Source organism: Heptranchias perlo, chromosome 16 (assembly GCF_035084215.1).
Source record: "Heptranchias perlo isolate sHepPer1 chromosome 16, sHepPer1.hap1, whole genome shotgun sequence".
NCBI classification, from domain to species: domain Eukaryota; kingdom Metazoa; phylum Chordata; class Chondrichthyes; order Hexanchiformes; family Hexanchidae; genus Heptranchias; species Heptranchias perlo.
In genome coordinates this window covers 15,609,533-15,681,621 of record NC_090340.1, presented here as the reverse complement: position 1 = coordinate 15,681,621, position 72,089 = coordinate 15,609,533, and the positions used below count along the sequence as shown (strand labels likewise).

The 72,089-nt window shown below is 43.7% G+C and overlaps 2 protein-coding genes across 3 annotated transcripts in view; one reads left to right on the top strand and one right to left on the bottom strand.

The window, feature by feature from the left end:
- amfra (autocrine motility factor receptor a) overlaps positions 1-12,891 on the bottom strand; it is a 63,974-nt gene extending 51,083 nt beyond the window's left edge. For both annotated transcript variants that reach the window (XM_067997681.1, XM_067997682.1), the window contains exon 1: positions 12,319-12,891. In XM_067997681.1, the coding sequence (XP_067853782.1) occupies positions 12,319-12,711 (393 nt within the window). In that variant the 5' untranslated portion in view covers positions 12,712-12,891. The remainder of the gene's footprint in view (positions 1-12,318) is intronic.
- Positions 12,892-19,993: 7,102 nt separating this feature from the next.
- Positions 19,994-36,573, top strand: nudt21 (nudix hydrolase 21). Its single transcript, XM_067997680.1, has 7 exons — positions 19,994-20,263; positions 29,281-29,481; positions 31,639-31,702; positions 32,277-32,366; positions 33,749-33,824; positions 35,288-35,402; positions 36,250-36,573. The coding sequence occupies exons 1-7, from the start codon at positions 20,151-20,153 to the stop codon at positions 36,269-36,271; spliced, it is 681 nt and encodes a 226-aa protein (XP_067853781.1). The 5' UTR covers positions 19,994-20,150; the 3' UTR covers positions 36,272-36,573.
- The last annotated feature ends 35,516 nt before the right edge of the window (positions 36,574-72,089 follow it).

Sequence of the window (72,089 nt, the reverse complement as noted above, 5' to 3'; positions counted from 1 at the left end):
TTTTTTGTGTCTTCTACTGTGAAGACACATACAAAATATTTGTTTAACGTCTCTGCCATTTCCTTATTCCCCATTATAATTTCTTCTGTCTCTAAGGGACCCACATTTACTTTTGCTAATCTCTTCCTTTTTACATACTTGTAGAAGCTCTTACAATCTATTTTTATATTTCTTGCTAGTTTACTCATTCAATTTTCTCCCTCTATTAATTTAACATGTTAATTTTTAACCTGTTAATTTTTTTTAAACCAATCTTGGTTAAGGGAAGTCTGCTGGCTAGGACACAGGGTAGACTCTGTGCTCTTCTTTGGATGAGACATTGAAAGTCCCATGACACTATTCAGAACACTACACCACCAAAAATGTCCCCTCAGAATTGTCAGCCTAGATTGCGTGTTCAAGACCTGCAGCTGGGCATGAAACAAAAACTACTGAGGCAGAAGCAAGAGTGCCATCAACTGAATCAAGCCGAGGTGAAGGGGAAGGGATCAAAGATGGAGGTACATGAGAAATGACCACGTGGGCAATGGAGGAGAAGCTGCTGTAGATGATAAATGTTGACAATGTAACAGGTTTGACCGGAACCTGGAGAGAGCAGCACCACAGAAACAGAATGTAAAGGAGACACGGGAGATGATGATGTGAAAGGCGGCAGAATAAGGAGAGATAGAGAGCCATAATCACAGTCACAGTGTGCGGGGTGAACGTTAGAGTGAGGGTCTTAAACAAGGAATAGTGGGAATACAGTTGTACGGCAATGATACATTCCATAACTTTGAAGTGAAAAGGAAGGTTGGAGGGAAGTCTATGGAGATTATGGAGAAGTTAGTAATGGGTTTCACAAGGATAGGATTGATAATAGTGGTTTTGAAGAGAGGGATAATAATCGCAGTTTTGAATGAGGTATGGATATTGTCAGAGGAAAGAGACAAGTTGATGGCTTTGGCAAACATAGGGCCTGATGAGGTGAAATTGGGTCAGGAGGGAATCAAGCAGCTGAGACAAGAGAGAATCAAGGGAGCAGGTGGTAAGCTTCGTGGATGAGAGATGTGTGCCGAGAGCCATTACAATCAACAAAATCCTATGACTGCATTTTGCATTACTCCAAATGTCCTTAGACCGCTAACTCTGAAGCACAATTCTTACCTTCTTTCTTTCTGCACTTAGTTGAACTGTCTACAAATGCAATAGCTGACACTGCATTATTCTCATGCAGTTAACATTAAATCATGGGAAATCTGTTTGAATGTTTCAGTTTTTTATTAAATTAACTTAACTTTTTCAACTGTCTTCCTCAAGATATCCATTTGCTATTCCATTCTCTGTCTGAGGGGAAACATGGGTTATCTGCAAATGTATGGCATAGGAGTTGCAGGCCTAAACTAACATTCCAGCATGTTGTGGCATCAACTGTATTAGTTTAAAAAGTTCACTTCCAAGTGGGCATAAAACCTGACCCAGGAACAAAAGTACTGTGGCAGTACTTGCACATGACCCAGCAGACACCAGTACTTGAAGAAATTGCAGGCTAATAATAGTTCCAGTACCAGAATGCTAATGAGAAGGAAAATTAAACCCATGAACTGATCAGATGCAGAGGCAGACATAAAATTGAAGTGAATTTGGACACAAGATGCACTCCAGGGACAGGTGCATGTATATCCAAACAGTTTCTGTGCACCAGACAACTCACTTCAGGTCTAAATTTTAACAGGTTTGGTGAGCACTACAACTCAAAGCTGGTTTTCCAACAGATCCACACCTTAGCAGGCTAGTCCTACAGGTTCAAACTGCTTTCAGTTTTGAAACCTATTTTCCCCAAGGATCCTTGTAAAGTCCTGACTGAAACTGCAGTGGACAAAATAACTTACTATCAGTAAGTAATCTGCTGCTGGAAAAAAATGTATCTTCAGCTCATATGCCCTTTCTCCACATCAAAGCACAACTGCTCGCAGCACACCTGCTCTATGCTTTTCAGAAACAAACGGCTCAGTATACACAGATCATACATTAGGGACTGGAGGTTTATGCAAAATAAAGCAGTCACACTGCAGCAGAAATAACTCAAGCATGCAGCACCTGAACCATGCAGTAAGTGCCACCTCAGTTTATTTTGTGTAAAATACTCCCTGGTGTACATTTAATTCAAAATTTAAGGTTTTTTTTAAAAAATGTCTTCTTTGACACTTTTCTCTCAAAAGGTGCTAAGTATTGCTGGGTCACACTGCCACAGACACTGGGCAACCTCCAGTATTGCTTCCAACTGGCAACTCTTTATGCAAGTTGATCAACAATGGGGGCATTGTAGCCAAGGAATGGGAGGCCTGCCCAGCTTCCTCCTTCCTAACCTGCGGAGAAATTATAGTGCACCTACTGCCAAATGACTGAGATCAGATAATTCAGCCTAGGTTGGAAATCAAACCTGGCAACTTCCTGGTCTGTATGGCTAAACTACTCATTGCCCAAACACACTGAGCTATTGAGGGGCACCTGAACATGCATCCATTCACAAATGATTTGAAGAATTTGCTTTTTGAGTTTGTTTTTAGATCATTCTGAATGCACATAGCACAGATTTAATAACACTAGAGGGTGGCACAAGTGGTGATTCATGTCAGGCACCCTAAAGTTGTCAAAGAAAATAAAGTAACAAAGAATTTTAAAATATTTTAATACAGCACATCAGGAGGTAGTAATTTCTGGAACTGCAGAGTCAAAAAACCAGCATTTTATGCTGGTACAACAAATATGTACAGTATATAATTTATAATTAAAATCATAGAATTATAGAAAGATTACAGCACGGAAGGAGGCCATTCAGCCCATCGAGTCCGTGCTGGCTTGCTGCAAGAGCAATCCAGCTAGTCCCACTCCCCTGCCCTATCCCCGTGGCCTTGCAATTTTTTTCCTTTCAAGTACTTATCCAGTTCCCTTGTAAAGGGCGTGACTGAATCTGCCTCCATCACCCCCTCGGGCAGTGCATTCCAGATCCTAACCATTCGCTGTGTAAAAAAGTTTTTCCTCATGTCACCTTTGGTTCTTTTGCCAATCACCTTAAATCTATGTCCTCTGGTCCTTGACCCTTCCGCCAATGGGAACAGTTTCTCTCTATCTACTCTGTCTAGATCCTTCATGATTTTGAATATCTCTATCAAATCTCCTCTCAACCTTCTCTGCTCCAAGGAGAGCAACCGCAACTTCTCCAGTCTATCCACGTAACTAAAGCCCCTCATCTCTGGAATCATTCTAGTAAATCTCTTCTGCACCCTCTCTAATGCCTTCACATCTTTCCTAAAGTGGGGTGCCCAGAACGGGACACAATACTCCAGTTGTGGCCAAACCAGTATCTTATAAAGGTTCAACATAACTTCCTTACTTTTGAACTCTATGCCTCTATTTATAAAGCCCAGGATCCTGTATGCTTTTTTAACCGCTTTCTCAACCTGCCCTGCCACCTTCAACGATTTGTGCACATATACCTCCAGATCTCTCTGTTCTTGTACCCCCTTTAGAATTGTGCCCTATAGTTTATATTGCCTCTCCGCGTTCTTCCTGCCGAAATGTATCACTTTGCACTTTTCTGCCACATGTCCGCCTATGCCACCAGCCTATCTACATCCTCTTGAAGTCTCTCACTATCCTCCTCACTGTTCACTACCCTTCCAAGTTTTGAGTCATCTGCAAATTTTGAAATGGTGCCCTGTACACCCAAGTCATTAATATATATCAAGCAAAGCAGTGGTCTCAGCACTGACCCCTGGGGAACACCATTGTACATTTCCCTCCGGTCCGAAAAACAACCGTTCACCACTACTCTATGTTTCCTGTCACTTCGCCAATTCTGCACCCACGTCGCTACTGTCTCCTTTATTCCATGGGCCGCAATCTTGGCGTTAAGCCTACCATGCGGCATTTTACCAAACGCCTTTTGAAAGTCCATGTACACCACATCAAAAAACTCTATCAGGTTAGTTAAATACAACTTGCCTTTAACAAATCCGTTCTGGTAGTCCCTAATCAATCCATACTCGTCCAAGTGACTGTTAATTCTGTCCCGGATTATCATTTCTAAAAGTTTCCCCACCACTGAGGTTAAACTGACTGGCCTATAGTTGCTGGGTTTATCTTTATACTCTTTTGATCAAGGGTGTAACATTTGCAATTCTCCGGCACCAACCCCGTATCTAAGGTTGATTGAAAGATTATGGCCAGTACCTCCGCAATTTCCACCCTTACTTCTCTCAGCAATATCTACTTTAAGTACAGCTAGCCTTTCAGGTACCTCTTCTTTATCATTTTTTAGCCCATCCAGTATCTCAACTATATCTTCCTTTACTGACACTCTGGCAGCATCTTCTTCCTTGCTAAAGACAGATGCAAAGTACTCATTTAGTACCTCGGCCATACCCTCTGCCTCCATGAGTAGATCTCCTTTATGGTCCCTAATCGGCCCCACCCCTCCTCTTACGACCCGTTTACTGTTCACATGCCTGTAGAAGACTTCAGAATTCCCTTTTATGTTTGCCACCAGTCTATTCTCATACTCTCTTTGCCCCTCTTATTTCCTTTTTCACTTCCCTTCTGAACTTTCTATATTCTGCCTGGTTCTCACTTGTGTTATCAACCTGACATCTGCCATATGCCCCTTTTCTCCATTTCATCTTACTCGCTACCTCTTTTGTCATCCAGGGACCTCTGCCTTGAGTTGCCCTATCTTTCTGCCTCGTGGGAATGTGCCTAGACTGTACCTGAACCATCTCCTCTTAAAAGGCTACCCACTGTTCAATTACAGTTTTGCCTGCCAATCTTAGATTCTAATTTACCCGGGCAAGATCTGTTCTCATCCCATTGAAATTGGCCCTCCTCCAATTGAGTATTTTTACTTTAGAGTGGTCAATGTCTTTTTCCATAGCTATTCTAAACCTTATGAGACGATGATCGCTGCTCCCTAAACGCTCCCCCACTGACCTTGCTCCACTTGGCCCACCTCATTCCCTACAACCAAGTCCAGCAATACCTCCTTCCTTGTTGGGCCAGAAACGTTCTGGTCAAGAAAGTTATCCTGAACACATTTCAAAAATTCCTCCCCCTCTTTGCCCCTTACATTATTATTATGAGTTATTGTTGTTGTTATCCCAGTCTATATTAGGATAGTTGAAGTCCCCATATATCACTACTTTATAGCTTTTGCACATCTCTGTAATTTCCCTGCAAATTTGCTCCTCTATATCCTTCCCACTAGTTAAATAACTGGTAGTGAGTTTACAGTTGAAATTCAAACTCTGGGTCTGTTTATAAACAAGTCTACTGAATTACAGTTTTGTAACACGGTGCCAACTAGATATTCAATTGATTTTTATTTAGGACACATGTACAGTACACATTTCATTAAGTAACATGTTAATCTGGACCACAGAAATTAAAGAAGTTAGTTTATTGCAGCATTAGCCTTCAAATTCAGAAATGGAAGAATACCCCACCCACTGTAATAAACAACATTGAGAGTATATAGAAAATTGGATTCAAGTTTGCTGAAATAAATTACTAGATTGATTAAATTCCACATATGATCAAGAAAATGGCTTTAGATCTGGAACTATCTGGAGACATTACAAATGGGTAAATGGACTCCATTACCAAGTTTTGTTCCACAACTCACCCACCACCTCCTTAACTGTACTCTCCATTTGCAGCAATTTCTCCCCTTACAGCAGTGACTGGTCTCACTCCTGGCATACTAAAAGTACTTGAGGTAAAAATACAAATATTTGTTAGTTAAGTCAAGAAAACCACAGCAAGAAAAGGTGGGCCATTACTGATTTCGTCCAAGCCAAGATTACTGTTGGGATTTGTAAACTGGCACACTAAGGTATTTGGTCAAATTTCAACCCCAGAAACCCTAAATCTCCCACATGGGACCAGAAACCCTGAACAGGTATAATTTTTCCCTGCTTTACAAACAAACTGCTGTATAAATGGGACATTTCACTTGGTGCTGTCTGAGCATCTCAGGTTAGATGAGCAGCATTTGTTGCAAGCAAACTGCTGTGCCAAAACTAGCCAAATTTCCTCCCCCTGAAATGTTCACTCAAAACAAAAGTGGTCAGTCTTGGATGAGCGGCATTTTCATCCAACTGAACATTGAGAAGACTAACGCCATCATCTTTGGTCCCCATCACAAACAACGTACCCTTACCGCTGTTTTCATACCCCTCCCTGGCCATTAGTAATAAGCAACATTTGGAGTATTGGATTCAAGTTTGCTGAAACAAATTACCAGATTGATTAAATTCTACATATGATCAAGAAAACGGCTTTAGATCTGGAACTATCTGGAGACATTACAAGTGGGTAAATGGACTCATTACCAACGTACCCTTACCAATGTTTTCATAACCCTCCCTGAACCACAGAGCTCACAACCTCAACATTCTATTCAACCCAAAGCTGAGCTTCCGACCTCATATCCTGTCCATCACAAAGATCGCCTCTGTAACATCACCTGCCAACACCCCTACCTCAGCTCATCTGCTGCTGAAAGCTTCATCCATGCCTTGGTCACCTCCAAACTCAACTATTCCAATGCTCTCCTGACCATCCTCCACCCACCATATACTTCAGCTCATCCAAAACTCTGCTGTCCATATCCTATCCCATACCAGGTCCTGCTCACTCATTAACCTACATCGGCATCCAGCTCTCCAACACCTCAAAGTTAAAATTCTCATCCTTGTGTTTACATCCCTTCACGGTCTCACCCCTCCATGTCTCTGTAATCTCCTCTAGCCCTAAAGCCCCCCCCCCCCACTCCACATTCCTCTGAATCTGGCCTCTTTTGCACACACACCCAAATTCTTTCAATCCATCATTAGCAGCCATGCCTTCAGTTGTCTAGGCCCCACACTCTGGGATTCTCTCCTTAAGCCTCTACACCTCCCTCTCCTCCTATAAGACCCTCCTTAAAACCCAGCTCTATGTCCAAGGTCACCCAACCTATATATCCTTCCTTGGCTCAGTGTCCATTTTTTTTGATGATGCGTCTGTGAAGCGCCTTGGAACATTGTTCTATATTAAAGCGATAGAGTGTAAGTTAGTATTGTTGGTTAATTACTAACTAGTCATTATCATCCTTGAGGTATGGGGGGGGGGTGGGGGGGGGGGGGAAAAAGAGGGAGAAAGAGGAGAAAAAGAGAAGGGAATTAAGCAGCAGGTCAAAGTGGCTCAGAAGACATGTCTGTGAAGGAAGTTCAAATCAAATCTTTGCGTCAGATCTGCCAATCCGATACTTAAGCTATGGAGGTCTACAGCATTCAAGGGCACTGTTGATAATTAACCAGTCAGCTGGGCTCACTAATGGAACCTGGAGGAGTCAGCCTATCATTGGAGACTGGAATTCTTCCCACTCAGCTATAAATAACACTGCAAGCCAATGCCCTATTGCGTAAGGTAGTTATTGCTGGATAAGCTGCAGGATGCTTACCAATGCTTTACTAGTTGGGTGTGTGATCTTAGCTGATTGAACTCTAGCACTACCCTGCACACACTCAAACTAAGTAAGGGCTCTTGCCAACCAACACCTAAGCTCTCTACAGACTTTGGTAACTGAGGTGTGTCCCTATAGGAAAACAGTGTGCACACATTATTGAGCTAGCAGAAACTCTACCTCTGTGGGTTTCTCTGTAACATGGTTTAAGAGATTAAAACATGGCTTTCTATGCATTTCAGATACCCAACTGGCCAAAAAGAAAAACCCTCCAATAGCAGTGAGCGGCATACAATCTCTATAAACTTTAATCAATTGTACTTCTTATCCAGGCACAAAAGCAGTGTGACATTCAGTTGGCACAGGCCATCCAAAGTACAAAAGCAGCCAGTGTTATTGTTTTACAACCATGGCAAAATTTCAGCAGACAAAGCTGCAGGTAACCTTAAGGCTACTGAGTTTTGGAGATGCTGGTCTCATTGACTTGCAACATTTTTTATTATGCCAAATCCATATGAACAACTGCTACAACTAAATAGTAATACCTCCTAATGGAACACTAATTCTGCCAGGCAACGTTCTGAACTGGAGAACAGAAGGTCATATAGCAGCATATTTGCAGTTCTTGACCAATACATAGCCCAAAGTAAAACTGGTCTTGGGCACCAAAAATATGGTTTGCATTCAGTTTCAGCAAGTCATTAAACCAGGTCTGGCAACAAATAACTTGAGCTGAAAATGATCAACCCTTCAAGGACTATTTTTCACACCTCGACTACTTCCTCAGCATATTATTGGCATCACAGTGCCCAATTTAGCACAGCTATGTCCAGGCTATATAAAACCCTACAAGTTGAACTGCATGTGCATGTTCCTGGAATAGCTTACCAACCTAAGATAGCAAGGAGTAAGAAAAGGCCAATTAGCCCATCAAATCTGCTTCTTCTGCACACATACGATCTACGCAATCATTGACTCTATCCCACTTACTTAATCTCCCAAGGGAAATTTCTGCATAAATAGTCCCTAACCTCCAAAGGTCATTTAAAACTCCTCAATTCTCATTACGCTCCAATATTCAACCCTGGGCATTTGTTCTTCACAGCCAACATCCTTCCCCCAGTAGCATGGGAGCTATTTTATCCTACATGTACTTGATTGTATAACTCTATATTTACCCATAAAACCTTCAACTCTGTTCTCTAAATCATAGAAACGTACAGCATAGAAGGTGGCCATTCGACCTATTACACCTGTGCGGCTCTCTGATAGAGCCACTTAGTCCCATTCCTGTGCCCTTTTTCCTACGCTGCTTTTTATAATACCTAGATTTCCCATACGAGCGTTTTTTTTTTAAATAGCTTTATCAACTTGTTCTACCACTCAAACATTTGGGTATCTGAACCCTTAACTCACTGCTTCTCTATGCCTTTTAAAGTTTTAGCATTTAGTGTATTTGTCCACTCCTTATCCTTCCTTCCAAAATGTAACACCCCGCATTTCTCTGCATTAAATTTCATCTGACACCTATCTGTCCAATTTCCATTGTCTATGTCCTCCTGAAGTCGCTTAATCTTCTTCAAAGCTCACCACCAAACTTCTTATTTTTGTGACCACAGAAAATTTTGGGTATAATGGGCACAATACCAAGTACAGACCATTCAGGTATCTTGAAAAGAGCAATGGTCCCAACACTGACCCTCAGAGTTATCACTGTTTATATCCCGCTAGTGCAAAAAACATTCGTTAGCCACTACTCAATGATTCCTTTTAAACAACTTCCTACATATGCTGTCACACTCCCAATAATACTATGTAACTTAATTTTAAGCCTCCTAGGTGGCACCTTATGAAATGCATTTTAAAATCCAAATACACAATACGCTCCATTACTTCCTCAAAAAACTCTTAAATTTCTCCAGCTTTTATTTGAAGTTAATCAACCCTGAATGAATTGCTTTTGTTAGGAATCTTTTCCATATAGCCAGTATTCTGGCAAGGGGTGAGGGGAGTTCATCTCATCTCACTTGGCACTTGTTAATGTTAAGCCTCTGTCCTCCAGTTTTGCATTCACAATCCAAGTCAGACAAATAACCTTCACATCAGGGTTAGGCTGGCAACCATGCTTCTCAACATTTTGAAGACCTGGATCGTGTCTCCTATCAACCTTTTGTTCGTTGCAAACAGGTTCTGGTCCAGGAATCTCCACTCATAACCTAAACTCTAGAACCATCCTTTCCTTTCTCCGACCCTTCTCCAATGCAACAATGATTTTTTTTTAAAGTCGGACACCCAAACCTTGCTTCACAAATGATCTATACAAGGCTTGAATAACTTGTTTGACATAACTAAAAGCCTTCAAGATAGATCCTAGTGTTTGTTTAGGTTAGCTGATTACTTCTTCAGATTAGAAACTTTCAGTGAATAATTAATAATCACATTCAAATATTTTTCCACTAGACATTCCTTCATCAAGTACACATTTATCGTTCCAACATGCATTTCTTACATTATATGTTGGCAATAAATCCATACACCATTCTCAACCCTTCTGCTTAATTGATTTAGAACACTTTAAATGCTGTTTATCTATTTTCCTTGATCTCCAGCATACATCAGTGCTATCAGAAGGGAAGAAAGAGAGAGTTTGGATCTAGACTTCATTTAACACAACTGACCACACAATTAACTGTGTCAGGAGATCAGAAACACCTGACCAATTTGAATCATTTTCCTTCCCACCACCTGCCAAACTTTTTTTTCCCACGTTGAAGTAAGCAAACTGGCAAAAAATTTCAATCATCAGCTCTTCTATTTCAGACTGCCAAATTGCTTTTCAATCTAGTTAGATAATGTCCCATTAATTCCATGAACTCTACCTTTTTTAAAAGCTTAATGTTTGAATTTATTCAAAAGCCTGACAAGTGAAACTTCCACCAAATACCTTCTGAAAGTAAATATCCACTAGGTAGCCCTCACTCCCCAGTTCAGTTATCTATTCCACAAATTCAAGTAGAATAGGGAGGAAATATCTATTGCTTTTAAATGAATGCTGTCTCCTCTTTAGAATTCTATGCTGTTCAAGTGAGCACCGGTGTTATCCCAAAGAATGCTCTTGTGCTTTCCCCTCAATGGTGGTCAGGCTTACTGATCTCCAAGTTCATGTACCACTCCTTTTATGAATACTGGAACAACACTTGCGGACCATCTGTCACTCAAGTACACTGCCTGTGGCAAAGCAGTTCTTACAAATATTAACCAGAGACACAAGAATTCTAGAATGGATCCCACCTGGCAAACTGGAAAAATATCCTCCTAACTACATGTGGAGCAGTGGTAGGGAAAGAACAGGGTATTAAGTGAGTTCATTCCAAACTCACTTAATGGACAGGTATCTAACAGCTCAATGAATACATTCCTCATCCAAATGTAGTACGATATATACCAGGGAAGTCCCAGGTTCAATCCCTGATCTATGAAAAGCTAGCTAATCTTGGCTAGGGAAGCAGTATGGGGCACTAGAATTTGCATATAAACACAAAGGCTAAGGTAAGAAAAGAGAAAAAATACCTAGGGCTTCTGATCACTATCCAGCTTATCTGTTTAGTGTATACATGTGTAGGCATAGGGTATGATTGGTATCATAATCAAGCTTGACCCTGAGTAATTTGACCCACTTGGACAAGTACCCACCTTCAGGAGAGGAAAGGAAAAAAGGCTAAAGATCTAGTTATTTAATACATATGGAATAAATCCTTACCCAATTTATCACAAAGGGTTGAGCTTGGCTTGAAATGCCATCTCCAACTAATATAGCTGAAACATTTATTTGGCTCCCTCTTGTTGCTGCCGAGTTGAAGTTTGCATTACAGAATAATTCTTCAATGCTGAAGCTCATATGTGTAATGATTATATGTATCTTAAATCTGTCAAGAGTTTGGAAATTAACCAGCGTAACACCGCAATTCCTTCTTTCCTAAAGCTATGCACAAGTAGTTAGAAGGGCATTTACAGGCGATTTGCTCACCACGATGTGAGGGTAAGGTTGATATCTAAATCATATAAATCTCAAGTCTTTTTCACTGTTTTCACCCATTTCTCACACATTCATTCTAGCCTGAAACACTTTCCAAAATATTCATGGGATATTTAAAATCTTAGTCATACTTCTCAACTAACTGACTATAGGACACTTCCTAAAACTGATAAGTACATACTGAACCCAATATTGAAAGACAAAATGGATCGTCAGTTTTCTCAGAATCAAACCTTGTACACAGCAAGATTACAATGTCGATACTTCTGTTTCAAAGACTATTTACCGTAAGTGACTCTTGCATTATTCATTTAGACAACTGACTTGAAGGTTTATACGTATGTTGTTTTTAAAGGGAAAATGCTGTTAGATGCTGTTGGCATCTAAAGTGAAGGTCCCCAGGACAACAGAATACAAATAAACACCCAAGAGCGGAGAATCAAAACATTTGTTTCCATCCCAAAGACAAAGTCGGCTAGATATGGACATCGATTGAAAATCTAACACTGATTCAGTGAATTATGACCAGAACGTGCAGAAACAGACTAGTGACATTGGGAGCAGTGCGTTTATTCCAATTATCAGCTCCCACATTTAAAAAGCTCCTTCTGTGAAATATTTTTTGCAATTTTCCTTTTGAAATTTCAATTACACGTGTACAAGTTTTGTGTCGCGAGGAATCCAAAAGTAAAAGAAACTCCTCCCCTTCCTAAATAAGTAAATAGTTCCCTCCCTTAGACAGAAAGTTCTCTCGGTGCACAGATTTTCCCGGGGAGGGGAAAGAGGGGCAAACTCTTACCCAAACACACCAGCCGTCTGATACCAAGTACCAGGCCATCTCCAGCGCGAGTCCGTGGCCGTCGGCCCACTCCGGTCGGCTTGATGGTCCCAGGTCGGCTTCACCATGATCCGTGTTACCCTCCGGGGGCCTGTGCTGCGCGGCGTTCGCTCCGGCATCCCGACCGCTGCTGTCCTCGCCCGCTCCGATCAGCTGGTCGCCGCTTATGGCGTCGGTGGGGGTCGGAGCGCCGAGGTTGGGCTGGTGACGCGTGGCGGGGGTCGGGTCTTGGCCCGGCGGCAGGCTGAGGTGGGAGTAGGCGCTGAAGAGGCTGGCGGCCAGCAGCACGGCGCTGAGGGCCGTGTAGGTCCTCAGGCTGGGCCAGGGGAAGCGCTCCAGGAAAAGCAGCGGCATGGTCGCAGCGAGGTGGGCCGTCAGCTGCGGGCAGCAGGCGCGCCGCCGTTACCCCGGTGACTGAGCGCACACGCGGCCGCGAGATTCCCGTTAACTCTCCCGCTCCTGACTTTCTCGCTTTTGCTCGAGACGTTGATTCTCCAGCGATCCTCGGTGACGTCGCCGCGAAGTGCGCGCGAAAGTAGGGGGGGGGGGTGTGGTTGTGTGGAAACACCCGGACGTGATTCGTGTGCTGCGTCATCGCAGGTCAGAGAACACCCTGAAAGATGCAGATCACGCCGTCATGGAGATAGTCTCCATGGTTACTGAGCCAGGCAGTCATTCCTGGGGTCATCAATACAGCTCATTAGAAGAGGATTATAAAAAGTACTTTACTGCACTTGATACTCTTGTGGTAAATCATTGAGCAGAGAGTTAGAGAAATGACCCATAGTATGCTAAAGTAGTTATTAAAGGTTTAATTTATCACTGCTGGGAGTAAATTTGAACATAAGAAAGTAAGAAATAAGAGCAGGAGTTGGCCATTCGGCTCCTCGAGTCTGCTCCGCCATTAAATCAGATCATGGCTGATCTTCGACCTCAACTCCACTTTCCCGCCCAATCCCCATACCCCTTGATTCCCTTAGTGTCCAAAAATCTATCGATCTTAGTCTTGAATATACTCAACGACTGAGTATCCACAGCCCTCTGGGGTAGAGAATTCCAAAGATTCACCACCCTCTGAGTGAAGAAATTCCTCCTCATTGCTAATAATTGCTGTACTGCCAGTAACAATTTACCCTACAATGTATTTTTATATTGTTGCATAGCTACCAGTACCCACTAAGTTTACAAATCACAGTTTCCCAGAAAGATCTGGTATCATAGTGACTGGGGAGGCTTGATTGAGAAGCCTGCACATTCATTCAGTTATGGAAGGCTTCTACTTATAGTTACATGGAATCTCCCATCTTCTAAACTGACCTATGACCTATGAGTGAGAGAGTTCTGCACATATGCTGATGCCCAGTACTGCTGTAGGGACTATCCTGCATTGCCATATTGGGGACAGGAGCAGAAGTGAAAGTCCACCCTATTACCACAAAGGTGCATGCCATTCAACCAACCTTAGCTTTTGAGGTAAGGGCCCTGAAAGAGGCGTCAGGCAAAGTTTTTGAGGCAAGCAACCTGCAATAGGCATCAGCACTACAGAGACTAGATTTCTCAACAATTGTTTCTTTCAGTGGATAAGACAATTTTGGTTTATTGTTTGAACGGTAAGTCAGAACCTGGTTGCAGATCTTATGTTCCAGTATCTCTGGTGCTAGAATCACCATGTCAATCTTTTTTTTCTCCTGACTGCTGGTCAGCAATTCAGGAGACAGTCATCAATCTTGCCACTCCTTCCCAGGACCTGGCCTCCCAGCCCCAAACCTCAGTTCCTTCTCAATCCCAGCCCATGGCTTGAGACTTCCTTCCTGCATGGACCCTGGCTCCCAATGCCTCCCATTCCCAGTTCCCCACTTCTCATCCTGCCTGAGACCCCTGCTGTCTCCCTGCCCCAGGCTCCAGTTTCTCTCTTTCTCATGCGTGATGTAGCAGCTAACTGATGGCCTCTCCTCACATGACCCAAGTGCCTGCCTCCAATCATATGGGCTGCAATTTTACATGGCCTTATTAAATCAATAAAAGAACATGTGTGAGAGACATGCAGAGAGAGTGAAAAGCAAACAGAAGAGAGGGGAGACAAAGAAAATGGATGAGATACAGCGAGATTAAGCAAGGAAAAACTGAGAAAAACAATTAGAGACCAGCAGAGAGATAGAGAAGTGGATTTTCCAAGGTTGGCACTCTTGTAGGAGGAATAGTGAGTAGCCAGCTATGCACCAGTACATGCTTCTCATAGCTATTCCTGCCACAACTTTCAGTTCAGGAGTAACTACTTCTTCTGTGAGAGATCTTGGCATTCAATTCACCTACCACTTAGAGCTCAGAATGGAGGTTGGCTATTCCAACACTACTGAAGCAAATTAAAGGCCTACAGCAGCCATGTAAAGGGACATGTTATTTGGGGTTGGGAAAACTATTCATCCAGAAATTATTTTCTGGTGAACCTATGGAGCAGCACCAGCAAAGGAAACCCTGCTTCACACACGCAACTGTGGAGCTCCTGTTTCGGGAAGTGGGCAATAAGAGGATTGCCCTATTCAGTCCTAGGTGACAGCCTTTCCAGAAGGGAAGAAGTCCAGAAGACTAGGCAGGTAGAGCAGGAGTCCCCTGGGGCCATCTCCCTCTCAAACAGATATTCTGCTTTAGATACTGTTGGGGGAGATGGCTTATCAGGGGAAAGCAGCAAGAGCCAGGTTCGGGGCACCACGGGTGGCTCTGCTGCACAGGAGGAGAGGAAGAAGAGTGGCAGGGCTATAGTGATAGGGGATTCGATTGTAAGGGGAACAGATAGGCGTTTCTGCGGCCGCAAACGTGACTCCAGGATGGTATGTTGCCTCCCTGGTGCTAGGGTCAAGGATGTCACTGAACGGCTGCAGGGCATTCTGGAGGGGGAGGGTGAACAGCCAGTAGTCGTGGTCCATATTGGTACCAACGACATAGGTTTAAAAAAAGGGATGAGGTCCTGCAAGGTGAATTTAAGGAGTTAGGAGATAAATTAAAAAGCAGGACTTCAAAGGTAGTGATCTCAGGATTACTACCGGTGCCACGTGCTAGTGAGTATAGGAACAGGAGAATAGACAGGATGAATGCGTGGCTGCAGGGATGGTGTAGGAGGGAGGGATTTAGATTCCTGGGACATTGGGACCGGTTCTGGGGAAGGTGGGACCTGTACAAGCGTGACGGGTTACACCCGAGCAGGACCGGGACCAATGTTCTCGCGGGGGTGTTTGCTGGTGCTGTTGGGGAAGGTTTAAACTAGAGTAGCAGGGGGATGGGAACCTGAGCGGGGAGTCAGAAGGGAATAAAGTTGAGAGCAGCAAGAGAGGGGAAGACCCAGGGGAAATCTACAATACAAATAGTACAAACAGTTGTTCAAGAACAAGTGAAAGGGAAAAGCGTACAGCAGCGGAAAGAAAGTGTACTTTAGGCACGACAGATAAAATAAAAACTAGAAGGCGTAAGGCAATTAACCCAGCATCAAAGCTGTGGCAGGGGGTTGGGAACATGAGCAGGGAGACAGAGGAAAGCGTGTCAGGAAGGGACAGAAGGTATGGAGTAAAAGGTAAAGTGTTAAAAAAGGAAAAAGCAGGAACTAAATGTAACAAAACATATTTGAAAGTTCTGTATCTGAATGCACGTAGCATTCGTAACAAAATGGACGATTTAACGGCACAAATAACTTTGTATGCGTATGATCTTGTGGCCATTACAGAAACATGGCTGCAGGGTGACAACGACTGGGAATTAAATATGCCAGGGTATTTAACAATCAGGAAGGACAGGCAGGAAGGAAGGGGAGGTGGGGTGGCTATGTTAATAAGGGAAGGAATCACTGTAATACAGAGAAATGATATTGGGACAAAGGATCAGGATAATGAAACAGTTTGGGTAGAGATAAGGAATAATAAGGGGAAAAAACACTAGTGGCCGTAGTATATAGGCCTCCTAATAGTTGCAACTCTGCTGGAAGAAGTATTAATCAGGAAATAGTCGGGGCATGTAATAAGGGAACAGCTATAATTATGGGGCATTTTAACTATCATATTAACTGGACAAATCAAATTGGGCAGGGCAGCCTTGAGGAAGAGTTTATTGACTGTATTAGGGATGGATTTCTTGAGCAGTATGTAACTGATCCTACAAGGGGGCAAGCAACCTTGGACCTGGTCCTGTGTAATGAGCCAGGATTAATTAATAATGTCCTAGTTAAGGATCCCCTTGGAATGAGTGACCATAACATGGTTACATGCCATATCCAATTAGAGGGTGAGAAGGTTGGTTCTCAAACAAGCGGACTGAGCTTGAATAAAGGAGACTATCATGGTATGAGAGCGGAATTGATTAAAGTGGACTGGGAAAATAGATTAAAGGGTAAGACGGTACATGAGCAGTGGTGTTCATTTAAGGAGTTATTTTACAACTTTCAAAAAATATATATTCCACTGAGGAAAAAATGGTGTAAAAGAAATGACAGCCATCCGTGGCTAAGTAAAGAAATTAAGGATAGTATCCGACTAAAAACAAAGACATATAAGGTAGCCAAACTTAGTGGGAGGATAGAAGATTGGGAAGTCTTCAAAAGGCAGCAAAAAGTAACTAAAGGATTGATTAAGAAAGGGAAGATAGATTATGAAAATAAATTAGCAAAAAATATAAAAACAGATAGCAAGAGTTTCTACAGTTATATAAAAAGAATAAGGGTGGCTAAGGCAAATGTAGGTCCCTTAGAGGATGAGACCGGGAAATTAATGGTGGGAAACATGGAGATGGCAAAAATGCTGAACAAATATTTTGTTTCAGTCTTTACGGTGGAGGACACTAAGAATATCCCAACACTGGACAAACAGGGGGCTCTGGGGGGGAGGAGCTAAATACGATTAAAATCACTAAGGAATTGGTACTCAGTAAATTACTGGGACTCAAGGCGGATAAATCCCCTGGACCTGATGGCTTACATCCCAGGGTCTTGAGGGAAGTGGCAGTCGGGATTGTGGATGCTTTGGTAATAATTTTCCAAAATTCTCTGGACTCGGCAAAGGTCCCGGCAGATTGGAAAACTGCTAATGTAACACCCTTATTTTAAAAGGGTAGTAGGCAGAAGGCTGGAAATTATAGACCAGTTAGCCTAACATCTGTGGTGGGTAAAATTTTGGAGTCTATTATTAAGGAGATAATAGCAGAACATTTGGATAAACATAATTTAATAAGACAAAGTCAGCATGGCTTTACAAAGGGGAAGTCATGTCTGACAAATTTGCTTGAGTTCTTTGAGGACATAACGTACAGGGTGGATAAAGGGGAACCAGTGGACGTAGTGTATTTAGACTTCCAGAAGGCATTCGACAAGGTGCCACATAAAAGATTATTGCTCAAGATAAAGAATCACTGGATTGGGGGTAATATTCTGGCATGGGTGGAGGATTGGTTATCTAACAGGAAGCAGAGAGTTGGGATAAATGGTTCATTCTCGGACTGGCAACCAGTCGCCAGTGGTGTTCCGCAGGGGTCGGTGCTGGGTCCCCAACTCTTTACAATCTACATTAACGATTTGGAGGAGGGGACCAAGTGTAACATATCAAAGTTTGCAGATGATACAAAGATGGGAGGGAAAGTAGAGAGTGAGGAGGACATAAAAAACCTACAAGGGGATATCGACAGGCTGGGTGAGTGGGCGGAGATTTGGCAGATACAATACAATATTGGAAAATGTGAGGTTATGCACTTTGGCAGGAAAAATCAGAGAGCAAGTTATTATCTTAATGGCGAGAAACTGGAAAGTACTGCAGTACAAAGGGATCTGGGGGTCCTAGTGCAAGAAAATCAAAAGGTTAGTATGCAGGTGCAGCAGGTGATCAAGAAGGGCAACGGAATGTTGGCTTTTATTGCTAGGGGGTTAGAATATAAAAACAGGGAGGTATTGCTGCAGTTATATAAGGTATTGGTGAGACCGCACCTGGAATACTGCATACAGTTTTGGTCTCCATACTTAAGGAAAGACATACTTGCTCTCGAGGCAGTACAAAGAAGGTTCACTCGGTTAATCCCGGGGATGAGGGGGCGGACATATGAGGAGAGGTTGAGTAGATTGGGACTCTACTCATTGGAGTTCAGAAGAATGAGAGGCGATCTTATTGAAACATATAAGATTGTGAAGGGGCTTGATCAGGTGGATGCGGTAAGGATGTTCCCAAGGATGGGTGAAACTAGAAAGAGGGGGCATAATCTTAGAATAAGGGGCTGCTCTTTTAAAACTGAGATGAGGAGAAACTTCTTCACTCAGAGGGTAGTAGGTCTGTGGAATTTGCTGTCCCAGGAAGCTGTGGAAGCTACATCATTAAATAAATTTAAAACGGAAATAGACAGTTTCCTCGAAGTAAAGGGAATTAGGGGTTACGGGGAGCGGGCAGGAAAGTGGACCTGAATTTAGATTTGAGGTTAGGATCAGATCAGCCATGATCTTAATGAATGGCGGAGCAGGCTCGAGGGGCCGATTAGCCTACTCCTGCTCCTATTTCTTATGTTCTAAGAGCAGTGAAGCCTGGGTGAAGGTGCTATGAAGGCTGGAAGCTGTCTCCAACAGCTAAGGAACATGGGAGCAGATATGAAAAGTGATTGACAACCTGAGAAAATATGCCAAGGTAAGGCTACGCACTGGTACCTCTTACTAAGTAGATGGGCAAAGTATACATGCCTCACAACGTTTCCGCACAATCCATTACACATTGACTGTTGCCCATGCAAAGCACGCAGACAACTTATAGTTCTTTCATTGCCTAACATACATGGCCATGCACTAGAAGGGCATAGCTTCCAGCTGGAACCAACTACTGGAATTCTTGTATTACTTATATTTTTTAAGGCATGCACTTAAACAATTCTTCCAACCAAATGGTGTTGCATGATGCATGTTCATTTACTCATGAAAATACGGGATGCACATTGGACACTTCGGTATTGCTGTCTGTGCTTCTGCCACTTCTCAAAATGACTTCGCTCCTTGCAATAGGGAGCAGATCCGCATCAGAGGAGGGCCCTGAAATATCAGCCTCTTGAGTCCCTTTGAAGAATCAACATGTGTCCTCTCGTTCTCCACCCTTCCACCAATAGGAAGTTTCTCTTTATTTACTTTATCTAAACCAGTCATGATTTTGAACTCTTTTATCAAATCTCCTCTGAACCTTCTCTACTCTAAGGAGAGCAACCCCAGCTTCTCCCGTTTATTCACATAACTAAAGTCCCTCATCCCTGGAACTGTTCTAGCAAATCTTTTCTGCACCCTCTCTAAGGAACTTCCATGTGTTCAAACTCAACTCCACTTAAAGCTTGTTTGTAAGAGTGATGTGCAGTTAAAATAAAACATGATCATCACTCCTGGTAAATACCACCCTCACCACTGAGCTCCCTCCCAACCACTGGCTTTAATTGTAAACAATTTTACAACACCAAGTTATAGTCCAGCAATTTTATTTTAAATTTGCTGGACTATAACTTGGTGTTGTAAAATTGTTTACAATTGTCAACCCCAGTCCATCACCGGCATCTCCACACACTGGCTTTAATAACAAACATGGCGGACCGTCTCTGTCTGGCCGCACGGCTGATGACGTAACTTGGCCTCTTGGCGCTTTTCTCTGACCCGGAAGTGCAGCGTGCGGGTTAAAGCGCGAAGGCAGCCTCGCTTGCGGCCCGTGTCTGTCCTGAGCCCGGCCCTGGTGTTGCGGCCCGTGTTTGTCCTGAGCCCGGCCCTGGTGTTGCGGTCTGCGTTTGTCTCGAGTCCGGTATCTGTTGCCATGTCTGTGGTTCCACCGAGCCGCTCGCAGGCCGGCTGGCCCCGCGGGGTCTCTCAGTATGGGAACAAATACCTTCAGGCCAAGCCATTGACCCTAGAGAGGACCATCAACCTGTGAGTAACCGCCGGATTTAACGGACTAGGTGACCGGGCTCTGCGTATTGTGGACGGGCTCCTGTTCCTGGAAAGGAATATTAACCTGCGAACCTCCGTATGGAGTCGCTTTAAAACTGAAAGAGCAAGAAACGGCGGGCAGATTCCTAGTGTTGAACAGTATGTGTGGGGTCGAGTACCTGCGTTACCCGAGTAATATCACCTGCTGATATATGGGTACTAATGTACCCGTTACTGGGTGTACGGCTCGGGTCCCCGCGGGTGAAGTGTATAGTTAATTATCCCCCTGTTTATAAGTATCTCGGGTGTCAGTATCTGCAGGCACATTCCTAATCTTGAAGAGGTTTTCCGGTAGGACTATTTAAATATGTATCTGTATGTGACTAATGCTTAATGTAGCAATTTGGGGTTTGAGTGCTTGCAGATTGTGAATTGTCTGATTTTAAAGTTTTTTATTATTATTAATAATCTGTTGGTATCTAGCCATGTGCCTGTAGGCTGTAATAGCATGGTATGTGAGTAAGTGAATGAATGGGACCGTTTTCGTGTGGGTATAGAATAGAAAATGAGTGAATGGATCTGGTGGTAAATAAACAAGTGGAAATAGCTCAAGCAATGGGGAAACCCCCTAATTGAGACGATTCAGGTGGAGACCTCTGTAGGTTGAATAAAGAACCAATGTGGCTGAAAGAGATGAAGGAAGAGGAGTGGATTTGATTTTTTTTTTTGTTTACAGATTGGCTCAGATGGTGAAATCGATGCTGAATTCAAATTCCCCATGAACTAAATGGTATACTTAAAAGTGCTCTATTGACACATTGCTTTACACTATCTGATGCAAAGCTCTTTGATATATGGAAGATATAACAATGTCTTGGCACTGCCAAATCTAGAGTCCCCGGTTGTCTAGAAGTATACAGGGCAAGATAAAGCAGAAAAAGAAAGCTTATGACTGTCACAGAGAGCTAAATACTGCAGAAAGCCTAGAGGAGTATAGAAAGTACAGGGATGATGTAAAAAGGGAAATATGGAGAGCAAAGAGAGGGCATGAAAAAATATTAGCCAGTAAGATTGAAGAAAACCCAAAGATGTTTTATCAGTACATTAAGATAAAGAGGATAGCTAAGGAAAAGGTGGGACCCATCAGGGATGATAAGGGTGACTTGTGTGTAGAAGCAGAGGATGTTGGTAGGGTTTCAAATGAATATTTTTTGTCTCTGTAGTCATAAACGAAAGGGATGATCGGGATGTAGTAGTTAAAGAGGAGAGTTGTGAAATATTGGATTAAAGTAAACATAACAAGAGAGGAAGTACTAGAGGGACTGGAATCCTTGAAAGTTGATAAGTCACCAAGGCTGGATGGATTGTTTCTTAGGCTATTGAAGGAAGCCAGGGAGGAAATAGCAGATGCTCTGAGGATCATTTTTCAATCCTCACTCGATACAGGGGAGGTACCGGAGGACTGGAAGACTGCAAATGTAGTACCATTGCTTAAAAAGGGTGTGAGGGAAAGGCCAAACAATTATAGGCCGGACAGTCTTAGCTTGGTGTTGGGCAAACTATTAGAATCAATACTGAGCGATAGGATAAACTGTCACTTGGAAAGGCATGGTTTAATCAGGGATAGTCAGCATGGATTTGTTCAGGGAAGGTCATACCTTAAAACCTGATTGAATTCTTTGAGGCAGTGACAAGGAGGATTGATGAGGGTAGTGCAGTGGATGTTGCTACATGGATTTTAGTAAGGCATTTGACAGGGTCCCACATGGCAGACCGGTTAGAAAGGTAAAAGCCAATGGAATGCAGGGAAATGTGACGAATTGGATCCAAAATTGGTTCAGTAACAGGAAACAAAACGTAAAAGTTGATGGATGTCTTTGAGAATGGAAATCTGTTTCCAGTGGTGTGCCACAGGGCTCAGTGTTGGGTCCCTTGTTGTTTGTGATATATATTAATGATTTGGACTTGAATGTAGGGGGCACGATTGGCAAATTTGCAGACGACACAAAAATTGGCCGTGTAGTTGATAGTGAAGAGGATAGCTGTAGACTCCAAGAAGATATCAATGGGTTGGTGGAGTGGGTGGAAAAGTGGCAAATGGAGATCAACCCAGAGAAGTGAGGTAATGCACCTAGGGAGGGCAAACAGTAAAAGGGAATATGCAGTAAATGGGACTATATTGAGGGGTAGAGGAGGTGAGACCTTGGAGTGCCTGTGCACAGGTCCCTGAAGGTGGCAGTACAGGTAGATAAGGTTGTGAAGAAGGCATACGGAATGCTCTCCGTTATTAGCCGAGTATAGAATACAAAAGCAGAGATGTAATGATGGAACTGTGTAAAACGCTAGTAAGGCCACAGCTGGAGTATTGTGTGCAGTTCTGGTCACCACATTACAGGAAGGACTCTGGAGAGAGTGCAGAGAAGATTTAGAAGAATGTTGCCAGGGCTTGAAAATTGCAGCTCCGAGGAGAGATTGGATAGGCTGGGGATGTTTTCCTTGGAGCAGAGGAGGCTGAGGAGTGAATGGATTGAGGGGCCCAGATAGAGCAGACAGGAAGTACCTGTTTCCCCTAGCGGAGAGTTCAAGAACTAGAGGACATAGATTTAAGCTGATTGGCGGAAGGATTCGAGGGGACATGAGGAAAAACTTTTTTACCCAGAGGGTGGTGGGTGTATGGAATTCGCTGCCCGAATTGGTGGTAGAAGCAGGGACCCTCAACTCTTTAAAAAAAGTACCTGGACCTGCACCTAAAGTGCTGTGAGCTTCAGGGCCACGGACCAGGTGCTGGAAGGTCGGATTAAAATGAGCACCTGGTTGTTCTTCGAGCCGGCGTGGACGCGATGGGCCGAATGGTCCCTTTCTGTGCTGTATCTTTTCTATGGTTCTATGGTCTTGAGTACATATGAGCCAAGCTTCTTCTGGAGATGCTGATTGCTCTTTGCTCTTTCTAATGCAATGTGGTTGGGTGTGGGATCTGAAGTATTTACTGGCCAAACAGCTAGGGAGGAATGTTCAACCTGTGAGTGTTAGTTACCCTATCTGTGCCTGCAGGCCAAACTGGTTCCCTAGGTATTGTACTATACAGTGTATTGGCTATCTGAGCATATGTGTATATAATGGAGAGGGTACCTGTAAACCAAATCACTGACTGTAGAACGGATTAAGATGTTAATGTATATCAGTAAATTTAAAAATCCTGAAAATACACAGGTCAGTCAGCATCATTGTTAACTGACCTTGTCAGGTGTGTAACCCATCATCAGAACTGGGCTGAAAGATAAACAGGCATTTTTGTGAGGTTGGCGAGGAGGGAGAAGGGAGAGTGAATGAGCAAATGCACCAAAGAGGGAGTACATAAGTTGAATGATCTGCAATCTGCTTAACTATGATCCTTCACTTTCTCTACAGCAAGGGGTGCTTGTGACGTGGGGTGAGTCTGTCATGTCTGGGAAGGTAGATTGATTTTTGGAGTTGGGATCCTTTGTCAGAATACAGCACTGGCTGGTGTTGTTGATCTGTTTCTCTCACTGCCCCCCACCCCCCCACCTTTTTTTTGGGGCTGACAAGTCCACATGTATTCATGCAATTTTTTTGTTTTGATTTCAGATCTGCTCCATTTGCTGCTCCCCCTAGTTTTGCATGTTTTTGTTTACGTAGGTTTCTCTCATATCTTTCACCCTCCTCCTATTTGCACATTCTTATCTCTCCATCACCTTGTTTAAGAGTCTTCTAGTTTACTGGTTATTTAACCCAGGAACTTCTTCAGTGAATAATGTCCTTCCCCTTTTCCACTTTTTTTTAAAAACTACCTTATTGAAATGCCTGTTTATATTTCAGTTTGTGGTTCTGATGAAGGGTTACACCTGAGAGGTCAAGAACCGTCTTTTCTCCGAAGATGCTACCTGGCCTGCTGTGTCTTTCCAGCATTTTCAGTTTTTCCTTTTAATTTAGATATTATCTGTTTGGAATCTGACTGCTGCATGATAAACTGCTAGAGATGTATAACCAGTAAATATATATGCAAACTGCCTCCTTTTTAAAAAAAAAATGGGGGGGGGGTTCTTTAAGCCCCTTTTTTTAAAAAGTGGGGGGGGGGTGGGGAAGGCACAAACGTGCCCCTTCACTGAGGACACTGGGCCTTAACCATGTCATCTTGACTGATCAAAGGAAACCAAATTAAATTATAATTCTGTTATCTGTGTCGATGATGTACTCCAATCCTTGCGGTGCCCACCGGCCGTGGAAAGCCTTAAGCGTACCGGCAGGCAGGGTGTGTACTTCCTCTATAATATATGTGGAGTCGAGGAATCTACAGGCCAAATAGGGAGTCCAAGCATCTGACCCTAAAGCATATTCTTAACCTGTGAGTGCCATAGAACATGGCAAGCATGTCTTTTTTTTGGGGCGGGGGGTGGTGGTCCAAGAGAATTTTGAACTGTGAGCGTCTGCTGTGTTGTTTAACTGTAGCATTTGATATGATTTCTAGCACTCTCCTCAAAGTTGAGAGGATGTTTGAGTAAGCTGTCCAATTCATTCTGTGGCCTGTGGTGCATCATCTGATCTTAGTTGGGGTTATGGTAAGAGTACTGCAATTGGCCTCAGTATTCCTGTGCTCAGGTGGGGGTGAAGTGGTGGGTTTAAAAATTAGACAGGGCCCCTGGATAGGTGTCTTGAGACCTGCTGTGTACAGAATTAAAACTTATTTGAAAAACCTTATGGCTCAGTAACAGTATTGTTTTATAAAATATTGATCAAACCGAGTGGTCAATCAATCGTGAGTGTTGGTAGTCCATTTGTCCATGAATGATATCACAACCAAACACTAACTTGTAGTCGCCAGCACCTGGAATTTCCGTGGGTTTCTCCCAATCTCCTGCTGTAACCTTGGCGGATGATCAGTGGAACCCTTGGAGAAATGGAGTAAACGCTGAAGTTATGACTGATCAGCAGCACCTTTGTGAAAAATCTATTCTTTCCTCCTCCACCCCCCCCCTCCCCCGGCTCTGGTGTCTGCACATGTACACTTCCAAACATGGGTCTCTTGATAGTAATTATGGGTGAGAACCTTGGCTGTTTTTTCATTCCTTCCTAGTGTGAGGCCAGGTATAACTGTTGTCCAGAGATCTGTGAATTTAGCACAAACCAAGCATCTGAATAATAAGTAACTTTTCTTATAAAGAGGAAACAAAGACTCTGGTGCTCTATTGGATACAGATTACTAGTCTTTTAAGACGTGCTGGGATCTTAGTTGTGCCTGGAGAATGGGGAGAAAGTTTTTATCAGTTCTATAAGGCAGGTTGGTCTGCAGTCTTTACTGAGATAGCTGATCTCAGCTGGGGTACTACAATAGGCCTTTGTGGTCAAACAGCTATGTCTAGGTTGCACATGAGGCATGGTTACTCATGTAAAGTGCTGGTGAACTGCCAGTATCTCTGCAACTGAGCATCAGCAAGGGCTGGTGCTTCTGGGGGTGTGGGGAGTGGTGAGAATGGGAGAAGAACAGTAGAGAAAAGTCAAAGCAATTTGGCGTAACATACGTCAGCTGATATTCAGGGATTCCTTTTCCCTTTGGGATTATATAAGATTTTACTATTTGAGTCTTGAAATGTATCAATTGTTTTAACCCACGAGGTAATAGAAGCCGACACTTGTATGAATTGTGGATGTTATTGATGAGCTACTTGAGGGATTGTGGAGGAATTGATTTAAAAAAAATATATCTACCATAAGAGCAAAATAAGACACACTCAGTTGACGTTTGCTCCCAAATTTAGCTCCTTGGTAGTCTGTTGGTTTTTGCTCCCGTAGTAAACTTTGCTCTGATTCTATTTTCGGGGTGTGAGTGACTATACCGTAGTATAATGAATATTTGCTGTCTGGGGTTATGTCTAAATGGAAATCTGCTGGTCTTCACTTTAACTGATCTGTTCAGTAGTAAGAAAAGCAGGATTCGATACAGCTGTCCTAGTATAGACGTGAAAAGAAAAAAACAGCAAGTGCTCGAAATCTAAAATAAAAACACAAAATGCTGGATGTACACAGCAGGACAGTCAGTATCTGTGAAAGGGTGGGGGGAGGAAAGAGGAGACAAGATAACATTTTGGGTGGAGGCCCATATTTTTCAATTTTTGGATGCTGATGGAAATGCAGTTCTCTCCTATACCTGCTTTCAATTGTTTGTTTTTAAACTTTGAATTTTGCACTGCCGTCTACTTTCAGTTCAGGTTGTGTAATTTGTTTAATTTACACATTACTAGATTGGGGCTCCCAGGTTCCTGAGTGGCTACTTACTAATTGTCAGCTTGGTTCATTTGACAGCACTCTGGCTCAGACATAAACCATATGAGACCCAATTTGTTTAAGCATACAGTACTTGAACATCCATTTAAAAGGTAGTATTTACAACAAAACCTGATAGTTTGAAACCCCAACCAAACTTTCTGCAGTTCTGACTTCAGTATCTTTGTGCAATCAAAAATCTGATGCATTTCTCCCTTTACTAGTGTCTGAATCTGCCCTGCGGGTTGGATGGGGGTCCAGTGTCTGAATCTGCCCTGTGGGTTGGATGGGGGTCCAGTGTCTGAATCTGCCCTGCGGGATGGATTGGTTTTTTTTTTATTCGTTCATGGGATGTGGGCGTCGATGGCAAGGCCGGCATTTATTGCCCATCCCTAATTGCCCTTGAGAAGGTGGTGGTGAGCCACCACCTTGAACCGCTGCAGTCCATGGGTGAAGGGTCTCCCACAGTGCTGTTAGGAAGGGAGTTCCAGGATTTTGACCCAGTGACGATGAAGGAACGGCGATATATTTCCAAGTCTGGACGGTGTGTGACTTGGAGGGGAATGTGCAGGTGGTGGTGTTCCCATGTACCTGCTGCTCTTGTCCTTCTAGTTGGTAGAGGTCTCGGGTTTCGGAGGTGCTGTCGAAGAAGCCTTGGCGAGTTGCTGTAGCGCATCCTGTGGATGGTACACGCTGCAGCCACTGTGCGCCAGTGGTGAAGGGAGTGAATGTTTAGGGTGGTGGATGGGGTGCCAATCAAGCGGGCTGCTTTATCTTGGATGGTGTCGAGCTTCTTGAGTGTTGTTGGAGCTGCACTCATCCAGGCAAGTGGAGAGTATTCCATCACACTCCTGACTTGTGCCTTGTAGATGGTGGAAAGGCTTTGGGGAGTCAGGAGGTGAGTCACTCGCCGCAGAATACCCAGCCTCTGACCTGCTCTCGTAGCCACAGTATTTATATGGCTGGTCCAGTTAAGTTTCTGGTCAATGGTGACCCCCAGGATGTTGATGGTGGGGGATTCGGCGATGGTAATGCCGTTGAATGTCAAGGGGAGGTGGTTAGACTCTCTCTTGTTGGAGATGGTCATTGCCTGGCACTTATCTGGCGCGAATGTTACTTGCCACTTATGAGCCCAAGCCTGGATGTTGTCCAGGTCTTGCTGCATGCAGGCTCGGACTGCTTCATTATCTGAGGGGTTGCGAATGGAACTGAAAACTGTGCAATCATCAGCGAACATCCCCATTTCTGACCTTATGATGGAGGGAAGGTCATTGATGAAGCAGCTGAAGATGGTTGGGCCTAGGACACTGCCTTGAGGAACTCCTGGGGCTGAGATGATTGGCCTCCAACAACAACTACCATCTTCCTTTGTGCTAGGTATGACTCCAGCCACTGGAGAGTTTTCCCTCTGATTCCCATTGACTTCAATTTTACTAGGGCTCCTTGGTGCCACACTCGGTCAAATGCTGCCTTGATGTCAAGGGCAGTCACTTTCACCTCACCTCTGGAATTCAGCTCTTTTGTCTATGTTAGGACCAAGGCTGTAATGAGTTCTGGAGCCGAGTGGTCCTGGCGGAACCCAAACTGAGCATCGGTGAGCAGGTTATTGGTGAGTAAGTGCCGCTTGATAGCACTGTCGACGACACCTTCCATCACTTTGATGATTGAGAGTAGACTAATGGGGCGGTAATTGGCCGGATTGGATTTGTCCTGCTTTTTGTGGACAGGATATACCTGGGCAATTTTCCACATTGTCGGGTAGATGCCAGTGTTGTAGCTGTACTGGAACAGCTTGGCTGGAGGTGCAGCTAGTTCTGGAGCACAAGTCTTCAGCACCACAGCCGGGATGTTTTCGGGGCCCATAGCCTTTGCTGTATCCAGTGCACTCAGCCATTTCTTGATATCACGTGGAGTGAATCGAATTGGCTGAAGACTGGCTTCTGTAATGGTGGGGATATCAGGAGACGGCCGAGATGGATCATCCACTCGGCACTTCTGGCTGAAGATGTTTGCAAATGCTTCAGCCTTGTTTTTTGCACTCACGTGCTGGACTCCACCATTGTTGAGGATGGGGATGTTTACAGAGCCTCCTCCTCCCGTTAGTTGTTTAATTGTCCACCACCATTCTCGACTGGATGTGGCAGGACTGCAGAGCTTTGATCTGATCCGTTGGTTGTGGAATCGCTTAGCTCTGTCTATAGCATGTTGCTTCCACTGTTTAGCATGCATATAGTCCTGAGTTGTAGCTTCACCAGGTTGGCACCTCATTTTTAGGTACGCCTGGTGCTGCTCCTGGCATGTTCTTCTGCACTCCTCATTGAACCAGGGTTGATCCCCTGGCTTGTTGGCAATGGTAGAGTGAGGAATATGCCAGGACATGAGGTTACAGATTGTGGTGGAATACAATTCTGCTGCTGCTGATGGCCCACAGCACCTCATGGATGCCCAGTTTTGAGCTGCTAGATCTGTTCTAGGGTCCAGTGTCTGAATCTGCTCTGCGGGTTGGATGGGGTAGATCCAGATCTTGTTGCTGAATTTCTATTGGATGGTATATTAGATTGGTCTTAAGGAGGTGGTATGTTTTTCCTCTTGTTTATCTGGACCAATGAATGTGTCCTGGATCTGACTCCCTGTTTGGAAAACCTCCATTCTATTATTTATTTCTTGGATTTTTCTTCACGGGTACCATTATATTCTCTCTGCATTGTATAACTATATTGTGGGAAATCTCTCTTCAGGTACCCACTGACTAACTACACCTTTGGAACCAAGGAGCCCCTGTATGAGAAGGACTGCTCCGTGGCAGCTCGATTCCAGCGCATGCGGGAGGAGTTTGAGAAGATTGGCATGAGGCGCACAGTGGAGGGCGTCCTGATTGTGCACGAGCACAGGCTGCCTCATGTACTGTTACTACAGCTGGGGACAACCTTCTTTAAACTGTGAGTTAATTGCATGAGGGGCTAGTGACAGGGATTGGCTGTAAAATAACTCCCAGTTTTGGAGTGTGAATAATCAAACCCTTAGGCAAATTTCCACAGAGTGCACTTGGCACAGGCAGTTGTTGATCAGTGGATTGCACTGTTGTGGTAGGGGAGTTTTCTGGGTTTCATTTGCCAGTGATCTCACTATTGGTCATTGGGTAAATGCTGACCTAGAAGCTAACAAAACAACTTGCATTTATATGGCTCCTTTTATAGTAGGAAGACATCCCAAGGCTCTTCACAGGAGCATAATTGACACCGAGCCATAGAATGAGACGTTATGACAGGTGACTAAAAGTTTGGTCAAAGTTAAGTTTTAAAGAAGGTCTTAAAGGAGGAGAGAGGTGTTTAGGGAAGGAATTCCAGAGCTTAGGGCCTAGACTGCTGCTCCAATGGTGGGGCGAAGGGAGTGGGAGTGGGGGGTGGGGATGCACAAGAGTCCAGAGTTGGAATACATTGTTCCCGGAGGGGATCTAAGGCTGGTGGAGGTTACAGAGATAGGGAGGGGTGAGGCCATGGAACATGAGGATGAGAATTTAAAATTAGTGTTGGTGGACTGGGACCCAACGTCAGTCAGCAAACATGGGTGATGGGTGAGTAGTGCTAAGCATTTCTTAACATGCTTCCTGTGAGGGGAAGAGGGGAGAGGAAGAAAAGAAGGCTTGAAGCAGCTGTTGTTCGGTTTCCAATAAAATGCCAGAAATACATAGCGGATCAGTCATCCGTAAAGAGAGAAGACAGGTTATAATGTTTTGGGTGTGTCACCCTTCATCAAATGGATACATACCAGAAACATCATAACCTGTCTTCACAATTGCTGACTGACCTGCTGTATATTTCAGATTACTGGTCTTTTCACTTTTTTTTCTCATTTTAATGGTTTTCCAGTGTCTGAATTAAGAACGGCATCTGCAAAGGCCTGAGAGGGTAACTCTAGATCCTTGGAAAAGGGAGCGTGTAGGAGGGAAAGGGAAGAAAGATTCTAAACTGGGCATGAAAATAAATTAGGATTCAGATGTACCTCTGTCAGTCTGCTTCATTTGTCATTATACACTGTATAAAATCATCCAGAATAGTGGAGGGTGAAATTTACCTTAGCTGTCACCTTTGCTGTCTCATGGGAATTGCAGTATGTTACTTGATCCCCTCAAGGGACTTGTGTGATCTGCATGTAACCAGGTGTAGTGAGCAAACTGTCCCTTTTACTTTTTCAGAATTTTTTTTCAATCCTGCCTACCTGGGCAGTTTTAACCCCATTCCTAATGAGCTTTGGTTCACAGCACAAAACTGGACATAATTTATCATCTTGGTAATATTGGGTAGGAGGATGCCTAGTGAGGGAATGTAGATAACCTGGTGCAGTAGGGAATGTACTATTTAAAATAGGATTAATGGGCATTAATCTACTTCATCTGACTTGAGTGTTTCATGTGGGCACCAGTTTTCCATAATGGAGAAAGTGTTCCATGCTGAGGCACTGGCATCTTTCAACTTGATCACAAGATTAAGATACATATTAAACACTCTAGGGAGGATACAGTGTATACCCTTTTTTGGCTAATTTGTTCTCCCAAAGGCATCGGCTTCCTGTTGTGGAGTTACACATGTGTTCGCACCCCTGCACGTGTCAAAGTGATCATTGTTGACATGAGCAGGCTGTTTTTCCACAACGGGCATCGTGGCTGAATCCAATCATTGTCTCACCTAATGTGCACAGTTCCAGTAGCAGTCACTGGATAGTGATCAGGAGACAGAACCCTCATGCCTTTTATTCTTCTCCCTAACCCAGGGGTGCTGAGGCCAATTATAACATTCTATTAACTCAGCACAGCATGGGGATGGTTAGATGAATTTGCTGAGCTTGTGAGCTATCAAAGGAATGTCTACCTTTTTTTAAAATTTAAAACCAATGAAGGTTAACTACCAGTGAGTAGAAATTATTGTAGCAGTTGAAGAATTGTTCTTTCTTCCCAGGCTGCAAACTGAACAATTTCTGCCATCTGGCTATCTTGAAATTGGTAATCCAGTGCAGATTTAACCACCATTGTTTTTTAGCCTACCTCTAGTTTCTGTCGCTTTTGCATTGTAACACTGCTTTTTATTTTGTGGCTTTAGGCCTGGTGGAGAGCTAAATCCTGGAGAAGATGAGGTGGAGGGTCTGAAGCGTCTAATGACAGAGGTACGGGACCTATGTTCACATGGGAGTACTCAACTTGTTGGTTGGAGTATGTGCTGAAGGATCAGCTGGTTTGAGTCTGACTGGATTTGATCTTTATAGTACTGTCGATATGTCACAATTAAATAGAAGATAATTAATTAGTGTACTTTTGTTTTGCATAGCTTAGGCTAGATTTTAGATTTGTAAATTCATGGAAAATTGCTGTCAGCTCTAGAAACCCCCCTTGCTGAGGGGTTGGTTTCCAACCTAATGTGTGCTGTTTGTGGTTAACATGGGTATTTTACTTGTATTAATCTGTTTACTGATAAGTAGGGGAAGGGTAGAAAGGAAGTAGAAGTGCAAAATGAGAGGATGTTCAGAACAGTTTGCAATTTATTTTAAAGCCAGCCCCAATTAAATGTTGTGATCTGTACAATTGTCGCAAACTTTTTGCTGGGGGAAGGGAAGACTCCAAGTGAACAAACCAGATAAAGCCAGCATCTTTCAGGGTGGCTACCCTATCCTGATTCAGGGAGGAAGCAAGGCATTAGTTTTGAGGGTGAGGAAAAGCTCATTCAACTATGCATTTCCACAGATTTTGGGCCGCCAAGATGGTGTGCAGCAAGACTGGGTCATTGATGACTGCATTGGGAATTGGTGGAGACCGAACTTTGAACCCCCTCAGGTGAGTGGCACAGGGCTTTTATCATCGCTTATGGGCTGACTCACCGAATACTGTAAAATCAGCTCCATGTCATGTGGCCTTGTCATTTTAAGATGTTTTTGATGTAAAGCTCTAGGTGCATAATATAGGCTTGTATGGTAGTTTCTGGCTTTTCAAAGATCTTGAACAAAAATTGTTACAGCTGAAATTAGTTTTTGATGACTTAGCCTTGTTTTCTGGAGCTCTGAAGAACTTTTCATGCTGAATTTGAGTTTAGCTAACTGGGTAGTATACTGGCAACGAGCAATGGATCTGAACTCTTTTTGAGCCATGGCCTACTGAAATGATTCTCATAGTCTCTCATGCTCCACTTGCTATTTAAAAAATCAAATATTGGAAAAGGCCCTCAGTAAGAAGAGACCTTTCTTCAAAGCAAAGGTGAAGAGAATTGCCAGTGTCTATTTGGCATCTCTTTTTATCTGCTCTAATTATCTCCAACTCTCTCCCACTCCTGTACATCTGTGTCTCAGCAGCTGAGGAAATTGGGTCAGAATTGCTGCAGGGTGAAGTAAGCACCTGGCAAACTTCAACAGAACCTTTTTGGTAAAATGGTGATTTTTAAAAAGTACATCCAACGGCTAAGTGGTGATTTTTGAGCAGACACTTTTGGTGAACTTTCTATTTTCTTCCATCCCCCACCCCACCCAAATCTGACCCTGGGACCAAGTAGAGTGTTCCCCCTGGTTAAAGTCAGTTACTCGGCAAAGACCAGGCATTAAACTCAGGATCTCCGTGGTGTCTTGGGTTGGCTTTTTGCTGGATTGACTCATTGAGCTACTTTTTTCTCCCCAGCCCCTCTGTTCTGCGAGTAACTTGATCTGTTTATTTTCTGCGCAGCTGAAGTAAAACTTTTCATGTATTCAGCTGAAACCATAACTTGCCCTTGTGGGGTGAAATTGCCCCATGTGATAGATGCAAGCATTCCCTGGCTGCTGTTTTAACTTAGTGTTAGCCTTTTATTTTAATATTGCATAGTGTGATTTCACCCATAAGTGTCGAGCAGAATTATTTGCTGAGAACAATTCTGCTACTCCTGCTATTGCCATCTTAATGGTGTCCTGACATCTTGATGAGAATTTTGGTATAAGCCAGATTGAGGGGACATGATTAGTATAACAGCAGCTGATGCTGAGGTAGTTTTGGAATTTTTGGAGTGCTTTTATCCACTGATGATGGAGGGTATTGGTTCAAGCATCTCCTTGTAAAGTCAACGGATAATATAGCTGAACACTTCTGAACTAATCTTCTGTGGTGAGGCTTTTATTAGGCTAAATCTCTGGCCTAACATTCTTTTTCCCTCTCCTCCAGTTCTGTGCCTAACATTCTTTTTCCCTCTCCTCCAGTATCCCTACATTCCAGCTCACATCACCAAACCCAAAGAGCATAAGAAGCTATTCTTAGTGCAGCTTCAAGAAAAAGGTATGTGCTTGGAGGATAGAGAATGGGCAATGTGCCTTGACATGGGGTAATTGCATTTACACCACAGTCTGGAGTAGTGTAACACAGGTGCTCCTAAGATAAAGACAATGATCTGCATTTAGAAAGAGCTTGCATTTATGTAGCACCATTCACGTTCTTGGGACATACCAAAGCGCTTCAGTCAATTGAATGCTTTGTATTGTCAGCAAGCACAGCAAGGTCCAACAAACGGCAGTGAGATAAATGACCAGTTAATGTGTTTCAGTGACTTTGGTTGAGGGATAAATGTTGGCTATGACACTGGGAGAATTCCCCTGCTCCTCTTCGAATTGTGCCATGGGATCTTTTACATCCACTTGAGCAGGCAGACTGAGTTTTGGTCAATGTCTCATCTGAAAGACATTTCTGACAGTGCAGTGCTACCTTGGTATTGCACTGAAGTGTCAGCCCAGATTATGTGCTCAAGTAACTTAGAATGAAGCTTGAACTCGTGACCTTCTGACTCCGAGGCAGGGGCACTACTGCTGAGCCAAGGCTGATGCTCGGGGAACGAAGTTTGCTCTGATGGCTGTTCACCCACCCCGCCCCCCCCCCCCCCCCCCCCCAAAAAAAAAAGACAGTATGATGCAAGTTGGCACAGCAGCTGGTGCATTTTATAGAGCATGGTAATGTCTATCTAAAATCATCTAATTTGTCATTCAATTTGAGTGGGTAGGATATGCTGTCCTGTTAATCCAAATGGTTTCAGTCTGGTATCTTTCCTGAGTTGTGGTAGTTTGTAGGCCTCGACTTTCATTTTTTTTCAAACTGACTTAAATAGTTTTTTTTTCTCCTCTCCTCCTGAAAGCTTTGGCCAAACACAATCCCTCACCTGGGATATTGTTTTGCAGGCACTCTCTGCTACTTCCCCTTGGTGGCCAACAAGTGAGTTTCAGCTGGCTGACTTGTGGGACATGTCCAATCCTGTTGTCATACACACGTGCATTTCCAATAAGGGGCACTGTACAGAGATTGAACGATGGAACCCTGTTGTCTTAGTTGAGATCAGATAGTTCATCACAGATTGAATGTGGGATCTGTCTGGTCTTTGTGACTCAAAGATGGATGCTCTACTTCTGAGGTTTCGGGATTGTTTTGTATGTGTGATGTTCGAGCCCAATCCTGTCCTCTCCTAAAATCCACTTGTGTGCACCTTCCAACAGGAATTACTGGCTGTTGATGAAGATTTATCTTCCTCCTCCCTAGCTTGGAGACACTGAGATCAGTTGTAGCATTATTGCCATTCTCTCACCTGAAGTCAGCTAACTTAGCACAAACTGTTAGTCCAACCTGGTTGGTCTGTAAGGCTCAATTATGTCTTTACTGGCTAATCCACTGGAATAGCTATTTTAATGGATGCATTTACTGTGCATGTGGCACAGCAATGGTTCTGGTGGTCTCTAACGATCTGTATTTGACTACAGCCCTGTTTGCAGTGCCGAAGAATTACAAGCTGGTTGCTGCGCCCTTATTTGAACTTTATGACAATGCTCCTGGTTATGGGCCCATCATCTCCAGCCTTCCTCAGCTTCTGAGCAGGTAAGAAAGGAATATAAGTCAGTAACACCTGCGCAAACTCATTGCTTCTTTCAGACCTCGAGAGGACTACCTGAAGTATTGTGAGCAACATGTTACAGTTCAGTCTCTTTGCCAACATCCTTTCCTTGGTTACAGCTTAACAATTTTCTTAGACAAACGGAAAACCCATTTTTCTTCTTTGCCCTACTTGGATTAATATAGCTGAAGAGTAAGAATTAACTCTGATGTAACTTGAATACTGGAGAACATGTAGGGTGCTCATGTGTCAGTGCCCTCTGAGGACAGAATATATCCTGCTGCCAGATCACTTTTATAAATTGCTGCTTTGGATTTATTTGCTGGTTAAATGTACATAAAGCAAGGTAAATGGACATCCTAAATAGCACAATACTTGTGACTGAAGAGTGAATATGCCTTTTTCTAAAAGCTGCCTGTACAGTCGCATGTAAGATAACCATTGCTTCGGGTGAATCAACAGAGCCTTCTTTCCTTGGTGCGCAGTCTGTCAGGATACAATGGCACATTTAGGCCGAGAGCTTATTGAAAAAGGTTTGGCTTCCAGGTTTTGAGCTAGAGACACCAGAACTGACTTTTAACCTTCCTGTGAGCACTGATCGTGGGAGATTCTAATTCAGAGCATATTGACTGCTTCAATGTATATAATTAGTTAGCCTTGAGTCTGGGACCTGATTCATCCAATGCAGGTTTTTATTAAAGGAGTCCATCCTTTATAGTACCCTTGGGTCTAATTGCATTGTTCATGTTTAAAGGAGAAAATCTTATTTCTTTCTGCAGTGAATGCATTCATTTTTTTCAACGTACCTAAAATTCTCTCTCTCAATTCTAGGTTTAATTTTATTTATAACTGAAATTTATGGACTTATCAAAGACACAAGATCATGGACGTGTAGGTCCAGTTTCCCTGAACATCTCCGAGCCAGTAGCGTGGCTTCCATCAGCCTGGGATTGTAATCATTTCTTCAAACCAAACGCCATGGCATTTTGCGGCACGTGCCCTGACTCAGCCGCTGCTCGATTGGGATTCTGTTCAACTCCACGCTGACAATAAAGCCACGGAACTTAACTGGCCCTTTTTTTTAAAAAATTGTTTTTTTGCTTGTGTAATTGTTTGCATTTTCTACTTTATTAAATGGACACATGTACCTTTTTATTTTTGAGAGTTTTAATTAGCTGTCGTTTGTGTGTGTTTGTATTTCACCCTATTTATTTCAACTTTTTAATTGTAAAAACCTAATGGATGAATTGATAAAACGTTCACTGATCTGAATCTGCTGCTTCGGCTTGTACTGTAGAAACATGAGTTTTTTTTCTCTGGACCAGTAATTTTCTAGTCCGGTTCCAGTCTCATGGAGTTTTGGTCTGGTTTTTAACAGATCTGGAACTCTGACTCTTGGCTTCATACTGTTCGTGTATAATAGGCAGAGTTAATAGCCCAAACAGTAACGTTTTCTATTAGCTGTATGCTTGGTACCATGTTATTTGAGGTGTGTAATTTATCTGACTGCTGCTTCCATGCTGCTGGTTTATGGGCCTGTCCGATTTGCTGCAGTGTTTGAGTGTAATTTAGATTTTCTGTGTTAAATAATCTTCTGCAGCAAATTGAAGTATTTAGAATCAGTGGTAGTATGGTAAATGTCAAAATGCAGGCAGGTATAAGGCTGCCTGTGTATCTTTTATGAACTTTTGAGTCAAATGTATTCAAAAATTAAGGGGTGGGAGGGAATGCTGGAAGCCACAAAAGAAAAATTCAGTTTGAACTGGACGAAAGTTACTAAAAGCTTGTCCTGGGGAGGGATGAAAATCTTTCACCAGGTGATTGTAGCTTGAAAGGTAACGAGCCATGTTCAAGTCTGGTTTTGTTTGTCTCCAGTGGGAGCGAAGTCAATGGTTTATTCACCCTTTAGCTCCAATTTTCAAGTTCTGACTTTGGAAATGTCTATTTTAATTGTTTATACTGAAGTCTAGATACTGAAACTTGGAATGATTAGGTGTTTATTTCACGTTACTACAAATGCATCAAAAATGAGTTAGGTGCCTGAGTTCCTTCTTAGCAACTCAGATATGATTAGTTAGAATGTGGGTGTACCATCATCACAAGGACTGCAGCAATTCAAGGAGAAGGCCCACCATGACCTTCTCATGAAGCAACAAATGTGGCCTTGCCCATGCCATCCACATCCAAAGAAGGATTTTTTGAAAAGTGACTTGCTGTACTGTCTGAACTTTGCAAACATTGTTATAAATCTGACCCTTTTGATGCTGTACATCAATGTAGTATTGCACTTCATTCTGTCAGTAGGCTGTACATTACCTCTGGCAGATGCTGGGCACTGGTACTAATTCATAATGGGCCACCTGACCTGTGAAAATGCTGCATGCAATTATGGTAATATTTTTCCTTCTACAGCTAGTCTGTGCCTGGAGCGAACTGCAAAACATGAAGTAGCAGGATGGGAATGGGTCTGTCACGGGAGTGATATTGAGAAGATGAACTTGTATTATACAAGAAGTGCAAAGCGCATTAGATTAAATGTAGTGTCCCTGAAATTCCACTGGTCTCCTGCTGTAACTTTGGCAACCCGAGAGAAATGATAAACGACTGCTTGTGTTGTTTCTTTGGGATTGCTGCCGGTCTGCTAAAGTTGCAGCAGGGTATTGATGGTAGTAGCCCTGTGAAATGTCAGAGCCAGTGGGTTTTTTTTTCCCCCTATTGTCCATTGGTACCAAAATGCTTGCTCGCCTCTTGCCTGCACTACATTGGCGAGACCTCTGGTGCATTGGTACCAATACTGACTAGCCGCTGACAACAGTTTGTGTAAACTTTGATCAGAGTTTATAATCCGATTTATAAAGTAGAGTTGACAAATTCTACCAAATGTGTTCTTGAGCAGAAGTACAAATATTTGTTGAAAAGCCTCTAACTAAACCCCTATACTCTGGTCATAAGGTATACAAAACCTGAACACACATCTCAAGTCTGAATCCACCTGTCTTTTGTGTATTCGAAAGTCCCTTTCTGGATCGATAGTCACACCAACCTAGAAATAAACTGCATCCTGTTCTGCTATGGTGCCCTTTCACTAACTGCAGCCTATGAAGAAATTGCATTGGCTTAGCTAGCTGATGCATTTTGCAACACCCCAGACCACATCCTATTGGTTCATGAGCCAAACAATCCATGTTGGCTGTACAAAGGCTGTGTTGTTGCTATTACCCAGTTGGAACTGTAGAGTTGAACTCTGAGCTATGCTTCTCTTGGAGCAGGAGGAAATGTGCCTTTTGTTATAATTTGCTTTTATATTTTAATAGTTGATGTTGGCACTGTACTCCTCTCCAACTCAATTTACCTTGTGTAGTGGAGGTTGGAAAAAAAAACCCGGTGGGCACCCTATTTCGTTTTCCATTTTGATTTTGATACTATTTTGGTTTTCATTTTGTTTAAAATGGTTTTGGTGGACCAGCTTTGGGCAATTTTTGTGATGTTGTCTCTTTTAAGAGTAGGACTTATTTGTTTCCCTGTGGGTTTATGCTTATCTGGCCCTATATTGAAACTGGGCTACTTCAAATAGGATCTTGAAAATAATTTAAGAAATAGTTCTGTGTATTGGTTGGAGGGACTGTAGGCTTTTTTTATAGGGGTATGAGTTTAATGGGTACTCAGACCACAATACAGGTAGCATTCACAACAAATAACTGCTGTTGCCTAAAGCAGTAACAAGCAGACAGTGGATTTTAAAAGACAAATGTTTGTTTAACAAATTATAAATGTAAATAAATATTTTTTTTTAAAAGTTGAATTGATTATTCGACTTCAAGGGACCCCTTATAAATCTCTGTGATCTCAACTATGCAAGCTAAATTTTAAGAGCTGTCAAGATGACATAGTAAAATTTTGATGACAACCTGTTCATATATTGTGTAAAATACATTGTGTACACTTGAAATCCAGAGCCAGTAAGAATACAGAAAATACAAAGGAGATCTTGGAAAGGGAATAAGGGGCAAAGAGTATGAGACTAGATTAGCAGCTAATGTAAAGGGGAACCCAAAAGTCTTTTATAGACATAAATAGTAAAAGGATAGTCTGAGGAAGAGTGGAGCCAACTAGGGACCAAAATGGAGATCATCTTGTATAGGCAGAGGGCATAGCTGAGGTACTAAATGATTACTTTGCATCTGTCTTCACTAAAGAAGAGGATGCTGCCAATGTTCAGTAAAGGAGAAGGTAGTAGCGATATTGAAAAAGATAAAAATATATAAGGAGGAGGTACTTAAAAGATTGGCAGTACTCAAGTAGAAAAGTCGCCCGGTCCAGATGGGATGCAGCCTAAGATAGTCAGGGAAGTAAGGGTGAAAATTGCGGAGGCTCTGGCCACAGTCTTCCATAGATGTGGGAGTGGTGTCAGAGGGCTGGAGAATTGCAAAACACCCCAGACTATCCTTTTACTATTTATGTCTATAAAAGACTTTTGGGTTCCCTTTTACATTAGCTGCTAATCTATTCTCATTCAAAAAGGAGAGGGATAACCCAGCAATTACAGGCGAGTCAGCCTGATGTTGGTGGTGGGAAATATTTAGAGGCAATAATCCGGTACAAAATTAATTGGCACTTGGAAAAGTATGGGCTAAAAAATGAAAATCAGTATGGATTTGTTAAAGGCAAATTGTGTTTGACTAACTTGATTGAGTTCTTTGATGAAGTAACAGAAAGGGTTGATGAGGGTAGTACAGTTGATGCGTTTGATAAAGTACCACATGATAGACATGTTAGCAAAATTAAGGCCCATGGGATTAAAAGGACAGTGGCAGCGTGGATACAAAATTGGAGAAGGAACAGAAAATAGAGTAGTGGTGAACGGTTATTTTTCAGACTGGAGGGAAGTTTACAATGGTGTTCCCCAGGGGTCAGTGTTGGGACCACTGCTCTTTTTGATATATATTAATGACCTGGACTTGGATATACAGGGCATAATTTCAAAGTTTGCGGATGACATGAAATTCGGAAATGTAGTAAATAATGAGGGTAGTAACAGACTTCAGGAGGACGTAGACAGAGTGGTGAAATGGACAGACTCATGGCAGTTGAAATTTAACGCAGAGAAGTGTGAAGTAATATATTTTGGTAAGAAGAGGAGAGGCAATATAAACTAAATGGTACAATTTTAAAGGGGGTGCAGGAGCAGAGAGACCTGGCGGTGTATATATACAAATCTTTGAAGTGAGAAGGTTGTTAAAAAGCATATGGAATCCTTGGCTTTATAAATAGAGGCACAGAGTACAAAAGCGAGGATGTTATGTAAAACCTTTATAAAATACTGGTTAGGCCTCAGCTGGCATATTGCATTCAATTCTGGGCACCACTCTTTAGGAAGAATGTGAGGGCCTTAGAGAGGGTGCAGAAGAGATTTGCTAGAATGGTACCAGGGATGAGCGACTTCAGTTGCGTGGAGAAGCTGGAGTTGCCCTTAGAACAGAGAAGATTTGATAGAGGTGGTCAAAATCATGAACATTTTTGATTGAGTAAATAAGGAGAAACTGTTTCCAGTGGTAGAAGGGTCAGTAATCAGAGAGCACGGATTTAAGGTAATTGGCAAAAGAACCAGAGGCAACATGAGGAAAAACATTTTTACGCAGTGAGTCTTTGTGATCTGGAATGCACTCCTTTAAAGGGTGGTGGAAGCAGATTCAATTAAAACGCCCCTTAGTGACTTCAAAAAGGGAATTGGATAAATACTTGAAGGGGGAAAAATTTGCAGGGCCATGAGGAAAGAGCAGAGGAGTGGGACTAATTGGATAGTTCTACAGGGACGATGGGCCGAATGGCCTCCTGCGCTGTATCATTCTCTGATTCTAACACATGGACCTAGTAGATTTTCAACTTGCCGCCCGGGCAAAACTGGCATTGCAGACCCCCCACTGTCGCTATGGAACCCCCAGTTTTGGGCTGGTTCTATAATGGGCCGACGATCAGTTCCGCCAGCTCACCGCCGCAGCATTGAAGGTGACCCCCCCCCCCCGCCCCTTCCAACAGACACACACGATATGTGTGATGTTCCAGGTCGTTATTCCTTAGTCTGGCTGCAATAAATGAAAACAGTGATAGACACACATTTTATGGTGTGTAATCGAATACCATGGGCCTGCGCCCGTAAATAGCCCCCATCTTCGGACTGTATTTAGATTCTCAGCGTATCTCTTTCCTTGTCACGTTTACTTCTGCGTACTCTGTACACTTGTCTTTGTGTTTAGATTTTGATGTTTTCTTGGAATCAGCCAGCTGCAGAGCGGCGTAAGTCAGCATGTTATCTCTGCCTCCTTGTTTAGTCTGTGAAAGTAATGTTTAATAACACCCGTTAGTCCATTGTCCATTCATTGCTTGCAGCAAACAGGTTGAACAATCGAAATGAATTTCCTCTCACCAGTTACCAACTTCAGATCGTAGCCAGTTCATTCAGCTTTAGTTTTGATTTATTTAATTTTCTCTCCGATTTCTCCCGTCTCTACAAACGATTATTTCTGTGGACTCTCAATACCAGGGGCATCCACAGCCCTCCCCTAAGAGTCTATTCTTGGACCCCAAGAAAATCTTGCTAGTATTCCGGTTTAACGTTCATGTGAAATTAGTTCGTCTGCTATTGTAACCCATTTAAATGAGCAGGTTAATACCTCAATTAAAATGGCATGACAAAGGAATTTCATTCCCGTCTGTTACACATTTGGAATGCTAATATCGCAAAGCACCGTTTTAAGGCTCTGGTGTCTGAGCCTCGACAGCCAATTTGACCTCCTTATCCCACTGGATAGGCTCTACACAGCTGCACCCCTCCCTCCCTCTCTCTCCCTCCAACCCCGTCCCCCTCTCCCCTTCTCTCCCCTCTCCTCTCCCCATGTCCCCCTTCTCTCCCCTCCCCCAATCCCTGGTGCGCTGAGGTCAATAATGATGATCCTTGGCTGAGACTCAGCACAACTGGATTAAACCTGAGATCTTTCTATTTCCTGTGGCTCAGTGTCGTATCACTTAACATTGATCGTATTTGAATGAATGATCTGAGCTGTACCTGGGCGTACACCGTCCTCTCCTCCTTCTGTCTGGGTTTCGCAATTTTCCTGGTGCCGGTTCCATTGAGAGCGGCGTACTCGGTTTCTTGCTTCGTCTGTAATAGATATTTGCCAGTCTTATCGGGTGAATTTGTTAGTTCTTTGTCCCAGCCAGACCCGAAAGCAGAGCGGGATAATGTTGCTTTGTGCGACAGTGTAAAACGGCTGATGGCAAGTAGGTGGCCGGTTTTATATCTCTCTCAATTTTTATTTCCATTGCAGTCAGCCGGAGAAATGCCGATTCGCTATCACCTGTTTTACACTATCGCACAAAGTCAAAATTACCCCCGCGTTTCTGTACAGATTGTTAGAATTGACCCTGTTATCACAGTGTTGTATAGAAATGGTTTGGATATTTTTTGCCCCAGTCCCTCTGCTCTACCTGGGAATGGACGGTGTTCTTCTTCTCGTGTCTACCTTTGGTAGGTCCTTTGTCGTCTCTCAAATTTAAAGTAGCGTAGGAGGAAATTTCTTCAGTTGGCCCTTGTCTAACCTGTAAAAATAAGACATGAAACATTGATAGCGGGAAAGTCTGATACAGCTGCCAGCTACCATCACTTGGAACTGAGTGTGGGTGTAAATATGAAGAAGGTGACCGATAAAATGAGGGTATGATCACATTCTGTCAGCGCTCACAATGATTTTATCCAATATCTCACCAATAAGGAGGTGTGGAGCAATGTTCTAAATATGAAACCCATAGCGTTCAAATTATTTACACATGTTTAAAATCAGAATGAGATTTACTTGAAGCACGGCTAATAACCATCCTATGAATACTAAACATTGCTCATCCCCCTCCCGCCACTTTATTCCCCAATTATTTCCATCCCCTACTCCTGAAGGTTTTAACTCAGGATGGGGTGCTGGCCACCTTCCTATTTCTCAGCCAGCCCAGCCTATTGGAGGACCTTACAGCGGAGCCTGAGTTTGACTTCCATCTCTGGGTAGCAGTCAGCAGCTGAGACCCCGGGCACCTCCCGCCAGCCTTCCCAACCCAGGGCTGCAGGGACCAATTGAGGCACATGCAGCACTGTTCCGGCCTGGATCAGCTAACACATCAGGGACGGGGACCACACCTCGGACCTTCCTGGTCTGTCCGGTTCAGCTACTCAAACGTCTTAAGCAACGGGGTGTCTGGGGACCTCCTATTTTTAAAATAATTGAAATTATGAATGAAACGGGGAAGCAGTATATGCTACTGTAAATATAAATATCGATCTTGACTTTATTAATAGAGATATAGAGTACAAAAGCAAGGAAGTTATGCTAAACCTTTATAAATCACTGGTTAGGCCCCAGCTGGAGTATTGTGTTCAATTCTGGGCACCACACTTGAGGAAGGATGTCAAGGCCTTAGAGAGGGTGCAGAGGAGATTTACTCGAATGGTGCCAGGGATGAGGGACTTCAGTTATGTGGAGAGACCAGAGAAGCTGGGATTGTTCTTATTAGACCAGAGAAAGTTAAGGGAAGATTTAATAGAGCTGTTCAAAATTATGAGTGGGCTTGATAGAGTAAATGAGGAGAAACTGTTTCCTGTGGTAGATGGGGTGGGTCCCTAATCAGAAGACACAGATTTAAGATAATTGGTAAAAGAACCAGAGAGAAGTTGAGGAGATTTTTTTATGCAGCAAGTTGTTATAATCTGGAATGCACTGCCTGAAAGGATGGTGTAAGCAAATTCAATAGTGACTTTCAAAAACTAATTGGATATATACTTGAAAATAAAAAAAATTGCAGGGCTATGGGTAAACCACGGGGGAGTGGGACTAATTGGTTCGCTCTTTCAAAGAGCCGGCACAGGCACCATGGCCTCCTTATGTGTTGTAAGATTCTATGAAAGATAATTAATATCTTTTTGGCTGAATGTAAAATATTATTGCTTTTCTCTCCCTGCCTCCTCTTTTTGGAACATAAAGAATATTGTCACCCTACCGGCTGTTCGCGCTGACCTGCTTCCACAGAATCTCTCTTAACGCCTAAAGGAAAGAACAAAAATCCAGATTGAATAACTTACTCTGTGTACCAGCAAAACCAACAATGTGCTTTTGATGCTAATCACATTTAATGTGTAAAGTAAGAAGACTTTAAGTTACAGATCTGTTTGAAGATGTTTAGAAACACCAGCCCTTACAGTGTAGTATGCTGTGCATTACCTTCTCATACTCGGTAGTGACTCTGCACCCAAAGGGGTAGATCTTGACTTTGTGGGATAGTGTAAAACGGGTGGTAGCGAGTCGGCAGCCCGTTTTACATCTCTCACCATTGAAGTCAATTGGAAATAAAAATCGGAAGAGATGTACGACGGGCTGCCGATTCGCTATCACCCGTTTTACACTATCACACAAAATCAAAATCTACCCCAAAGTATTTACGCTTCAAGATCTGGACCCGCACTGATAGTAAAACATTGCAGAACATTAGGGATTCCTGGTGTTGTAAAATAGAAGTATAAAAATTGAGCGAATCGTTCGAATGGGAAAGTGAAATATTTGGATTTCAAGATGCGGTTTACATTATAATATTCAACTGCCAAACCATACAACGCTCTTGTGATATCAATGTCATTCTTTAAAATTGCAAAAAAGTGCTCTTTATTCCTCTACAATCAATCCCTATTCACCTGTCCTTTCTGCTTTGTAACATACTGTTTTTGTAACTGGACTGTAGAAAACAAGAGCATTCGGCGAAATAAGTAAGGTTCTTACCATTTGATGCCTTTAATCCGAGCCTTATCAAAATTATCAAGAGTATAATTGCCAGTGCGCCCCCTGCACATCCAAAAATCAGTGTAATTGATTGTAAATTGGAGTCAGTGCCTACAGGAACAACAGATGATTGAAATAAGAAGCTGTAGAACATTGAAACATATCTACACAGGGAATCAGGGACAGGCGAATTCCAAAGGTGTCTTTCGGGATGTTGGCGTCCACTGGCTGCCAGTGGGGGCTCCGTCCCTTTTAATTCTGTGGGCAGTAGCTCTACACGAATTATAACGACATCAGCTGCAAGTTGGTAATGTAATTTATGGAGAAAACAAATCCCATTACATTAAGGCTCAGGAAGCTTCTCTCTGCCCGTGAGAGTAGTTTATTAACAGTAAAGCTACATCGCACCGAGCCGTGTTACACCAGACCAATGGGCACCGGCTGCAAAATGGATCCATTCTACCAGATGGACTTTCACATCCTGTGCATTTAAATGGAATATTTGGACATTTCATTAAGTTCATACTCGGAGCTCTCTGCGCACCTCCAATTCTGGTCTCTTGCGCATCCCCTATTTTCATCGCTCCACCATTGGTGGCCGTGCCTTCAGCTGCCTAGGCCCTAAGCTCTGGGATTCCCTCCCTAAATCTCTCCACCTCTCTCTCCTCCTCTAAGACGCTCCTTAAAAACGACCTCTTTGACCAAGCTTTTGGTCACCTGTCCTAATGTCTTCCATTCTCCAGCGCTGACACCCCTCATCAGCCTTACAAGAAAACATCGTCTGCAGCTTCTGGTAGGCAACAAGAATAACTTGCATTTAAAGAGCGCCTTTAACGTCCCAAGGAGCTTCATCAAATAAAATTCAACACTGAGCCACATAAGGATGACAGGTGACCAAAAGCTTGGTCAAAGGAGCGTCTTAAAGGAGGAGAGAGAGGTAGACAGGTGGAGAGGTTTAGGGAGGGAATTCCAGAGCTTAGGGCCTAGGCAGCTAACGGCACAGCCACCAATGATGGAGCGATTAAAATCGGGGATGCGCAAGAGGCCAGAATTGGAGGAGCGCAGAGATCTCCGATTATGAACATAATGAAATGTCCAAATATTCCATTTAAATGCGCAGGATGTGAACGTACATCTGGTAGAATGGATCCATTTTAAGTGTAGTTTCATTTTATTTGGCACGAATTTGACGAGGAATGATCTTTCAGCTTTTGAACAGCTCGCACATCAACCTCCCGTTGCGGATCCCTTCAGGGAGATTTGTACCTCCCTCCTTCATTTACAAGCCATCTTGAATGTTTTCATTTCGTTTCCGTTGATGTGACTTTGAGAGTGAATACGCTTCACACTCACTCCATATCCTCGAGTTTGAACAGCTGTCCAGCGACATGTCTGATAAGTGAATACAGGTTGGAGCAGCCCCCCCGTTCCCTGCTGTAAATGTTTCCAATCTTACCTTTAAAGGTGTAGCTGACACCGGCGGGCACCACAAGAGAGACATGAGATACCAAACAGGTATAAACAACCCCGCTCCGGGCAGGCCGTACTTCTTCCAAAAAACTGGAAACCTCGTATAGTCCTTTGGCGGTCCTATTTTTCACAGTTTCTATTCCGGTCAGAATGTCGACACCATCTCTTCGCCAGGAGATTCCTAAATGCTCCGGGTAAAAGGCAGCCGTTTTACACTCGAGTTTCAGAGAAGCCGATGAAATCCCTTCAATAAGAGCGATTTCCAGGGGGGTTGGGGGAACTTTAACAGAGAAAAAAATATTATGTTGATCAGTTTGTTTTTCAATTTAAAGCAACACGCTCTTATTTGCTTACCCTCGTTATGTGCTATAGTCCTCCTGTCACATTAGTTATCCGCGCTGTGGTTTTTTAAACTTTGTTTTTGCATTTATTTTATGAATTGTTTTACGGCGCAAATCAAATTGACACGGGATGTATTGCAAACACAGAGAAGGTCACTGTTCTAAATGGAGATATCAGATCCTGGCGCGGGACTGGAGCTGGCAGCGGGAGTGAGGTTCCTGTCAAAATATATCGATGAGAGCGCAACCCAGTCCGTACGGAACAGCGGAATCGTTTCTTGTAATTCAGTAATAATCTTTGGATTATTAAACATTGCGTGTGTTTAGTTCAAAATTGGTCGTTTTTCGGATATTTCGTCCGTTGCAAACATATTCTATATTAACAGTGAACATTGAGAAGAAGAATTCTTACCAACATGTATACAATATATCGAAATATCTCTGATGTCTACATAGACCGCAGACAGGAGGCTATTGTATGTATGGATTAGAATTCGTGCATTACAATTGATTACGTGTCTGTGATGGAGATTTCAGATCGAGCAGCTTTCACCAAAGGAACTTTCTCCAGAGCGGGAACCGGGGACTGGAATATTTTTCACGTCATGAAAGGGCTGTGTTGGTAATTATGTATCGCAGTGTAGATCACAACATCCATACAGCTGAGGGAAACCGAATGGGAAATCCTAACTCACAGTGTATTTCTTATATAATTCTAGGGTTTTTGCCCTTTAGTCTATTCGGTCTGTTGAACACGTTTTGCCTGAAGCGATAGCTACAGCAAATAAGGTTCTGACCAAAGGTCATCGACCTGAAACGCTAACTCTGTTTCTTTCTCCACAGATGCTGCCCGACTTGCTGAGCTTCTCCAGCATTTTCTGTTTTTATTTCAGATTTTTAGCATTTTGCTTTTGAGAACAAATAAGGTGTTGGGGTGCATTTATAGGGCAATTGACTATAAAACAAAGCAGACTATTTTGTCCTTGTGCAAGACTTGGTCAGGCCTCAGTTGGAATATTGTGTCCAGTTTTAGTCTCCTCACATGGTGGGTGATATTGAGGTTTTGGAAAGGGTGCAGAGGGACGGCCACAAGATTAATTCCCAGTTTAAAGCATCTTAGTTATCAAGATAGGCTGAAAGAGCTGGGACTCTACACTTTAGAGAAGCGTAGACTTGGGTGATCTGATTGAGAATTATAAGATGATGAAAGGAATAGACTGTGTTCCAGTCAACAGTTTGTTCCAATTAAATAGGTTAGAGAGGACCAGGGGTCACAATTCCATCTCAGTCTTGAAAGCGTCAGTTGTCCCACCATTCACAGCCTTCTGGAGGAGAGAATTCCATATTGCGGACAATTCAATACAGAAAGTTGATTGGCAATTTCAAGCAGTGGGGCTAAAAGTTTATCTGGTGTGTGAGAATAACCAGGGTTGTAACAGGACATTGTTCTTCTGAGTTTGTGATGAAGGCACCTTGTTGGGGCGGAGTAGATGGCCTTTAGTGTTGTATAAAAGACCTGACCCAGTAGGTGTTAAAATTATTGTCGCTCCTTGGCTCCGCTATTTTAGTGAGAAGGAATCTGGCCATCTAATCCTAGTTGTTAATTTCAAGCCTAGATTTAAACATTTATCTCAGTATTTTGCCTCGATAACAATTGTTTCTGCACTTCAAAATTACTAATTGGATGTAAAGCGCTAAGGAATATCCTGAGGACAACGAAGTGTGTGAAACTGATTCTGGGCAGTAGCGCTAACCGGCAGGGGTCAATGGAAAAGACAATCGGGAGAAGTGTAAAACGAATTCGCTATCACCAGATTTTCGTCCAGTGATAAAAGTTAAAATTACCCCCACTATTGAGTTTTAAATATATCGCACACAGCCGAAACTCTCCCACTCCTCCGTACAATGACACTTACCGTACACAGTAATCAGGGAGCCAGCTCCATCTCCAATAGTTTTTTCCTGATGTTTTACTTTACAGTAATACATTCCGGTGTCTTCGATACTCACATTCACAACATCAAAGGAACCACTTCCCTTTTTGACATTAAATTGCTTTCTGTTTTCTGGTTCCAGGAACTTATTCTCGCCCTGTCTCCACCAAACAACATCGGGAGCATCTTGAAATAGGGGAAAAGTGCAGAACAAGGAAACATTTGCACCTCTAGCAACATTCACGTGTTTCGGGAATTGATCCACTTTGCTCGAAGTTACTCCGACGTCTATCAAAAAATAAACAAGAACGGTGATAACAGTCGTATACATCAGATAAAGAAAAATAATTAAGAGGTAAAATAAAAGAACAATTAAGAAAGGAACAACAACAACTGAATCGGAGAAGCACAATATCTAACTTTGCAGTGCATAACAGTTGTAGGATCTTTTCTAAAATAGGATTTGCTAGTCAGAAACCCCAGCATATAACAACTGATGGTACCTGGCCAAATCACGCTCAGAAGAGCCATGTACTGAAGTGCAGTACTCACGGGCATGTTGCAAATAAAAAGTTAGTTGGCCACTTGCTGTAATTGAGAATTGTATCCTCAGTGGTTTGGGTGAAAAATGGATTTCATCGGTAAATATATGAAATGTCTGACCACGACATGAGCTATCACATGACTAAAGCAGCGTATTAGGCTCAGGTTATACCTCTGCGTGGGAGTGTGGGTGAATAAGAGCCGGGTCCCCTCCTAACTCCCGGCTGAAAAGTTTCCATCTGAGGAGCAATGACTTTCCAGCTGTTTCCGGGCACTTCGTTCCAACAATCTTCTCTATTAAACACCTACCTTTGCCCCTCTTCTCAATCCTGAAAGTGACGATACAGGCCGCAGGCTGGAACACCTCCTCTAAAGAACCCTTCTTCATGCAGGAGTCGTACAACACCAGGTTATAGTCCAACAGCTTTATTTGAAATCACGAGCTTTCGGAGCTTTGCTCCTTCGTCAGGTGAGTGCAGGGTTCCATAAAGGCACAACATATATAGTCAGAGAACAATGCCTGATGATTACAGATAATCTTTCCAACTGCCTATTATCACACCTCGGCAGAGAAATAATCACAGCAATCAAAGGATTGGATGGTGTTCAGACAGGGAAACATTACATCCAAGAATACTGAATACACAAGCGGTCAGATCACAAAGACAGAGAGAGAGAGAGACCCGAAAGGCAGAGAGAGAGAGAGAATGACCAGTTGTATTAAAAACAGATAACTTTTTTTCGCTGGTGGGGTTACAAGTAGCGTGACATGAACCCAAGATCCCGGTTGAGGCCGTCCTCATGGGTGCAGAACTTGGCTATCAATTTCTGCTCGACGATTTTGCATTGTCGTGTGTAATGTAATCACCAGGCATTGTTCTCTGACTATATATGCTGTGTCTTTATGGAACCCTGCACTCACCTGATGAAGGAGCAGAGCTCTGAAAGCTTGTGATTTCAAATAAAGCTGTTGGACTATAACCTGGTGTTGTACGACTCCTTACATTTGTCCACCCCAGTCCATCACCAGCATCTCCACATCATGCAGGAGTGTAGACAGTGAGAATAGGCAAATATTCTGTCCTCGGCACCCAGTGCGATCTCACCCAGCCTCCACGCACCATGTCACTGGAATAGCAATTAAGATTGGAAACCCTGCTCATCTCCCTCTCCTCAGCCCAGAGCTGTTGAGACCAATTTTAGCTTCACGCAAGCCAGTGATGAAATGTGGGACTAACATCCACATGGTTACAGCCATCCATCCAGCAGGCTTGAATTGCAACAAGGAATATGCACGATACCTATAGTGTGTTTGGTGATAAATGCAGATGGAACCGTGCGGAGAAACTGACTAGAACGAATTTTACTGATTACAAAGAGAAAGGAGGTTTCAATGAAAGTGAGGCCCGTGATTCACTGCATTCTGCTTGGTGCAGGTTCAAGTTTCCAAATCTGCTTCGTGCCGAGTTAGCTGATCTGAGCCAGGAGGGGAAGGAAAATCAGTGAGAATTCCCGCTCCTAACTGCCGTCCAATTGAGCTCCACGAACCTTTGGTGAGAGCAGGGCGGGCGAGGCTGTCACTCACTTCCACCCCAAATGCCAGAGGTTTATCCCTCTCAATATCTAGGTTGACTTGGGTAGGGCAGGCGTGGGCGGCAACCGTCTGTGGTGAACATAAGAATAGCTGAGCTAACACAGGAACACAGTGCTAGATGTCATACTTTTAAACAACACTCATTGCTGCGGGTTAGCAACATATAAATATGAAAATTCACTATAGCTGCGAGCTATATGATAGTGTAATACAACAGATAGAGTATTCATATTTACTCCGGCTTGTTTGAAGGAGCGAACTTGTGGTAGCAGTTTCATTGGTGAAAAATGATTGCCCACCTTAACTGTCCTCCCTCATTGAAGCCCAGCAATTGGCCAATTCTTCGCGCCTAAATACGAATTTGTTATCCCCGCGGGATTTAGAATGAATAACTTCTGATAAATTCACGAGGGCCATCATTAGAGTAGGGGGAAAGCCCCACAACACCGACCCGAGTGAGTGCCGCAGTTTCTCGCGACTGCTCTTGAAATCCTGAGGAAGAAGACTTAGGCTGCATGAGACGTGCAAAAATAATACTCCGTTAGAAAAGCTTGCAGCGTGTTACTAAATAGTAAATGACGCAAGAATAGGCCCTTAATCAATAATTAAGATCTCACCCAACAGAAAATGTGGATTGATGAAAATAAAAATCCTGAATGTTGGAAACATGAAATTAAATATAAAATGCTGGAAGTACATTAATGACCCCGCAGCATCTTACAGATTAAAAGACAAGAGTCACAGTCTAGCCCCTAGTTCGAAGGCAGAACACTTCCGCGCAGTCGGGGGTACAGCCCCATTATAGAATTGGCTAAAACAAAGAAGGGAGACTGACATGGAGACAAGCAGCCCGATATTTTCCTCTGTGCGGTAGTTTTATTGAATTCGTAAACGTGGTGTTTGTACACGGGTTTACGAACTGGTCAGAACTAACACATCGAGAGCACATCAGGGTTACTTGTAACATCCAGAAGAAACGCAGATGGAGTCGGTTTTAAGTTCAACGTCAGTTCCACGATATTTTTTGGAAGGTAAACTGGAAACGAGTGTGGTGTATGAGGCTGGCTTGAACATTTTGCTGCACTGTGAATGATTAATCGGATCCATCTATAAGAAGCACCACAACAGTGAATTGTTTTTTTGATGAAAGGATTGGGGGTTATACGCGATAGAGAGGGATTATTTTTAATTTTGGGACAGACTCAATGTTCCCTTCCTTTCCTCTACATTGCTATGTTCTTAAATCCCCGGAAGACTACTACAATGAGTTACTTACAATTTTAACACAATCTGAGAGGGACAATTTAAAATTAATAAATAGGAAAATAAATGACAGGATTGGGAAAAGTGATCACAGGGATCATAATTAAAGAGTTTCACCTTTTATTTTAATTTAAGTGATTATTTTGATAGTTTAGTGTTGATATTGCGGCAATAAAGCCACTTCTGAGCAGTTTTATTGCCAACGTATCACTGGTCCACATTCATTCCACCTCTCGGTCTGTTCTATTGGACCTAAAAGATCCCATGCCACGTAGAGTTCTCCCAGTGTCCTGGCCAACATTCTTCACTCAACCAACACCACTAAATGCAGATTATCTGGTGTTTTATCTCGTTGCTATTTGTGGGACCTTTCAGTTCGCTAATTGCCTGCCGTGTTTCCCTACTTTACAACAGTGACAACACTTCAAAAGTACTGTATTGGTTGTGAAGCTTTTGGAATTTCCAGAGGTCGTGAAAAGCGCTGTACAAATGCAAGTTGTTTATTTTATTGTACTGCTGTTAGTGGGATCTTGCTGTGTACAAATTTGCTTCCAGGTTTGCCTATTTCAAAATAATCAGTGTGAGCCATTTGGGACAGTTCTTAAGAGAGGTAATAAGGTGCTATATGAATGCATTCTTTCTTTCATCACATGGCATATCTGAAAACCTGCAAACTTGATGAAGGTTTGGAATTTACCAAGCAATTCTGGAAGTTAGAGAGTTAAATGTTACACATATTATGATGGGTCGGTCCTAGGGTGATGGTTAGCGTTACAGCATTACGCTGCAAGTTGATTTTCCATGGAAAGCTATTTCCACTTCCCAATGTAAATCCAGAGCCAGGACCCCACTGGAATCCAGAACAAAGTGGTGTGAGACTTCCTGGAGGTGATAGTTTGAAACCACTTCCACAGTTTGACACTGCATGTAGTCTAAATCTACTGCTGTGTTCACTCCTGCTATACAAATGATTCACAGAGTCCGTTGGCCCTTTGGACACAACATATCTGACCTTAATTTAAATGTTTGGAGAGCAGAGATTCTCCCCTCTGCATTCTCCAAGAATTTACATTTCTAACTTTTGTGAGGCAGCTGGGCACTTGTATATATCCAGACATGTGCAGAACTTTCCCCCACCAAGAAAGTTAAGGCTACAGCCAGGAAGGAGTCAAGCAATGTAGTGGAGCGCTGTCTGGCTGAAACCCAAATCACAGCTATGAGTCTCAAATATTTTCATACAGTAGCTTCAGTATAAATGTCCCCTATCTCAGCCCACCTTTGCTGAAATCCTCATTCATGCCTCTTTTACATCCAGACTCAACTATTCCAATGTTCTCCAAAACTCTGCAACCCATGTACAATCTCACATCAAGTCCCCATCACCTAACATCCCTGCCCTCGCTGACATACATTGGCTCCTGGTTCCAAACACTTGAAGTTGTAAATTCTCAACCTTGCATTTAAATTTCTCCATGGCTTTGCCCCTTCCCAGCTCTGTAACACCCTGCAGCCCTACTCCTTAGGTTCTCCATTCCTGCAAATCTGGCCTCTTGTGAATCGCCCCTCACTTCACTCCACTGTGTCTTCAGCAGTCTGGGTCTTATGCTCTGAAATTCCCTCCCTAAACCCCTCCATCTCTCCATTTCCCTCTCCTGCTTTAAGATCCTCTTTAAAACCCAACCCTTTGACCAAGCTTATGGTCAGTGTTCCTAATCGTTCCTTCTTTGTATGGGTATCTATTTTCCTCACGCCTCTGTGGAGTCCCTGCTGGATGCTTTTCTATGTTAAAGGGGGTGTATCAATGCAAATTGTTGCTGCTGTCATGGTGAGTTCAACAGAGTCAATTGCTCTCGAGAGCGCATAGAGTTTGAGAGCTGATTCACACTGGCTCCTCCAAAAGGTCATCTTACTTCCTGGGTTTAAATAGCACTGAAGATCAGGTTGACCTTTTTATGCCCAAAAAAGTACATAGTAACATAGGAAGAGGAGTAGGCCATTCAGCCAGTCAAGCCAATTCTGCCACACAATTAGATCATGGCTTAGTTCTTTAACCCTTAATATCCTTGCCTAACAAAAATCTATCAATCTCAGTTTTGACATTTTCAAGTGACCTAATCTCAACAGCTTTTTGAGGGAGATAATTCCAGATTTCCATGGCCCTTTGTGTGAAGGTGCTTTCTGACATCACCCCTGAATGGCCTCGCTCTAATTTTAGGATTATGCCCCCTTGTTCTGGACTCTCCACCAGAGGAAATAGTTTCTGTCTAAACACCCTATCAAATCCTTTAATCATCTTAAGCACTTCAATTAGATAACCCCTTAATCATCTATATTCAAGGGAATATAAGCCTAGTCTATTCAGCCTGTCCTTTTATCCCGGTATCCTGGTGAATCTGCAGTGCACCTCCTCCAAGGTCAATATATCTTTCCAGAGGTGCAGTACCCAGAACTGAATGCAGTACTTCAGATGGGGTCTAACCAGAGATCTGTACAGCTGTAACATCATTTCCACCTTTTGTATTTCAGCTCTCTTGAGGTAAAGGCCATTAGCCTTTTACATGTTTTTTTGTACCTGCCCACCAGCTTTTAGTGATTTCTTTACTTGGACCACTAAATCTCTGCTCATCCACAGTTCCTAGCTTCTCGCCATTTAGAAAATACTCTGATCTTTCTTAGGTCTAAAATGGATAACCTCACACTTCCCCACATTGAACTCGGTCTGTTACAGTTTTGTCCACTCACTTAATCTATCAATGTACCTTTACAACTTTCTGCTCCCATCTACACTCTTTACTGTGCCACCTAACTTAATGTCATCAGCAAAACTTAGATATATGGCTCTCTATTCCTTCAACCAAGTCATTTATAAAGATAGTGAAAAGCTGCAGCCCCAGTACAGATCCCTGGGGGACACCACTTGTCACATCCTGCCAATTTGAGTTCATACCCATTATCCCTACTCTCTGTCTCCTACGTCCTCAGCAATTCTCTATCCAAGCCAATAGGTTGCCTCCAATTCCATGCGCTCTCATTTTTGTTAACAGTCTCTTATGTGGAACCTTGTGGAAGTCCATATAAATAACATCCATATAAATTTTATCCATAGGCAAGGGACAGTTAGTAAAATTCCCCAGCAATTTATTTCTTTGTATTAGCCCCTGGAGGGAAGATCAATTCAGCCTTTTCCTTCTGTTTCCATTTTCCTGCCTTGATAGCAAGAATTTCAGCCCTGTCCCCATCTCTCTACTCTGCACTTCTGACCACCGCCCCCCCCCCAACTATATAGGACTACATTTACACTGTGTCTGCAACCTGCAATTGGAGTGTCATCCCAGCACGCATCGGAGTTGCACTTCTGGATCCTGAGTTCCAATTAATCTGACATCACTAATGTTTACATACCATCTCTAGGGCTGTGGCAGCCAGCCGTGGTACATGAGGACACTGGTAGTAGCCCGTTATTTCTCTTGTTTCCTTGAAAGTAACTATGTGAGTGAAAAGGAGAGAGAGAGGTTCCTCAGAGCATAATCCTGCATCATATTGCCGGTGTTCTGGCCAATATTTACCCCTCAACCAACATCACTAATTATCTGGTCATTATAATATTGCTATTTGCGGGACATTGCTGTATGCGACATGGCTGCCATGTTTCCTACATTACAACAGTGAATACACTTCAAAAGTACTTTGTTGGCTGTAAAGCACTTTGGGATGTCCTGAGGTTGTGAATTGAGCTATATCAATACAAGTTCTTTCTTTTACCTTCTTTCTTTTTTCTTTCTATTTCTTGTGCTAATTTTCCTAGTGGTGTCTTCTTCTATAACATGTCCATTGTTCCTTTCAAATGTATAATCTAATATACTGGATGACATTACGCACAGTGAGAATTTTCTGACAGATAGCATTATTCTCTATTACAGCTGAAAATAATCGTCAATTTTTCCACATGGTCCCTCATTTGATGTAGCCTATTTCACGTTGAGAGGGCAGTATATAAAGAGACAATTCTCCTGACCTTATCGATTTATAGATTGCTGCCAACAAACATAGTCAGTGATCCACTATACAGCGTCCTCACAGAAAGATCCACACATATAGAATCATAAAATCATAGAAAGGTTATGGAAGGAGGCCATTCGGCCCATCAAGTCCACGCCGGCTCTATGCAAGAGCAATCCAGCTAGTCCCACTCCCCCGTCCTTTCTCCATAGCCCTGCAAATTTTTTCCTTTCAAGTACTTATCCAGTTCCCTTTTGAAGGCCATGGCTGAATCTGCCTCCACCACCCCTTCGGGCAGTGCATTCCAGATCCTAACCACTCACTGTGTAAAAAGGTTTCTCCTCATGTCACCTTTGGTTCTTTTACCAATCACCTTAAATCTATGTCCTCTGCTCTTTGACCCTTCCACCAATGGGAACAGTTTCTCTCTATCTACTCTGTTTAGACCCTTTATGATTTTGAATACCTCTATCAAATCTCCTCGCAACCTTCTCTGTTCCAAGGAGCACAACCCCAGCTTCTCCAGTCTATCCACGTAACAAAGTCCCTCATCCCTGGAATCATTCTAGTAAATCTCTTCTGCACTCTCTCTAAGGACTTCACATCTTTCCTAAAGTGCGATGCCCAGAACTGGACACAATACTCCAGTTAAAGGTTCATCATGACTTCCATACTTTTGCACTCTATGCCTCTATTTATAAAGCCCAGGATCCCGTATGCTTCTTTAACCACTTTCTCAACCTGCCCTGCCACCTTCAATGATTTGTGCTCATAAACCCCCAGATCTCTCTGTTCCTATAACCCCTTTTAGAATTGTGCCCTCTAGTCTATATTGCCTCTCCTCTTTCATCCTACGAAAATGTATCACTTGATACTTTTCTGCATAAAATTTCATCTGCCACGTGTCCGCCCATGCCACCAGCCTGTCTATATCCTCTTGAAGTTTATCACTATCCTCCTCACTGTTTACTACCCTTCCAAGTTTTGTGTCATCTGCAAGTTTTGAAATTGTGCCCTGTACACCCAAGTCCAAGTCATTAATATATATCAAGAAAAGCAGTGGTCCCAGCACTGACCCCTGGGGAACACTACTGCATACCTGCCTCCAGTCTGAAAAACAACTGTTCACCACTACTTTCTATTTCATGTCCCTCAGCCAATTCTGTATCCATGTTGCTACTGCCCCCTTTATTCCATGGGCCATGATCTTTAAGATAAGTCTGCCGTGCGGCACTTTATCAAATGCCTTTTGAAAGTCCATATACACCACATCAACTGCATTGCCCTCATCTACCCTCTTTGTTACTCTGGGTGGGGGACTTCAATGTCCATCACCAAGAGTGGCTCGGCAGCACCACTACTGACCGAGCTGGCCGGGTCCTGAAGGACATAGCTGCTAGACTGGGCCTGCGGCAGGTGGTGAGCAAACCAACACGAGGGAAAAACTTACTTGACCTCGTCCTCACCAATCTACCTGTCGCAAATGCATCTGTCCATGACAGTATTGGTAGTAGTGACCACCGCACAGTCCTCGTGGAGTTGAAGTCCCGTCTTCGCACTGAGGACACTATCCAACGTGTCATGTGGCACTACCACCGTGCTAAATGGGATAGATTCAGAACAGATCTAGCAGCTCAAAACTGGGCATCCATGAGGCGCTGTGGGCCATCAGCAGCAGCAGAATTGTATTCCAGCACAATCTGTAACCTCATGGCCCGGCATATTCCTCACTCTACCATTACCAACAAGCCAGGGGATCAACCCTGGTTCAATGAGGAGTGTAGAAGAGCATGCCAGGAGCAGCACCAGGCGTACCTAAAAAAAATGAGGTGCCAACCTGGTGAAGCTACAACTCAGGACTACATGCATGCTAAACAGCGGAAGCAACATGCTATAGACAGAGTTAAGCGATTCCACAACCAACGGATCAGATCAAAGCTCTGCAGTCCTGCCACATCCAGTCGTGAATGGTGGTGGACAATTAAACAACTAACGGGAGGAGGAGGCTCTGCAAACATCCCCATCCTCAATGATGGCGGAGTCCAGCACGTGAGTGCAAAAGACAAGGCTGAAGTGTTTGCAACCATCTTCAGCCAGAAGTGCCGAGTGGATGATCCATCTCAGCCTCCTCCCGATATCCCCACCATCACGGAAGCCAGTCTTCGGCCAATTCGATTCACTCCACGTGATATCAAGAAACGGCTGAGTGCACTGGATACAGCAAAGGCTATGGGCCCCGACAACATCCCGGCTGTAGTGCTGAAGACTTGTGCTCCAGAACTAGCTGCGCCTCTAGCCAAGCTGTTCCAGTACAGCTACAACACTGGCATCTACCCGACAATGTGGAAAATTGCCCAGGTATGTCATGTCCACAAAAAGCAGGACAAATCCAATCCGGCCAATTACCGCCCCATCAGTCTACTCTCAATCATCAGCAAAGTGATGGAAGGTGTCGTCGACAGTGCTATCAAGCGGCACTTACTCACCAATAACCTGCTCACCGATGCTCAGTTTGGGTTCCGCCAGGACCACTCGGCTCCAGACCTCATTACAGCCTTGGTCCAAACATGGACAAAAGAGCTGAATTCCAGAGGTGAGGTGAGAGTGACTGCCCTTGACATCAAGGCAGCATTTGACCGAGTGTGGCACCAAGGAGCCCTAGTAAAATTGAAGTCAATGGGAATCAAGGGGAAAACTCTCCAGTGGCTGGAGTCATACCTAGCACAAAGGAAGATGGTAGTGGTTGTTGCAGGCCAATCATCTCAGCCCCAGGGCATTGCTGCAGGAGTTCCTCAGGGCAGTGTCCTAGGCCCAACCATCTTCAGCTGCTTCATCAATGACCTTCCCTCCATCATAAGGTCAGAAATGGGGATGTTCGCTGATGACTGCACAGTTTTCAGTTCCATTCGCAACCCCTCAGATAATGAAGCAGTCCGAGCCTGCATGCAGCAAGACCTGGACAACATCCAGGCTTGGGCTCATAAGTGGCAAGTAACATTCGCGCCAGATAAGTGCCAGGCAATGACCATCTCCAACAAGAGAGAGTCTAACCACCTCCCCTTGACATTCAACGGCATTACCATCGCCGAATCCCCCACCATCAACATCCTGGGGGTCACCATTGACCAGAAACTTAACTGGACCAGCCATATAAATACTGTGGCTACGAGAGCAGGTCAGAGGCTGGGTATTCTGCGGCGAGTGACTCACCTCCTGACTCCCCAAAGCCTTTCCACCATCTACAAGGCACAAGTCAGGAGTGTGATGGAATACTCTCCACTTGCCTCGATGAGTGCAGCTCCAACAACACTCAAGAAGCTCGACACCATCCAAGATAAAGCAGCCCGCTTGATTGGCACCCCATCCACCACCCTAAACATTCACTCCCTTCACCACTGGCGCACTGTGGCTGCAGTGTGCACCATCCACAGGATGCACTGCAGCAACTCGCCAAGGCTTCTTCGACAGCACCTCCCAAACCCGCGACCTCTACCACCTAGAAGGACAAGAGCAGCAGGCGCATGGGAACAACACCACCTGCACGTTCCCCTCCAAGTCACACACCATCCCGACTTGGAAATATATCGCCGTTCCTTCATTGTCGCTGGGTCAAAATCCTGGAACTCCCTTCCTAACAGCACTGTGGGAGAACCGTCACCACACGGACTGCAGCGGTTCAAGAAGGCGGCTCACCACCACCTTCTCGAGGGCAATTAGGGATGGGCAATAAATGCTGGCCTTGCCAGCGACGCCCACATCCCGTGAACGAATTTAAAAAATAAATAAATAAATCAATCAAAAAACTCTAACAGGTTAGTTACACACAATTTGCCTTTAACAAATCCGTGCTTACTTTCCCTAATCAATCCACACTCGTCCAAGTGACTGTTAATTCTGTCCTGGATTATCGTTTCTACAAGTTTCTCCACCACTGAGGTTAAATTGACTGGCCTATAGTTGCTGGGTTTATCCTTACACCCTTTTTAGAACAAGGGTGTAACATTTGCAATTTTCCAGTCCTCTGGCACCACCCCTGTATCTATGGATGTTTGGAAGATTATGGCCAATACTTCTGCAATTTCCACCCTTACTTCCCTCAGCAACCTAGGATGCATCCCATCCGGACCGGGTGACTTATCGCCTTTAAGCACAGTCAGCCTTTCATGTATCTCTTCTTTATCAATTTTGAGCCCATCCAGTATCTCAATAATATCTTCCTTTATTGAGACTCTGGCAGCATCTTCTTCCTTGGTAAAGACAGATGCAAAGTACTCATTTAGTACCTCAGCCATGCCCTCTGCCTCCATGAGTAGATCTCTTTTTGGTCCCTAATCGGCCCCACCCCTCCTCTTACTACCCTTTTACTGTTTACATGCCTATAGAAGACTTTTGGATTCCCCTTGTTGTTGGCCGCCAGTCTATTCTCATACTCTCTCTTTGCCCCTCTTATTTCCCTTTTTCACTTCCCTTCTGAACTTTCTATATTTTGCCTGGTTCTCACTCATGTTATCAACCTGACATCTGTCATATGCCCCTTTTTTCCATTTTATCTTACTCACTACCTCTTTTGTCATCCAGGGAGCTCTGGCTTTAGTTGCCCTATCTTTCTGCCTCGTGGGAATGTGCCTAGACTGTATCCGAACCATCTCTTCCTTAAAGGTCACCCACTGTTCAATTACAGTTTTGCCTGCCAATCTTTGATTCCAATTTACCCGGGTCAGATCTGTTCTCATCCAGTGAAATTGGCCCTTCTCCAATTGAATATTTTTACTTTAGAGTGGTCAATGTCCTTTTCCATTGCTATTCTAAACCTCATGATACTATGATCGCTGCTCCCTAAATGGTCCCCCACTGACAATTGTTCCACTTGGCCCATCTCATTCCCTACAATCAAGTCCAGCAATGCCTCCTTCCTCATTGGGCCAGAAACATACTGGTCAAGAAAGTTATCCTCAACACATTTAAATAATTCGTCCCCCTCTGTGCCCCTTATACTATTATTGTTATCCCAGTCCATATTATGAAGTCCCCAGTTATCACTGCTGTATAGCTACATCTCTAACGTTAACATATGTAACATTGACATTTAGCTGACATCGAGATAATTGCCTCGCATTTCTGTTTTCAGAATCAGCACGCCGCGGAATCACAAACTACAGACCTTGCAGAACAACTTTAGAAACGTTTGGTTGAGAGATGAGGGGTTTCAAATAAATTGTTTAAATTATACTTGTATTTGTTTTGAACGTTAAGCACGATAAAGCAAGCAGTGTGCAGCTCGCCTGTCCTGAGACGGACTCAACCTTTAACCACAGCGAGTTTCCATTATGTCACCAGCAGAATCGCCGTGCAGTTCTAACCCTCCAGTGATTGTAATTTCTCATTAGCTCGAGCTAAGAGTGCACTTGTGGTAAATCATTAGCTAAATGAAGAAATCAGCTACAAGATGAGACCTGTTTTTATAGAAAAGTTGCAAAAGTTCACACTTAGGCAATAACGTATTTCAAACAGAAAGCTAAAATAAATGCCTCTGTGGAGAGGACAGGCGAGTTTCAGATCTAACCCTTCACCAGAACGGAATAAATGACAGATGGGAAGCATTTAAAAAGGAGCAGAACAAATAGAAAGGGGAGGCAAACACACACATATAAATACACACACACACACACACAAACACACTCATGGCAGTAGATAGAATGATCTGTAAAGTGCTTAAATGAAAAACAAGAGATCATTCTGCTTCCTCTCACACATATATCTGTTCTTCCCCCCATTCTTCCCTTTGTTTGATGCCCACCTTGCCTGCAACTCCCTGCTTGAACCTGTCCAATCAGGTTTCCACCCCACCACAGCACCGATAAGGCACTAACCCAATTCACAAAAGATAGTGACCCCATATCCTCTTCATTATAAAGACTGCCTACTTGCACCTCTGCAGCATTACCCACCTCTGCACTTACCTCAGCCCCCTCCACCTGGAACACTTTTCCATGCCTTGATCAACTCCAAACTCAATGGGGTAATTTAATAGGAAATAAAAACCAGCTGAAATGTGAAACAGGCGGCCAACTTGCTATCGTCCATTTTACACTATCACACATAGTCAAGATATACCCTAATTACACCAATGCTCTCCTAGCTACACCCCCCCCATCCTCCACCCTCCATAAACTTCAGCTCATCCAAAACTCTGCTGCCTATATCCTGTCTTGCTCACCCATCACCCCTGTCCTCGCTGACCTACAATGGCTTCTGGCCCCTCAGTGCCTCAAATTTAAAATTCTCATCCTCGTATAAATTCCTTCATAGCCTTGCTGTTCCCTCTCTCAGTAACCCAGCCAGCCAACAGCACCCCCATCACTCCATTCCCCTATGTGTGGCATTACCCCTCCCTATGCCCACCATTGCTTAAACTCCATGTACTGAAATTATCTTTCTAAGCCCCTCTGCCTCTGCATTCTCTCTCTTCCATTAAGACCATCCTGAAAACTGACCTTTGATCAACCTTGTGGTTCCTCCTTCCTAATACCGTTTTCTTTGGCTGGGTGTATTTATCTTTTTGGTTTGGCCTTTATAAAGCACTTTGGGAAATGTTTCTACTTTAAATGCGCTATATTAATGTAAGTTTTTATTCTTGTCTTCCTTTTTGAAATACTGTTTATCTTTATTTTTCCAGTTCTGATGAAGGGCTATGCTGAACCATTAACTTGTCTGTTCTCTTGACAGATGTTGACTGACCACTGAGAATTTCCAGCATGTTCTGTTTTATATTACATAGAATTACATAGGGGGTTAAATTGGATAACCCCCGAAACTGGGCACAGGGGACATGATGCGCGATTCACCTGCGCCCAATCGTTGAGATGCAGGCAGCACGTAACATTCGTTATCTGCAAGCAGCCAGGCCTAGCTGCACTGTTGAGTGGCTGCTCACCAGCAGGGGGGGCCCCGATATCGCGCGAGTGGCTAGCACCTCGTAAAGGCAGCCTGCACCTCGTAAAGGCAGCCTGCAGCTCTTAAAGGCAGCCTGCACCTCTTATTTGCAAAATATAAGAAACGAGTCCGTGCGGAGTCTGAACAGAAATCAGACACTGCGCACATAAAACACAGATGCAGGTCCCATCCCTATGTTTACAAACTGTTGGTATGTGAATAAAGGTTGTGCACCAAAAAATCCCACATCCTCCAATCTGCACGCCAGACCTCACCAAACTGCCAATCTGAGTTGGTACCAGGCTTGTGAGAGAACGTGCTCCAAGCTTCTCAGTTGATGCACTAGAGGCCTTGGTGCAAGAGGTGGACAGAAGGAGGGACATCTTATATCCGCAAGGGGACAAGAGGCCCTCCAGACATATGCTCAAGAGGCAGTGGAGACAGTATGGGACCAAGTCAATGCCAGGCACATAGCACCCTGAACATAGTTCAGTGATCAAGGTGTGTGAGGTCAACTGTCAACTGGCATCTCCTACCAACTGCACCACTAGCCGCATCCACTGCTCCACACACCTTACCCCCCCATCACCCACCTACCAACAAACTCTTTCAATCAGTACTCAACTCTTCCAAACAGATGCTTCCTCTTACCCTCACATATTACCACTGTTGCAAGCAGCACACCCACAACTCACAGATCACAGACACAGACAGCTATTCAACCATGACAGGCATATCACCCAAACATCCTACAAGACACTCACCGACACAGGTCCCACTTTCTGTCAGGAGAAGGTGGCGCATAACAGGAGGCAGTAAGTGGCAGTGGCTCCATGGAACATGAACCTGCTGTCCTCTCTCAGGATGACAGCATTCCGTGCCCATCAGCTGCCTATCAGCTAGCCAGCCCACTCCCTGTAGAGTATTGAAACTTTATTATAGGAACATAAGATGATAGGAACAGGAGTAGGCCATTTAGCACCCTCGAGCCTGTTCCACCATTCAATGAGATCATGGTTGATCTGTGACCTAGCTCCATACATGCGCCTCAGCTCCATATCTCTTAATATCTTTGGTTAACAAAAATCTATCAATCTCAGATTCAACAATTGAGCTAACATCAACTGTCGTTTGCAGAAGAGGGTTCCAAACTTCTACCACCCTTTGCGTGTAGCAGTGTTTCCTAACTTCACTCCTGCATGTCCAGGTTCTAATTTTTAGGCTATGTCCCCTAGTCCTAGTATTCAAGTATAGGAGACCTCCAAAAAAGGTACAAATGAATCAGCAGCTAGCAGCAATAATCCAGCAACTAACCTGTAAATCCTGCTTGATCCCTTTAAATAGCGCTGGTGGTGGGGTCCTCCATGCTGTTTACAACCTGTTCAGCTCAGCAAGGTTAAGACAGTGTGTTGGCTGGAGCATTGAGTTCCAGAATTGCATTTGTCCCTTTAAATCAGCATTGCACACAGATCTAATGCATACTCTCCTTACTTTACATGCTGCTGGCATTGTTATCTGTGCACGTGCAAATGCCTTTACCAAGATGGCGTCTGGCGTACATCACGCTAGAAGCATGCATGCGCATTCTGGATGCCATTTTGGGCCCTTAGGAGGCCGCGCAGCACCTATACAATGGGCGCTCCACGGCCCAATTTATAGCCCATAGAGTCTACAGCACAGAAACAGGCCATTTGGCCCAAATGGTCAATGTGGGCATTTATGCTTCACACAAGGCTCCTCCCACCCCTCTTCATCTCATCCTATCAACATATCCTTCTATTCCTTTCTCCCTCATGTGCTTATCTAGCGTCCCCTTAAATGCATCTCTACCATTCACCTCAGATATTCCATGTGGTAGTGCATTCCACATTCTTACCACTCTCTGGGTAAAGAAGTTTCTCCTGAATTCCCTATTGGATTTATTAATGACTATCTTATATTTATGGCCTCTAGTTTTGGACTCCCCCACAAGTGGAAACATTTTCTCTACGTCTACCCTATCAAACACTATCATTACCTTAAAGACCTCTATCAGTTCGCCCCTCAACCTTTCTTTTCCAGAGAATAGAGCCCCAGCCTGTTCAGCCTTTCCTGATAAGTATATCCTTTCAGTTCTGCTATCATCTTTGTGGATCTTTTTTGCAACTTCACCAGTGCCTCGATATCCTTTCTATAATATGGAGTCCAGAACTGTGCACAAAACTCCAAGTATGGACTAACCAAGGTTCTATACAAGTTTAACATTACTTCTCTGCTTTTCAATTCTATCCCCTAGAAATGAACCCCAATGCTTTGTTTTTTTTTTTTATGGCCTTATTAACCTGTGTCGCTACTTTTAATGGTTTGTGTATCTGTGCCCCTAGATCCCTTTGCTCCTCTATCCCGTTTAGATGCTTATTATCCAAGCAGTATGTGGCCTTCGAATACTTAATAGCAAAATGGACCATCTCACACTTACCTATATTGAAATTGAATTGCCAATTACATGCCCATTCTGCAAGTGTATTAATATCGTGTTGTATTTTGACGCATTCTTCCTTTGTATTAACTACACCCCCCAAATTTTGAAGTTGTACTTCAGATTCCTCAGTTTTGTCTTCAGATTTTCAGCATTTTCAGTTTTTTGCTTTTTATTTAACAAAATTGCTCTTCTTATGGATTACTGCAAGGGAATCTACTGCAAAATAACCATTCTAAAGTCAAAGCCCATGACATTTATAAATGTTCTTATTTTTTATTTCCTAATTTATATCACTCTTCTTCTGAAGTTTGCATAACATTAATTTTTATATATCTACTGGGAAGAAAAGAGCTGTATACTTTTAAAATTAAACAAGAACTATTAAGTTCAAATGGGTACAAAGCTTTATTTTCCTGCACTTTTATCATAGAATCATATAATGATACAGCATAGAAGGAGGCCATTCGGCCCATCGTGCCTGTGCAAGCTCTTTGATAGAGCTATCCAATTAGTCCCACCACCCTGCTCTTTCTCCATAGCCTTGTAAATGTTTTCCCTTCAAGTATTTATCCAATTTCTTTTTGAATCTTACTATTAAATCTGCCTCCACTACCCTTTCAGGCAGTGCATTCCAGATCACAACAACTCGTGTATAAAACTGTTTTTCCTCATGTTGCTTCTGGTTCTTTTGTCAATCACCTTAAATCTGTGTCCTCTGGTTATCGACCCTTCTGCCACTGGAAACAGTTTCTCCTTATTTACTCTATCAAAGCTGTCATGATTTTGAACACCTCTATCAAATCATCTCTTCCTTCCTCTGCTCTAAGGGGAGAGCAGAACTCCATCTTCTCCAGTCTCTCCACATAACTGTAGTTCCTAATCCCAGGTATTGTTCTAATCAATCTCTTCTTCACCCTCTCTAAGGCCTTGACATCCTTCCTAAAGTGCGGTGCCCAGAATTGAACACAGTCCTCCAGCTGAGGCCTAACCAAAGTTTTATAAAGGTTCAGCATAACTTCCTTGCTTTTGTACTCTATGCCTCTATTTATAAAGTCAAGGATCCCAAATACTTTTTTAACAGCTTTCTCAACTTGTCCTGCCACCTTCAAAGATTTGTCTATGGGCACCCACAGGTCTCTCTGCTCCTGCACCCCCTTCAAAATTGTACCACTTAGTTTATATTGCCTTTCCTCATTCTTCCTACCAAAATATCTCACTTCACACTTATATGCGTTAAATTTCATCTGCCTTGTGTCTGCCCATTTCACCAGTCTGTCTATGTCCCCCTGATGTCTGTTACTATCCTCCTCATCATTTACTATATTGCCTAGTTTTGTGTCATTTGCAAACTTTGAAATTGTACCCTGTATACCCATTAATATATATCAAAAAGAGAAATAATCCTAATACCAACCCCTGGTGAACATCTATATAATCTTTATATCTTTGTAACAACTTGCATTTATATAGCGCATTTATTGTAGTAAAACATTCCAACTCGCTTCACAGGAACGTTATCAACAAAATTTGACACCGAGCCACATAAGGAAATATTAGGACAGGTCAAAGAAGTAGGTTTTAAGGAGTGTCTTAAAGGAGGATAGAGAGGTAGAGAGGTGGAGAGGTTTAGGGAGGGAATTCCAGAGCTTAGGGCCTAGGCAGCTGAAGGCACGGCCGCCAATGATGGAGCGATTAAAATTGGGGATGCGCAAGTGGCAAGAATTGGAGGAGTGCAGAGATCTCGGAGGGTTGTAGGGCTGGAGGAGGTTACAGAGTTAGGGAGGGCCAAGGCCATGGAGGGATTTGAAAACAAGGATGAGATTTTTAAAATCAAGGCGTTCCCGGACCAGGAGTCAATGTAGGTCAGCGAGCACAGGAGTGAAGGATGAACGGGACTTGGTGCGAGTTAGGATACAGGCAGCAGAGTTTTGGATGAGCTCAAGTTTATGGAGGGTGGAAGATGGGAGGCCAGCCAGGAGAGCACTCAAATTGTCAAGTCTAGAGGTAACAAAGGCATGGATGAGGGTTTCAGCAGCAGATAAGCTGAGGCAGGGGCAGAGACGGACGATATTACAGAGGTGGAAGTAGGCGTCTTGGTGATGGAACAGATACGTGGTCGGAAGTTCATCTCAGGGTCAAATAGGATGCCAAGGTTGCGAACGGTCTGGTTCAACATCAGACAGTGGCCAGGGAGTAGGATGGAGTCGGTGGCTAGGGAACGGAGTTTGTAGTGGGGACCGAAGACAATGGCTTTGATCTTCCCAATATTTAGTTGGAGGAAACTTTTGCTCATTCAGTACTGGATGTTGGACAAGCAGTGTGACAAATCAGAGACAGTGGAGGGATTGAGGGAGGCGGTGGTGAGGTAGACCTGGGTGTCATCAGCCTAAATGTTGAACCTGACATTGTGTTTTCGGATGATGTCGTTGAGGCGCAGCACGTAGATGAGAAATAGGAGGGGTCAAGGATAGAGATAACAGTGCGGGAGTGGGAACAGAAGCCATTGCAGGTGATTCTCTGGCTACGACTGGATAGATAAGAATGGAACCAGGCGAGCACAATCCCTCTGACCTGGACGAGTGAGGAGAGGCGTTGGAGGAGGATGGTGAGGTTAACCATGTCAAAGGCTGCAGACAGGTTGAGAAAGATGAGAGAGGATAGTTTACCATAGGATGTCATTTGTGACTTTGATAAGGGTCATTTCAGTACTGTGACAGGGGCAGAAACCTGATTGAAGGGATTCAAACATTGTATTTAGGGAAAGATGGGCACGGATTTGGGAGGTGACAACACGTTCAAGGACTTTGGAGAGGAAAGGGAGGTTGGAGATGGGGCAGTTGTTTACAAAGATAGTGGGGTCAAGGGTGGGTATTTTGAGGAGGGGAGTGATGATGGCAGATTTGATGGGGAGGGGGACAGTACCTGAGGAGAGGGAACCATTAACAATATCAACTAAAATGGGAGCCAGGAAGGGAAATTAAATGGTCAGCAGTTTGGTGGGAATAGGATCGAGGGAGCAGGAGGTGGGTCTCATGGTTAAAATGAGCTCGGAGAACGCAAGAGGGGAGATAGGAGAGAAACTGGAGAAAGATGCAAGTTCAGGGCTAGGGCAGGGGAGAACCATAGGGGAAGTTTGGCTTGGTGGGCAAGGGGAAGGGAGGGAAGCGGCAGAGGCAGCTGAATGAATGGTCTCAATATTAGTGACAAAGAAGACCACGAGCTCCTCACACTTGTTGTTGGAGGTGATGGTGGAGGAGGCAGGGGAGAGGGGTTTAAGAAGACGGTTTGTAGTGGAGAAGAGAAGCCGGGGGTTATCTTTGCATTCCAGGATGATCCTGGAACAGTGAGCAGTTTTGGCAGAGGAGAGCAGAATTCAATGGTGCTTTATGTGGTCCAGCCAGATCTGGCGATGAATGGATAAACCAGTTGTCCACCATAAATGTTCAAGTCTGCATCCCTTGGACTTAAGGGAGTGGAGATGAGGGTCATACCAGGGAGAATGACCAGGGTGAGAGAGAGAGTAATGGTTTTAATGGTGACAAGGGCATTAAAGGTGGAGGTGAGAGTGTGACTGAGTAGATCGGTAGCTGCAGAAATGTTGTGGTGAATGGAGGGCCAAAGGCTCGATAGTTTTGAATTTGAAAATCGTAAGTGACTTGGAGGAGAGTTTTTTCCAGGGGCGAACACAGTAGGAAATGGGGTTGAGAGGGGGAAGGGAGTTGTGGGTGGAGAGGATTACAAGGAAGCGATCGGAGATGGCCTTATCCGTGATTGACATGATGGGAGTCGAGAGGCCACATGAGATAACAAGGTCGAGGGGGTGGCCGTGAATATGAGTAGCGGAGTTGTATGGAGGGAGAGATTAAGGGAGGGTAAGAGGGCACTGAACTCAGAGGAGAGAGGAGAGAGGTCATGATGAGTTGAAATGGAGGTTGAAATCACCGAGGATGAGAAGTCACTTGGTGCAGAGGCTGAGGGTGGGCATTAGAGAACGAGGATTTTAAAGGAGAGGTGAGAGGGGTGGAACAAGGTGAGATGCTCAAAGGAGGAGTTGGTGCCAGAGGAGTAGGGGGACAGACCAAGGTGCGATTTGGTGATAAGGGCCATATCGCCACTAAGACGGTTTGGACGGGGCAAGTGATGGAAGGTATAGCTAGGTGTGGAGGCTTCATTAAGGGGGCAGGTGTCATCACCCATCTGCCAGGTTTCCGTCAAGGCCATGATATCAATGCCTTGCACAATAAGCTCTTGGATGGCAGGGGCCTTGTTCACAAGTTAATGGACATTCTTGAGGGAGATGCGTAAATGGGAGGTGATCAGCTGGCAGAGTCCACAGGGTCAGCGCTGGGAGGAGTGAGTGGGACGGAAAGGAGATTGGCAAGATTAGCCCCCAGCGGGCGTGCTGGGCAGGAAAGTTGGTGACGAGTAGGATGGGGCAGTTGGGGTTGCTGCTCGTAAGCAACAAGTGCCTCAATGGGCCCTTCAGAGGATGCCAGGAGAGGCACAGTGGGAAACTGTAGGCTTATCTAAGGGGGAGTCAAGCCTAGGACAGTGGAGAGTAGGAAGTGTTGAGGTAGGGATTTGGGAGGGCAGAGTACCCGAGAGGGCAGAAATGAAAGGAGACGTGATGAGAGGAGAGAGGGGCCTAGGAGGGGTAAAGAGAAAATAAGAAAAAAGGTGATAAAAGGGGAAATAGAAGCGATGGGCTCGGGTCCGGAGTGGCAGCCATAATGCACTCATGAATGGACACAGGGAAGCTCAAGTTACATAGGTGTCATTACCAAGCAAGATTGGGATAAATATGTCCTAGTAATAATCAGGGAATGGAGAGGAGGCAATAGGAGAGAGTCCAAAGTTAAAGTCAGAGGTCCCATGGTGGGATAAAGTTGACATAGATTGGGTGGAGTCAGCTTGGAGCATCGAAGTGAAGTCCCAGTTCGGAGACAGCTGTGGAGGGGGAGTGAGTCCAGAAGCGATTTGAAGGGTAGAGTATTGGAGGATGCACTGCTGGAGGTATTTCCATGGGAATGAAGAGCCAGGAAGTGGCAGAATTGATCGCGGGGTAGAAAAATGGTGGTGAAGTGGAGGTCACTATAAGATCCAGAAGCGGTGGAGAAATGGACTGCAGCCCAGGAGAGTGAATTCCTGGCCAGGAACCATACTATAGCAAAATAAAGTTGAACGACCAATAGGACAGTCATAAGCTCAGCAGGTAATAGCAGCGGTAGGCTAGACAAAGTTACCTTAAAAATTAAGCAACTGAATAGCAGATCAGAGGCACAGCAGCTGAGTCTTGCAGTGTAGTCCAGTGGAGTAGTGTAGTTTTGATGGCAGAGAAGTCCAGGAATTTGGAAGCAAAGTTTGAACAAAGATCCAGTGCTCACTGATGAAAACAAAGAGCAGGCATGGTTGGGGGATGGGCAGTGGGCCCAGGTAACTTTAAACTTGCAGCTTGAACTTGCAGTTAGGGCTAAAATGTACCTACTAGTAGAGGCAGTGGAATTTAAACAGTGGAAGAGGGGAGATGGGGAAGAAAGGGCAAAGGATGGCAACGAATGCTCAAGAATAGAGTTGTACAGCAATGGAGCTCTCTGGAGAACAGGCAGTTCAGAAGCCATCTCATTTAGTTATCCAGGGAACTCGAGCTTTGGATGCCCTATCGTTGCTCCTCGTGGGAATGTGTCTACTCTGTACCTGACCCATCTCCTCCTTGGAGGCCTCCCATTGTTCAATTATTGTTTTGCCTCTCAATTTCTGATTCCAGTTAACCTGGGCCAGCTCCCTTTTTAACTCAATGAAATTAGCCCTCGTTCAGTTAAGTATTTTTATGCTTGATTGTTTCTTGTTCTTTTCCAAATTATACTAAACCTGATGGTACAATAATTGGAAGTACAATGTCAAAATTTGCAGACGACACCAAATTGGGGGGTGTAGGTAATATAAAGGAAGAATTTGTCAAAATGCAAGACGACATTAACAAACTTGCAGCATTGGCGTGTAATTGGCAAATGAATTTCAATATAGATAAGTGTGAGGTGGTGCATTTTGGTAGGAAGAATAAGGAGGCCACATACTGCTTGAATAATAACAGGATAGAGGAGCAAAGGGATCTAGGGGTACAGATACACAAATCACTAAAAGTAACAATGCAGGTTATTAAGACCATAAAAAGCACTGGGGTTCATTCCTAGGAGGATAGAATTGAAAAGCAGAGAAGTTATGTTAAACTTGTATAGAACCTTGGTTAGACCACATTTGGAGTACTGTGCACAGTGCTGGTCTCCATATTATAGAAAGGACATAGAAGCATTGGAGAGAGTG

Coding starts and splice junctions, on each gene's coding strand:
- nudt21 (XM_067997680.1), top strand. CDS start 20,151: ATGTCTGTGGTTCCACCGAGCCGCTCGCAGGCCGGCTGGCCCCGCGGG. Junction 20,264..29,280: donor CTAGAGAGGACCATCAACCT/GTGAGTAACCGC, acceptor ATCTCTCTTCAG/GTACCCACTGACTAACTACA. Junction 33,825..35,287: donor AGTGCAGCTTCAAGAAAAAG/GTATGTGCTTGG, acceptor ATTTGACTACAG/CCCTGTTTGCAGTGCCGAAG.